This window comes from Natator depressus, chromosome 4, assembly GCF_965152275.1.
Source record: "Natator depressus isolate rNatDep1 chromosome 4, rNatDep2.hap1, whole genome shotgun sequence".
Lineage (NCBI taxonomy): Eukaryota > Metazoa > Chordata > Testudines > Cheloniidae > Natator > Natator depressus.
The window spans coordinates 101454119-101526207 of record NC_134237.1 but is presented as its reverse complement, the minus strand read 5'-3'; the positions used below and the strand labels follow the sequence as shown (position 1 = coordinate 101526207).

At 40.4% G+C, this 72089-nt stretch overlaps 1 long non-coding RNA gene across 1 annotated transcript; it reads right to left on the bottom strand.

Moving 5' to 3' along the window:
• Window positions 1-14273: 14273 nt before the first annotated feature.
• On the bottom strand, window positions 14274-38542 carry LOC141985948 (uncharacterized). The gene is made up of 3 exons (XR_012639072.1): window positions 38492-38542; window positions 35056-35208; window positions 14274-14568 (listed from the first exon to the last, which is right to left on the bottom strand). It is a non-coding gene; the product is annotated as an uncharacterized LOC141985948 (long non-coding RNA).
• Window positions 38543-72089: the final 33547 nt, after the last annotated feature.

The following is a 72089-nucleotide window of genomic DNA, read 5'->3' as shown; positions in this document are numbered from 1 at the left end:
CGGCTGCCAACTAGACATGGAGCCATTGATCACTACCTGTTGAGCTCGACAATCTAGCCAACTTTCTATCCACCTTATAGTCCATTCATCCAGCCCATACTTCTTTAACTTGCTGGCAAGAATACTGTGGGAGACAGTGTCAAAGCTTTGCTAAAGTCAAGAAACAACACGTCCACTGCTTTCCTTTCACCATTTGTGCTAAAGGTGAATTTAAATCAATAAAGGCATCCTTTAGTACTTAAGATTACTTAGTCCTTTCACCGTTCTAAAACTATTTTAATAAAGATATCATTAGATGCTTAAGGCACTTTTACATTGTTCATGGTAGTCTTAAGAGCTTAAGGGCTCTTAACTGTTAAGGTTTGGCCCAACAAGGATCTCCGAGAAAATCTTTAGGAGTAAGAGGTATGTCTACACAGCATTGCAAGTCTAGAGTTAGTGGGACTCGAATTAGCTGACTCGTGTCAGGGAATCCTGGGCTTAAATGTCTACATTGCATTTTAACCCAAAGTTAAGCATTTTCTGACCCATGCTCAATCCTAGGGATCTAGCATATACACTGCAGTGCACAGACCCGAGTCAAAGTAAATATATCCCAAAGTGCCTAGTGCCCCCCCCCCCGCCTCCCAAATTTCGAAACCCTAGTCCCAGGAACACTACAGGAAAACTCCACTGCCCATCCTGTTTCCTAAATGTGGAAGTACTGTTGATAAGGCACTCGTGAGTACATAAAATGCATAATTAGCTCATTGGATGGCTGTCTCTGTAACATAACTTCAGTTTGAGATGGCTTTATACTGAACTACCATCTAATCTGAGAATTGGGCTCTCCAACTCTAGGCTGAGTCACATTGGCAGGCAAATGCCGATGTGGACCTGTTTTGAGGATGGGAGTACTTGTGGCACCTTAGAGACTAACCAATTTATTTGAGCATAAGATTTCATGAGCTACAGCTCACTTCATCGGATGCATACTGTGGAAAATACAGAAGACGTTTTTATACACACAAACCATGAAAAAATGGATGATTATCACTACAAAAGGTTTTCTCTCCCCCCACCCCACTCTCCAGACTCCAGCAAGAGACTGCTGAATTGGAATTCATTTGCAAATTGGATACAATTAACTTAGGCTTGAATAGAGACTGGGAGTGGCTAAGTCATTATGCAAGGTAACCTATTTCCCCTTGTTTTTTCCTACCCCCCCCCCCCAAGACGTTCTTGTTAAACCCTGGATTTGTGCTGGAAATGGCCCACCTTGATTATCATACACATTGTAAGGAGAGTGATCACTTTACATAAACTATTACCAGCAGGAGAGTGGGGTGGGGGGAGAGAAAACCTTTTGTAGTGATAATCACCCATTTTTTCGTGGTTTGTGTGTATAAAAACATCTTCTGTATTTTCCACAGTATGCATCTGATAAAGTGAGCTGTAGCTCACGAAAGCTTATGCTCAAATAAATTGGTTAGTCTCTAAGGTGCCACAAGTACTCCTTTTCTTTTTGCAAATACAGACTAACACGGCTGTTTACTCTGAAACCTGTTTTGAGGATAATTAGGACTTCCGTCTCCAGGGCTGTCAAACTATTAAACTGAAAGTTTGCAATTCTTAATTTTTAAAATGGGTCATTCAGTGAAGGTGTTTTCACTGGCTTGTTTTTTAATTTATTTTTGTCTGCTTGTTTTCAAGTTTGACATAAAATGTGTTACCCAGGGTTCTTTCAACCCAAAGCTCTTGGTAACTTTTACTCTGTGCGAGGTGGTGTCAGGAAATAAATCAGGGGAGACACGACCATCCGACCGATAGATGGCTGGCACAAACAGGACAACATAAGAGTGCTTTCACTTAAAGCTAAACTTTACTTAGTCTCAAGCACTTATACACATGTCCACAAGAGGTTAGTAAAACACCCCCAACCCTTGATAATTACTAAAGGTGAGTGTGGCTCTCTAGTGGCACAGCGGCAGCCCATCTGCCGGTGGGGAACACAAGATGCATACGGAGGGAGAGTCCAGTCCTGAAGAGTCCCCCTACCTCAAATGTTTTCCCCTTATTTATACATTAGTAATAGAATGACATGTCCCTTAAAGCAAACTTGTTAAGTAAGCAGTTTCAATAGTCAAGTGAGAGGTTCCTTCCGATTATCGATTAATCAGGTGTGGGTTTTTCCAGAGTTTGCAGCCTTGTGGCCCCAGTAGACATTACTGGGGCAAATCCTGCTCTTCTAAAATACATGTATCAACAACGTCAACACAGTTCTTATCAGGAAGGATGCGGGGTCAATCTGCCCTCTCTGTGGCACCCAACCCCCCCTTGGTTAAACTGAGACTGCTGAATGGCCAATTTACAGCCTGCTCACTTGGCTGCTTTTAGCAATAAGCCATAGTGGTTTCAGGCACTTTACTGGTTTGCCAAAGTCTCCCCAAACAAATGAAGATATCAAAGGAAAAACACACACACACACCCAGCCTGGCTGCTGCCAGTTGTGAAGTGGTGACGTGCAGCCCCTGGGGTATCCTTATCCTTGCCCCTGACACATGAGGCTGCAGGGAAGTTTTGGGGCTGGCTCTCACTCACCACTTTCATGGTGCACATTGCCTAGGCACTCCTGTACACAAAGCCCCAGAGAGTGCAGGTTGGGGTTGGATCCCAAAGGCAGAGAATGGAGCGGGACCAAACAGCTGCCCTGCAAGGAGTGGGAGCAGTAGAGCTCCCAGCACAGCACAGTTCCCAGCTCAGCACAGCCAGGAGAGAGATGGCCCCCAAAATCCTGGCAGCTGGGAGCCACCTCCCTCTGTCATCTTTGATTCCTGCTCCGGGCAAGCACCACAGAGCAGCTAGGAGGAGCTGGCTCAAGAAGGGGAAGCACGCTCAGCCAGGCAGTAATGGTGCTTCCAGCTGCTGTGCTGCTGCCTGCAGTACTACTCCTCTGCTCCCAGGAATTCTAGTGTACATCCGGAGCACTTCAGGGACCCAGTCAAGCCAGGGCCTCATGCACACAGGAAAGCAATCAGGTTCAGACACTAGGTCTCAACTTAACATGGGCTCAGACATCCCAGCCCTTCAGGGTCCTGGGGCCCTGAGTCCGAACCCAAGGTTAGTACAGTTGATGTGTGGATGCAAGGGGGATTTGGCTTGAATCTGGGCTTACATTGCTGTGTAGACATATCCAAAGAGGGTTTAGGCAGCAATAACGATTTATTATTATTTCATTAAGGGTGTGATGAATCATTGAATTGGGTTTGATATGTGTTATGGCTGGATGTAGGCAGTCTGGCATAGTAGTCAGAGGAGTCGTGTTTAGTGGGCAGAGCAGGCATCCAGGTTGGGAATGAAGCCGAGTGTCAGCACCAAAGTCAACTTCCAATTACCAGAACCACAGTCAAGCAAGAGTCAGAACCAGGAGTCGAAGCTGAGGGTCAGAGGCAGGACTGCTAACTGGTGATTGCAGGAGAGGTGTAAGGGGAGGAGATGGAGGAGAGGAAAGGATCAAACATGGAACAGGAGCACACTGGGAACAGGAGTGAAGACAGGGTGAGGCATGTGGCAGAATCCAGAAGCAGAGCAGGAATCAGGAACAGGGTTGGGTGGAGAAGACAGGCACAAGCAGGGTCCAATGCAGCCACAACAGGAAATCACCTTGTTGCTCAGACAAACTTCCTGTGCCGCCTCCTGTCTTAAATAAAATGGTTGGATCAATCAGTGGAGCCAGGCAACCATCTAATGAAGTCTCCCATGGGTGGAGCCTTAGCTTAGGCTATAGTCTTACTAGCTCCTCGGCCCACCAGGTTTCAGCAGGTACTGTGTGGTGACCAGGATGCAGCAGCTATCTATGGACTCCCGTCTTGGTTTAAGACCTGGAATATCGCATTTTGTACACAAGTCTCATGTTCCCTGAGACTGTTCACTTGGATAGAGCCCTGAAAATATATGTATCTCAGGTGGATGAGGTAATACCTTTTATTGGACGAACTGTTGGTGAAAGAAAATCTTTTGAGCTTACACAGAGCTCTTCTTCGGAGCTGGGAAACTTACTCAAGGGCTTGTCTACACTAAAAGTGGTCCAGCTGAACTGCTGTAGTGCTTCGTAAAGATGCTGACGGGAAAGATTCTTCTGTTGGCATAGGTACTCCACCACCCCAAGCGGCGGTAGCCATATTTACAAGAGAAATCATTTCGTCAACATAGCACTTTCTACACTGGGGTTTCGATTTCCCACACCCCTGAGCATCGTAGTTATACCAACATAAGTTGGTAGTGTAGACCAAGCCTTTGAACATCACAACTAAATACAAGGTGGAACAGATTGTTTAACGTTAGTAGTTCATACATATTTCAAGGGACCATTCAAGGTGAAGTGGCCCATTAACACCTCTTCTGTCATAGAGAGGAAAGGAAGAGGGCGGAACATTTTAGGGGGTTGTTAGTGTGTTGCAGATTTTTGTTATAAACCAAAAATCTAGTGTTTCTATTCATACCACGATTTTTAGTGTCTAGGAAAGTTTTACAATCTTTTTAGCCTGTGACTGCTATCTAACACCCTGAATCCCACACTCACAAAGCCAATTGGTAGCAGGATGATGAGGCAATCATTTCCAGCAGAAATATGTGTGAATGAGCATGAATATTGAGATTCATACAAATGAATATCTTCTCTAAGTATTCATGAAGTCAAAACCCACTCACATACGTATTAATTGACAAACAAATTAAAAGGGACATGAATGTGGAAAAATCAAAACATGACTAGGAATTGACAAAAATGGTTGAATTTTCTTGCTGTTCACCTATCACTAAATAAAACTAAGTTGGCTTCTGTGCATTTTTTTTTCATAGTTGAGTTTTTTGGCACACCCTATGAAATTTCTAATTCCTGTTGGAAAGGAAGCTTCTGAACTAACTGCCATCAGAATTTATTGATGGCATGAATAATGTGAAGCAAAATAAACTATCACATAACCACAAAACACAGAAATAACCTAGGTCCAGCTGTTTCAATGTCTTTGAATGTCAAAAAGCCATCCAGATGCATAGAAAATTGATATAATGAGATAAGTAGTACACTAATAAGATCTATGTTTCCCTATAGACAGTGTTAGAAAGGACACCAACTGTGTTACCCAATAAATAAGTAAAAGACAGTTTGCATGCAAGACTATGATTCCTGTGATGCTATTTTGGAAGCTTTGGATCTGATTTACAGGGAAACCAAAATCTAACTAGGTGCAAAGATGTTTAAAAGACATCCCTTTCCATAATTTTTTTTTTAAAATCTTCCTCTCATTTAAAAGAATTTAAGAGAATTGCTAGGAAAATATACATTATATTCCCTTTGTTCTATCGCAGCAATAGCACCACATGCATGTTTACTTCAGAATAAGGTATACCGCATCATTAATGCTTTTATTGTACTTTTTTACCCTATATCATTATTAAAATGATTTAAAAACATGTATGTTCCCTTAATGCAATTCCAGACTATCAGTGATAGCTACTATTATTCTGGGAGTTGCATGGTTCTCAGCAATCGTTTCTTTGATCTATGGGCAGTCACAGACTGCTGAAACTGATGGGCATGCTCACTGCCTTTCATTCAGGCCAAATGAGGGAACAATTAAATGCCCCTTTGTTTAGTGATAGCTGAGACAATGGAAGCCACCACCAAAAGAATGCAAACATAGGTGCTGAGGATTGGCAGAGGCTGTGTGCATCTGTTTGTCAGAAGCAGCCAGGAAGTAAGCAAAAAAAACAGTAGACACCAAAAGACATGTTAGTAGTGTGGCTCTATGAGAAAGTCAAGAGAAAGGGCTTTTGGGACAGAGTGCTGCCGGGAAAGACAGGCTTGGACTTGTGAGCAAGAGAACTGCTTTCTGTCATTTGATCCTACTGTGTTGAAAGAAACAGGACTTTGTGTATATTCATTGTAAATAAACAGGACTGAATCAAAGAAACACCTGGTTGTAACATCATTTTTTTCTTCTAATGGAAACAATTTGAAAGGCCCGTATATTCCCTAACCTCTCAAGCCAAAAGGAGTAACAGTTAATTTTACACTTTCTTAACTCTCACTAACTTCCTTTTCTCGTTCTTAATTTAAAATTAGTTCAAATGTACCTTAGTAAAAGTTTCAAGTCAAATATGAAGTCACGGATACAATAATTTACAGGCTTGCTCCAGGAATGAGTCGTGTGCAGACGAACCCCTACACCTGCATGGCTCATTGTAACATCAGGGCCTAAATGTGCTGCTTTTTTTGGCGTGCATTACATTTACTGTATTAATTGTATTAAATGATTATGTGAACTCATTCACTTTTCACGCTGCTTTCCAATGTATTAAGAAAATCAACTGAACTGTACTATTACAGTCCTCATTTGAGCATTTGTCTGTGTTGTCATCTTACACAAATTTGAATCAGATCTGTTTCTACAGTTCCATTATTTACTGTTAATGTTTTATATTGAGAGCCCAGAAGGGTATTGGTGCCTCATAAAAATAAATAATCCTATTATCTAAACTGAACATTAAACAACAAATGTATGTCATAAACAGTGAGGGATAGAAGGGAGGAAGGATAAAGGGGATGATAATTTTACCATAGAGTTGTTCAATAAGGTCATGATCCTGCCAAGTATTAATCTCAATTAGAGTACCCATATGAGCTAAATTCTGCATGTACTTTTAAGAGCCTTATAGTATCAGGATACTTACCTGGATGATACACATCTTGATGTGATTTTTGTTCTTTTATCTAAGGTAAATTAAAAAAAAAATCTTTTTCTACATGCACCCTGCTCACTAACACGAAAGGATGGCACAAGTGAAGTTTTAGGGTAGTTTTTTTTTTTTAAAATGTAGTGAAGCCCAAAACTAAATTAGCACGGGACACATATTGTCACACAGGCAAGAGGTGATGCAAATGGCTTCAGACATCACCCAGCAAAACTGAAGATTGATCTTTCAAGACAAACAGGGCTTGCTGTATATCAAAAGACTCATTGTCCCTGAACATTGGAAAGACCTAAGCTATTGTGTCCAATTTTTATCCTTTTGATGGGGGACTACACTGGCAGTGACAGGGTTAAGGGGAATTGGAGAGCCCAGTGAGGTCACTCTGTGGTACGTGGATGGGAGACAGATACTTAAGGATTAGATCCAACTGGAAGAACCAGACTGGGTGATTCTTATAAAAGAAGAACTGCAGGGCAAGAGGGAGAGGAAGCCAAGGAGAGAGGTAGTTGAGTTTCTCTCTCTGGAAAAGTCAGGACAGAGGGGACTGTAGAAAGGAGCTTGTACTGTGGGACTGTCCTTGAAGGCATAGACGTGCTTTAGGGGAGAAGGAGAACCATACAGCTGGGATAACAGAAGAAGCCCTCAGGGTCAGTGTCTTGGGAGGAGCTGGCCCTCCAGTGAGAAAGCCCTGAAACCTGGTACTCTATGACCGAGTGAAAAAGAACTCTGCAGAGGCTGGAAGAAAGGTGGAGAGTCTGTGGAAGACTGATGCGAGGAAGGGTGGAACTGTTTAGCTCTCTTGAGTTTTGAATTGTAACACTGTTACTCTGGAACGGGTGGGACTTTCACTGTGAGCTGGTCAGAGGGCCAAGTCACCAGACAGACCACTGAAGTTTGTTGCTGCAGATTTTTTTCTATTGGGCAATCAACAGGAAAGAACGATGATGGGGGAAGAAGGACTCACTGGAATATATTATCTGAAGGAATTATTAGTTCTCTCAGCTGTAAATAATCATGCCTTCACACACAAATCAGGTAAACAGATAATGTATAGAAATGACATCAAACACGTTTTGACAAAAGAAGTTTTATTTGTTTGAAAATCATATATAATGACACTGGTATGGGAACTTACTTGTGGAATGAATCTGCCATGTCCTTCTAGATACAGTGAAGGAGAGACACAGAGCCAGCTCTTTATCATCATCACATCAAAGAGTAATAATAGATCTATTCTTTCTGTATTCCGTATAATGCTGTACTAATCTATGATTGATAATCTTTTATTAAATAATTTCAATTGAGCCTGTTATTTGACAATCTTAAGTCATCATTAACTCAGACATGCAACACTACCAATAAATTATTAGAACAGTTATAACAGAGCAATATTCACACTTGACAACTTTCACGTGGCATGTGCTATGGATTATGAAATACTGCATTACCAGAGCAATATACTATACAGTATATCTCTACGTGGTCAAGCAATAAACAGCTTTCAAGAAAACTTCTGATAGGCAAGCACTGGAATGGTATAACTTTTTAAAAAACGGATGGTTCCTTTGAGGAAGTTGTAAATTATTCATTAAATTGGTAAATTAGCAGAATGGCACTACATTTCAACTACCATATCTCTGTAAAAGTCAAGATTGCTGAACCAGAAGTACCCTGCTATTATTTGAAAGGATGCCGCTACTGTAGCCCAGTTGCTTCAACAAAATTGTCTCCAGTTTTATTGGTGCCAATTTTAAAGTTCAGAATGATTTGTCTTCTGTGAGGCACAGCTGTCAATATTTCTTGATGTCCACTTTGGCTTATCTTTTAAACAGCATAATTACTTCAGATGCAATGCTATCTTGCCTAATTCAGCAGTTCTGCTCATGGAAGAAGATGATAAATGACATTTGCAAAGCTTTGCTCTTTTAAAAATCAAATTGGAAATTAAATTAAATGCAGCTAAAATAAATTAATTTAAAATAAATTGTTTAATTTAGCTTTGATTATTACCAGTTCAATTATTATCAGTTCCAATTCTACTTAACTTTGAACTCTAACAATTGTGTTTAGGAAACTAAAAATATTAACATTTGAATTTGCCTGATGGGTCTTGCCCACATGCTCAGGGTCTAACTGATCACCATATGAGGGTCAGGAAGAAATTTTCTCCTGGGTCAGATGTGCGGAGACCCTGGGGTTGTTGGGTTTTTTGGGGTTTTTTTATGCCTTCCCCTGCCACATGGGGCATGGGTTGCTTGAAGGTTTAAACTAGTGTAAATGGTGAATTCTCTGTAACTTGAAGTCTTTAAACCTTGATTTGAGGACTTCAGTAACTCAGCCAGAGGTTAGGTGTCTATTTCAGGAGTGAGTGGGTGAGGTTCTGTGGCCTGCAATGGGCTAGGGGTCAGACGAGATGATCACGATGGTCCCTTCTGATCTTTAAAGTCTGAGTCTAAACTACTTCAGAATCACCATTTTTTGGTGCAAAGCATGCTTCTTTGACATTGCCCTTAACAATAAAAAAAATACACACAAAAGACATACATGTAGCACAGAGGTGAGGAGGGCAGTGTAAGAACCTAAATAGAATAGCTAGATGCTAATTATAATTTAATATTAAATATCAATGATTGCATTATTCTTATCTAGAAATATATATTTTTCATTTGACATATATAATAGTGATATCCTTCCTTTAATAATTAATCCACAGATAATGTAATGCAAGTTGCTAATGGACAAATAGTTTTCATTTTACTTGTTTCAGAATATCATGTGTAAAAGAAAACAAAAGGATGGACTTTGCTTATACAAAAGATGCAATAAATATTAGTGAGGAAAGTTTTTTGCTGGATTTAATACATTTTGTGACATTATTCTGTGTGTTTAAATATATTTCTTCCAATTGTCATGCATATGTTCAATAATCATTTTGGACTCTGCCATTTCAGAGGAATTGTTTTAGTTCATATATAATGCTAACTGCAGTTATTCGTGATTTTCTAAGCTCTCTGCCATACAGAATGTGAACAGAAAGCCATTACTGAATTAGATAGCTAAAGTGAGACATGGTAGATAACAATTCTTAAGTATAGATTTGTAGACAGACAACATATTTGGCAGAAATAAAAATCTGGAAACTTTGTGCATACTCAGAATCTCAAACATAGATTTTCCAATTCAGTTATCAAATGGAAGAATCTCAAATTCTTCTACTTTGGTTGTAAGTAAATATCACTAATGTGTGAAAGTTGGATTATTTTGTCTTCAAAAGGACAGAATTTAGCCCTTATAGCCCTTATAACAATATAAAATTCCTGTACAGATTTTGACTAGAAAACTTTTTATAAAAATACTGCGTGTGGTTTTACTGCTCTCCTAACCTCCAGGGTAGTTTTAACTGATCAATTTTCTTTCAGACAAATAAACAGTTAAGTGAAGAATAAACTTCTTCCTCAGACATGTAATTTAGAATATTAAGTTTAATCTCTAACATATAATTAACAAATCCTAATGAAAGACCTTTACTGGTAAAGTGTACATTTTCTAAATTGTGCATAATACTGAGAGCGTTCCAGTCGGTCACTTAGACTAAACAAAGCAATGGAAACCTAAAGTACTATTTTGAGCTTGCAGTTCACAAGGAATATCAAAGAGTATAGTGCTAAAGAACAGAATGGTATGTTATTTGGCATAAAGCCATTCTATTAGTATAATGAAAATTACACAGGCATAATGCTGTTTCAGGAAATATAAAAGACCAAGATGAGAAAAAAAATGCTACTACTCAGGCTCCACCATGGTTTTAAAAATAACCAAGATTTGTGGGATCAGAACAAGAAGAAGCTTCCACTCTTTTTTACAAATAATTTTAGAGACTGTAAGCACAAGGTCATGATGTTGTATGATTGCATAAAATATTTAAAATTAATTTCATTTGTCAGCTTCCTTTCTCATTAATAATTTACCAGGAATCATTTCCTTCAATTCATAAGGTCCCTCTTGTCTTAGAAAGGCTTTTCTGCTGGAACTACAGTACCTATTTTACATGCTCCACAAGACTAATTATACTTCATACTATTCCCTACAACTATCTTACCAAGCTTCATTTGGAGTAATCAACTAACATGATTTTTTTAAAAGGAATTCAATAGCATTGCAACAAAGTGAAATAAAATAAATGTTTAACAGCTAAACAAAACAAAAACAAAAACAAGCTTAGTCTTGTGTTTATTGAAAATACTTCTTTGGTAACTAATATGAACCTTAAATTTGCTTCATATGTAAAGACATTGTTTGCACTTGAAAAGTCTAAAATTTTCCTGCCTTCTGGCAGGCCCAGATGACATAGATTGATACTTTGACTCCTATAATGCCATCCATTGCAACTGTATTTTATCAGTACAGAAATACATTTAGATATACAATAGTCAAACAGCAGTTCATAGCATGGTGGTTTCTGATATTTAAAACAGATATAAGAATACAGTGTTTTGGGGTTTTTTTCTTTGTAGATGAAATTGTTGTTTTCTTACATTTTTAATCATTCCACCATTCAAAGTTAGATGTCTCCGAACAGCCACTGTTCCAAATCTCAATCATTGTATACAGCGCATTGTATTTTTTAGGCACAGAGGAAAGTAAAATAATGGAGCCTTCGAAAAGTTATGTTTCTTATCTTGGTTGAATACCAGATAATTGCATTAAGAGAGAAAAGGGAAATGTGTTTTTACAAACAGGAAATGAAAATCATTGTTCAGTAAAGGGGAAAAAATGAAACCTGGAAAAGAGACTAAAAGGTTCATGCTGAATTATCTGAAACCAACATTTCATCATGCATGTATCAGAAAATGCACAATAGACTTCTGTCAGAAAGATGGAAAATAGGAAGAACAGTTACCCTGCCCATGCTGCTTTGAGAGAGAAATGCTAGGGATTTTCTTCACCTACAGTATCCAGGATAGACTGGGTTCCAGTATGGAGGCCTTTACAGTTTTAGGTACTCTGAATGTTAAGAGATATTTGGATACAATACAGCAAGTGTAGAACACACACACACACACACACACACACACATATTTTGATGATAGTATTACACCTGTCTTTCATAGATAAATACAGATCTATACATGCTATTGAAGTATCAGTTCTAGCCCCTATTCTGACCATTATATACTGGTCTGACAATATATAAGGCTGTAAATCATTGGTGCGCAACCTGTGGCCTGTCAAGGTAATCCGCTGGCAGCCTGCCAGAGTAGTTTGTTCACATTTGCATGGCCGCCCACAGCTCCCAGCGGCCATGGTTTGTCATTCCTGACCAGTGGGAGATGCAGGTAGCAACACGGGCCGCAGGGACGTGCTGACTGCTGCTTTCTGCAGCTCCCATTGTCCAGAAATGGCGAACCATGTCCACTGGGAGCTGTGGGCAGCTGTGTAAATGTAAACAAACTGTCTGGCAGCCCGCCAGCAGATTACCCTGATGGGCCGCATGCAGCCCAGTAACAAGTGAGAGACAGGGCTGGAAGGGAACATGTTGAGAGCAGGATGGGGATTATCTGTAGTCAGGCGGACTACAGAGATTTTGAGCTGGAACACAACAGACAGGCAGCCTGTAACAAGGTGCTGTAGGTTGTGACATCCTCTCTGGTTGCTCTAATTTAAGACAGGTGCCATTTTAGTCCATGCAGTTGCACAGAATCTGGGTATGAAGCCAGGTTTTTTTCCCCTCTCCTCTAGGCTGTTCCTCCTCTAGACTGTTGGCCTCCCTGGCTTTTTGGTATGCCTGCCTCCGTTCTTTTGCTTTCATGTGGCACTGCTGCTGATCCCTGTCCTACCCTTTCACATGCATCCCCTATGTTATCTGCTTGTGGACCTTCACGTTTCTAGAACTGTTCCAGAGCTGTACCTGGACAGCCTTTTCTCCCCACAGGCCCAGGAGATCCAATACCTCCCATGTACTCCAGGAAGGAGAGTGTCTGGAACTTGTAACTGGCATGGTCTATTGGGTAGTTGCACACATCAGTTGTTAGCAGAGCAGTCAGTGTTAGGATTGGGGGACAGCTGCTGGAGGACTGTTAGGGTTGATATAGTCACACAGTGTCTACACTCACCCTGCACCAACCTCAGTACGTCAACCATGGCTCAGTGCTGCAGATGAGATTTTACTGTGTTGCTGTAAGGGGGGCACTTACATCAGCAGGAGATAAATTTGAGTGTAGACACATGCATAACTGGAACTACACAAAGTGATTTATGTCAGCCTGACTTCGTAGTGTAGACCAGGCCTTAGTTCTGCTACAGGATGGCGTGCCCAAAAGCTAGGGGGACACACTGTATAAAATTAAATTGACCAACAAACTTTCTGCATGTCCGGAAGTTGTGGCTTTGTGGAGATGCTTACTGAAGAAAAGCTCTTGAAACCAAGTTGTGTACATCCAGTGCTGTACAATGACATATCCTAGACATATCTCACTCTTTCTCCCTGAGTTGTGTAAACAGGTACAGTAACTCCTCACTTAAAGTCATCCCAATTACTGTTATTTCGCTATTACATTGCTGATCAATTAGGGAACATGCTCATTTACAGTTGCGCAGTGCTCCCTTATAATGTTGTTTGGCAGCCGCCTGCTTTGTCCACTGCTTGCAGGAAGAGCAGCCCGTTGGAGCTAGCTGGTGGGGGCTTGGGACCAGGGTGGACCGGCAGCCCCCTTATCAGCTCCCCACCCCTCTAAGTTCCCTGTGCAGCAGCTGCCCAGCAGGCTATCAATTGCCTGCCGTTCAGCTGTCCCTCCCCCACTGCCATGTGCTGCTCCTGCCTCTCCCTTGGAGCTGCTCCCCGGAGCCTCCTGCTTGCTGTGCGGGCGGTGGGGGGAAGAAGGGGGCTAATATCAGGGTGTCCCCTTCCCTCCTGGTCCTGCCACCTGCTTACCCTATCTCCACAACAGGGCTCAGGATGGAGGGAGCATGCAGGCAGAAAGCTGCTGTCTCTAATTCCTGATCTAAAAAGGCAGCTTACTTAAAGGGACAATGAGCATCTCTCTCTCTCTCTCTCTCTCTCACACACACACACACACACACACACACACACACACACGGTGTGTGTCTCTGTTTCTGCCTGCCATGCTGTATCCCCTCTCTCCATTCGTGCTGCCTTGTAAAGTATGAGGCTACATTAACAACAATGTGTTATCCCTTGAGGGCTCAGCCCAGTGCAGTTCATCATTTAGCAGTAAGGCATTCCCTGGGAAATACCTTCCACCCTCTGATTCCACCACCTCAACCAAGCTTCAAAATCATCATTGCTGTGTACAGTATTAAATTGTTTGTTTAAAACTTATACTGTTTATACATATATATAATATAGTCTTTTGTCTGCTGAAAAAAATTTCCCTGGAACCTAATCCCCTGTATTTACATTAATTCTTAAGGGGAAATTGGATTTGCTTAACATTGTGTCGCTTAAAGTCGCATTTTTCAGGAACATAACTACAACGTTAAGCGAGGAATTACTGTATTATTCTTCCGTTACTGTGTGGTAAGTGCTACAGCTATGTTAGGTGGATTTTTTTTGTTATGTTTTGGTTTTGTTTTCTTTGCTGTCTTAGTGTAATTACACAAATGTAACTGCACTCATGCAAACCAGTAGTGTAGTCATGCTGCTGTAACATAAAAAGTGACTTGCACTGGAATGGCTTACCTGTTTGCATGTTTGAAATTATGGTGAAACTTCTCAGTTCTTTGGAGAACTGTCTGATAAAGCCTGCCATTTTCTGGATTTTCAAGATGGCCAGAGGTTGGTCTGTTTCCCCCATCCAGAGTCTAGGTTCGGGTCTCAAAATAAGATGAAAAGCAAAGCCATGTGATTTCTTTTCAGACAAATAAAATTTATTTGATAAAATGCCATTTTGATCAACACAAAACTATTAGTGAATTTGAGATAACTATTTTTTCCATTTACAAAGTAGCTGGAGAAGGAGGTGATAATGCTGTCACTTTTCCCTCCCTCATAACTTGTAGCTCAGTGGTTCTGATACTCACTTGGGATGTTGCAGACCCAGGTGTGAATACCATTCTGGAATGGACCTAAAATGAACTTTTTCAATTCATCAGAAAAATCTAAAAAAAACAAACAGATTTTGTTTTATGCCAAGCCAATTCTTTAGAACTACCACCAAACCAAAAAAGCTAATTATTCTCCTAGCTCTATTAAAGAAACTTAGAAGTGGCAGAAGCAGGACTGGAGCAGCATTTCCTTTTCCTACAGCTGATGAATGAAAAGCATGCAGGGAGCTCCCTCCTCTAAAAATGTCAGCTATGGTCTGGGATGAAGTTCCTGGGCTTGTGGGAGAATGAGTGTGAGGGGTCCTCGAGACAAAAAAAAAAAAGTATGAAAAGAAGGGGGTGGTGAAACTTGACACTTTCATCATGAAACTCATTGACTTCACTATTGTACATCCAAGATTTGTTTGGAGTTTGTTGTGGTCTCCAAGCTGCAAGTAAAACTCAAGGAGTGAAGACCAAGCCCAGGATTAGAGCTGACTAAACACTCAAGCCCAAACTGGCTTTTGTACAGGCCTATGAAATACTGGCGTTTGGTAGGGCTGCAGTGAGGGCAGCCTATACAGAGGCTGTTTTGTACCTAATAAAGCCGTTACTGAACTGGCTGTTTCGAGTATTTTCCCACTCTAATGTTACATGAGTTCTGATTCTAAGGCCAAAAAAAAAAAAGTTTTAAAATCTTCCTATTTTAAAAAGTCATGCCTTTGGGGTTTTGTGTAGTAATTTGAAGTTTTAGGATATTGGATATCATTTATCATTCCATTGCTTCTAATCCCAAGAGATTTGGTTATGAGATGGATCTGCCAGCAGAATGCTGACATTATTTAGCTTTCTTTCCAGAAGATAAACTAAATGTAACAATCACATCTGAAATTAAAGGTCATCCTGTAAACGTAAAGTGACCTTTCTTCCAGGAATCCATTAGGCTAAAATTTGTAAAATGTTACTTATAAAAAAGAGACTTTTCATTCATAGATGAGTAAACAAAAATAACTATACTCATGTATTGGGATAATATTAAAACCCAAAAGACTGAAATAGGAAGGAAAGAAACTTCATAAATTGAAGAGCTGAGTGCTAATAATTAGACATATGCCTATTTTCTACTGGCTGTGAGTAAAAAAAAAAATGTGAACAAAATAGCTGCTTTTTGCAGTCTCTGGTTCTAAAAGTAGGAGGCTTTTACTTTAAGTGCTAATTAAATTAACATTTGAAACAAATTCATTTTTGTTATATTTATTTTAGTAGTCATGAAAATTCAGGTCTGACAGTACTAGAGACTTAAATTCTCTGTTTACTCATAGTAACAACAGTACAGTTTTCCCATACCACTTTACTTGAGCAGTGGCCTGGAAGAATCAGCTCTCAGGAATAGAGGGCTTTTCAGTTTCCATCATCGTTACATATGGAACCTTACTGATGAAACTGCCACAAGAGTGCTAACAAAGTGATATTTAGTTTTGTGATGCCGGCTAGAAAATGAAATGAGGCCACCACCTTTCCCACAGACCATCACAGATCCATCAGCTGTTACAAGGTTTTGGTTGCTAGTACTAAATCTGGTCTACATAAAAAGGATAAGCATCTCAATCCCTTAAAACATCGAATCCAAAACTAACAATCATACTTAGTGATGAGGAGGGATTTTATGTCACTTGCCTACTATATAACAAACAATATTACTGCTATTACCGGTAACCTACAGTGTACTTTTCATTTTACTCACAGGCCTAGTCTTCATTAGGAAACAAGGTGTGTTTTTTAATCAAGTTAGCTAACACATGGTAACTAACATGAGATAAAATCCTTGTGAAACCAAGGCAGTTTGTAGTTTTTAGATGAGGAAACAGGCCAAGATAAAAGCTAGGCTCTCCCACAGTCTTTAACTTGACCTGATATATGGACAGAGTTAACATCCAGGCTGAGATTTTCAAATCTGCCTAAGTGATTTGAACACTAGAGGTAGTCAATTTTTTTGTAATTTATATACAGCTTTTTTCATTAAAAATAATGTTTGTTTGTTTTTTATTTTACATTTTGAGACATTTTGTGGGATGGGTCATAAAGAAACTGAATAATTTGGGGGGTTTGGCTACACTTTTTAGTTGCAAAAATGAAAATGTTTAGTTTTTTGGTAAATTGTTGATGAAAACCAGAAAGCTTTTGAAGACAATTTTTACAGAACAAAATATTTTAGTTTTTATCAATTTTTAATGGAAACAAACAACATATCCTGACCTGCTTTATTGACATCCAATTCCTATTTAATTTCATGGAACTGAAATGGAATGAAACTATCAACTTTTACACAGACCATTAGTAAGCCAGAACATGTTACATGATTTTTGGTTACTACTGTCCGTTGTCTAGAAATAACAGTTCCACATCCCACTTGCAGTTTCATAAATTTAATGGGCATTCTGTGTCCAAATTCCTTTGCTGTTTTGAAAATCTCAGATTCAATTTAATATTATTTAAATACATTTCTAAGACATTAATATTATTCTCCGCTCTCACTCTCACCACCACCAATTTAAAAATATGACTCATTCTTCCATGGTACTATAGATAGTGTGTGTGTGTGTGTGTGTATATATATATACACACACAAATAGCATAACTGTATTTTTTAGTTATTGTATTTTGGCCACTTTCTAGTGGCTTCTATATTACCAGGATTGATTATTCTCTACTGACTCTTAAACAATATAGTCTTCCCTTCAGAAACAGCCTCAGATTTGCTAATTCTGATCTTTGCACTCTTCAATCAGCTTCACTATTTAAGTAGCTGTTAGTAGACTTCGTATGGTATTTTTTATTCATAATATCATTGTTAGATTTTTCTCTTCTGTCTTCTTTTAGAGCTTTTATCTGAATTTTGATCTACATCATTGCTTTCTGTAGCAGATTTCCAAGTCTACTATAGTTCTCTGTTACATTTTTCATTTTCAATTATTTTATTTTTTGTTATTTTGTATTGAGTTGAGCTATATGCATTTTCTCATATCAATATTTACTTTGTTTAACACAGCTATGTCCATGACAATGTCAGATAAATATGTGATAAAGATGTATACTGAAATCTTTGTGGGCCTGTTAAAACGGCATGATATGCATGATTTGGACATGAAACCATAAATCATCACAAGGTTCACTTGAAAGGTTTGGAAAACTTTCAGTGAAACTGGGCTCACTTTCAATTTTGCAATCAAAGAAATAACTAGGTGAATTTTGCACTGTTTAGGACACTGTTGCAGACATTTCATACATTACCCTTTATTAACCTGATTCCTCTGCTTTTTAAATATTCCCAAAGTCTCTACATACTTTATTTTCCTCTCATTTTTAAAATAATATCATCTTATTTTCTCCTTCTGTTTTATTACTAGTTTTGTCAATCCTACTTCCAATAAGGGTGAAGTATTGTGTCCTTCCTTTCTCTTGAATATGACCTAGGATTTGGTCCTGCAAACTGTTACTTACATGAATAAACCCATTGACCGAAGATTAATTAATCTTCTCATGAATAAAGGTTTGCAAGACTGGATATGTTTCAAACAGCATCAGATTTCTGCTCCTTGGGGACATGGGGTTAATTTGATTCAGAGGTAAAACTGGAAATGCATACTAATATGGAATGAAGTGCAATGATTGTCTCTCCTAAAGTTCCCTGTCGTCCCCCCCCCACACACACACACAATGTATATGTCATTACTAGTCCACAGGGATAACTATACAAATCAATTTCTATCGTTAAGAATATTTTTATTAAAAACTTTGTTTTTGAAGGAAAGCACTTAAACATGCTAGGCTAAATATTCAGAGGTTTTGTACACCCATACTCCAGTGGTCTAGTGGGTATTACTTGTGAGTGCCCTTTGCATGATCAGTAACTTTCATGATTTGGTTCTCTGATACTTCAACATCTCTCTGTCTATACGCCATATGATAAATGATAACTGAATTAAATATTATCCTAGAGTTCAAAAACTGGAAAATGTGAACTAATACATTAACAAAGAATTTACTCAGTTAGAGGAAACTTGATGAGCAGTAATGCTGGAAAGGAACTTAGAGGTGATAGTAGATATCAAATTAGACAACACAGAAATAATAAAAAAAAAGCTGATGTGAGTTTTGGCGTGCATGTGAAAAGGCAACAAGTTCTGGAGCAGGCAGTCAACAGTTCATCTCTGTCTGGCTCTGTTGCAGTATTACTGGAATTTTTATTCAAATTTAGGCATAGCATTACCACAAAGATACTGACAAATTAGAAGGGACTGAAATGACTGCCTTATGGGCAATGAGTAAATATGTATAGTTTGACTAAATAGTTATTAAGAGGGGACAAAAGTTTATAAATATTTCGAGGCTGTAAGTTTAAAAGATGAAGAGTAATTCATATGGGACCAGAAGAAAAAAATAATGGGACGAAACTAGAATAGGAAAATGATATCATGAGTATCAGGAAAAAAATCTAAACGTTGAGATGTATTAATCTGTAGAATAGCTTCCCTGGGATGTGGGGGAAGGTCCATTATTTATGAATTTTTAAATTTTGGATCTATTAAAAAAATCAAAATATGTATATAGAGAACAATTCCTCACTGGAAGGGTGGTGAGCTGGAAAATGATATTCCATTTCCATCTCAGAAAATACAGCATCATCACAAAACAAATCTTATCTTAACTGTTCGTCGTATTATTATTCATGTTTATTATGGTAGTAGGGACCAACCAAGAAGGGACCCCACTTGGCTAAGCACTATGTAGACAGAATATAGTCCTGGAGAGCTTACAATCTAAATAAGTGTTGCCCATTTTTTTCTCTTCTTCCTTTGACATATGTGCTTTAGATACTTTATAGTCTTCAATGTATTGTTCATTTTGATTTGTTCTTTTGCCCGTATGTTTGTTCCCCTGTCTACTCACAAAGTAGTAAGCAGTATACATCTTTCCATATGCCAGCAAGAAGCTTTAATCTTTTGCTCCATCTTCTGCTCTATCTATTATAACAACAATAGCTTTCAAGACTTCAAAAAGTAGGAACTACTTGGTGATGTTCAGTCTTCCATAGCTTTTGTATAACTTCATTTTAGATTAACTGATAATGCCAAACAATGAAATTTAGAATGTTATGAGTGGGTCACTAGCAATGAAGAGAATTGGTCATTATTATTGCAATTAAATAAGTCTGTTCTAAATAATTATTTATGTACACTGGTAAATGGAAGTTTGCAGCTATTCAGAATTCAGCAGAAGGTAAATGTAAACTCATGTTGCCCAACTTCCTCCCCTTTGACAAACAAATACTGTTTTAAATTATGTTTTGCCTAGAAACAAACCCTCAAGTATTAAAGTAAAAATAACATTTCTGAGTTTTTTTCTTCTTTTACAGCTAAAAATGATGCAGCCTTCCACATACACGGAAACATAGGCTAAGCTAATAGATGAATATCCATAATGTCTGTTGCCTAGAGCAGTGGTTTCCAACCTTCAGGCTATGCTGAGCCAAATAAATTCTTTCTTGGGCTTGGAAGAGCCTAGCAGCAATTATGGAAGTCTCCTGTAAATACTAATACTCACACTCCACACTCACACAGGTTCTAAAGGTTTACAGCAACTCTTTAAAGGACACCTGATATCATTTTCACTGTTAAAAATGGAGGCATAAGATACATAAAAGACATTTCATGTCCTGGTTTTGTTTTTATTGTTTTTTAATAAATTCATGTTTCCAATTCATTATCTCCCTCTTCCTTTTGTTTTCAAAGATGTTTTTCATCTCACTGCTCAGAGTGCTCTCAATTTTTATTAAAATAGCAGAAGTTGAAGGTGCTCAATGCCTCACTCCCAAAGACCAATGGTCACTTGCAGAAGGAAGCAAACACTGGCTTCCTGTTTGTAGAATCTGACTGAGCTCTTCATTTCATATTCACCTCCCCTCCATTCCATTCTCCTGACCCTTCTCAGCCTTTTGATTTGCCATCATTAGGAGGATGAGGAAAACCTGCATTGTCAATGTTCCTGATCCCTCTTCGAGATGGCTCTTAGGTGCATTCCCAAGCCTTCTGAGTGGTTGAGAGGGGCTTGAAGAGAAACACAGACTAGCAACCAGCTCCTTCTAAGAGCAGATCAAAGGGCCAATACGGTAGAAAGCAGTGGCAGGTGGTAAGATTGCTGGGCTTACACACAAGTGGTTCTACAAGAGAGTAAGAAGAAACACTGAGCTTGCAGTTAAGAGTGGTTGTCAGTACATAATGGCTGGTCCTTAGAGCCACACCAGTGCTGCCTCACTCACATTTCTGCCCCCCCCCCCCCATGGATTTTCTTGAACAACTGTAGCATCAATTTGTCTTTAGGCAAAGATGTCCCCTGCTGGTGCCTCCATCTGCCAGGGATCATAGGTTTTAAACCATAGTTTACAGGGCTCTTAGGCAGTTGGCAGTTCCAACCTGCCACCTACTAACTGGTGTTAACATAGAATCTAAATTCTGACAGAGGACTCAAGTGCTGGGATCAGATTGGTGGAACACTGGGGGTCCTGATTGGTTCCCAGCTTTTATTTAAGCCAAGCACAGGAACAGGAAGCTGTCCATGTAACTGGGTTCTTTTGGCTTTAGGACTGTTTCCTTTTCCCCTGTATGTGCCTACTGCCTGCCTTTGATCTCCTTGTCAACCTGACCCTGCCTGCCTCCTTTTCCCTGTATATGCCTACTGCCTGCCTTTGATCTTCTTGTCAGCCTGACCCTGCCTACCTCCTGACACAGGACTTTCGGTTTGCTCTCTAGCCTGGCTCAGCTTCTGAATTCTTGGTATCTGACCCAGCCTGATGACTAAATCAGTCTTCCCACGACCTGGTGGTGACCCCTGTTGTTTATGATATACTGGTCAATGTTTCTCCCTTTGATGTCAATAGCAAATCTCTTTGACTGCAAAAGGAGCAAAAGTAAGCCCATGGTTAACAATTAACTGGATGACTACTGTATAAAATAATTTATAGTGTAGCCCTTTTTTCTCTGAATGAATGATCTGCAAGCAGATTTTTATGAATTTATATGAAATCCTTAGTTGAAGTTGTTTGCAAATGATGTGATTGTACTGCACCCTGTGTGCTGTTTGCAAACTCTTCTCTTTGTCTTCCACTGTTAACTATTCATAATTTGTGGTATGTGATTGGTCAACAAAGCCACATAGATGTTTTAGACTCTCTATATGTAAGTGAAAGAATACTCAACAAGAGAGTGTGTTTGGTTGCTGAGCAGTGCTCTTTCAATTTCTCTTTCTTAGTTTGGGTCCTCTTTCATCCTCAAATTACAAAGATAATGCTTTCTAGTTCAGTCATATCTCTTTCAGTTATGTTTAAATTACCATTATGCAAACACTAAAAAGAGAAAATTCAAGATAGTTTCTGGTTTCGGAGTAGCAGCCGTGTTAATCTGTACTCGCAAAAAGAAAAGGAGTACTAGTGGCACCTTAGAGACTAACACATTTATTTGAGCGTAAGCTTTCGTGAGCTACAGCTCACTTCATCTGGTGCATTAAGTGGAACTATTTTGTACATATATAACAACTAACTGTATAAGGCTAAAATTCCAGATAGGTGCTGGGGATTGTGACCACTGGATCTGGGTGAAAGTTTTCATCCAAACCTTTTTACCCACAATACATAACAATGTACACTCCATATTATAAACAGCATAGGCAGTGATGGCTATTGTTAAGGCTGTCCCACACATTCCATTTTAAGGCTCTGTTTTCAAATGTCAAACTTAAAACATTTGAGCTAAAAATTTCCATGCTGAGTGTCTGCCTCGGGCAGATTTTTTTTCTCCCCCTTTTGGAAAGTTTCATACCACATAATGGAATGTCTTCACAAACACAGTGGTAGTAATTGCCCAGAAAGGGGCCCGACCATAGACTCACATTTGCTTCACTGGGCTATGATCAGGCTGAAAGGCACCAGTCCAGCATTCAGATCCATGCAGCCCACACTTACACAGATACAGAACACTACTGGAGTTATGCACACATTTGAGATTTGCCTGCATGGATTTCATGACAGGATTGTGCTGATGTCAGTAAGCCTATAATAGGCCACATATGGCCTCCCTCAACCCAATTCCGCCTCATTTTTTTTTCTTTCACCCAGTTTTCTAACGCCACTCTATCTTTCCTTCTTGATTTTCTCATCGTGGATATTACATTAAAATGTGACTTTCTTCTCATTCATCCATTTGCTCTTGCTCTTTGGTCCCTGAGATTTTTATTTTTTTCTCCAATTTTGCCTCTTTTTCTATATACCTATATATGCACACAAACAACTTTGACAAGGATAACATTAACACAAAGTATTTCTAAGGAATCTTCCTCACAGCAAAGATAAATCTATTTTTACAGTCCATTTGCTGTGCCCTGCACCATCTGCACTCCAAACAAATGTAGCAAAAATAACACTGCTACCCAGCAAATGGTGAACTGTACAGTGCAAGGAGACTTATCGAATGCTGGCATGTACTATATTATCTAGCCCTCACACAGCATTACACAGCTACTCCAGAAATTTCATCTAAAGTGACTGCGGGCAGACCTGAATCCCTAAACTTCAAGCGTCACACACCTGGGGTCAGGAGGGACTGAAGCAGAACCCCACATTTCATGATGACATTCCCATGATGACTACTATCATGGAGTTACATTTGACCATCATCAAAGCTCTTCCCGGGGATATTCTGAAGTTGCAAAGAAAGCCAGACAGGGAAAGAAAGAGTTTGGGAAGAAATGAGTGAATAATAGACACAAACATTAACTTAGGCAGACAGAAAAGTCACACTGCTAAAATAAAAACTATTCTCAATTTAGTAGCTATACTAAGGGGGAAAATGCACAAAGAGAAGAGCAAGTTGCTGTGGAGTGTGTGTGTGTGTGAGAGAGAGAGAGAGAGAGAGATTTCAAAGACCTCAGTGTGCCACATTTAATTTTGTTTGTGAGGAAAAGAATTTCAATGTGTTTTTTTTAAGCTTGTATTTTCGTATACTCTTCTGCATATTAGGTGGACTTATACCTGGAAGGAGATTCCATGAGACTGCACAATTAGCATTGCCTGTATCTTTTATTGTCTTTTTAATAACTTTAAGTTTTGTTTGAGTTTAGTTGAAATAAGTATCCAAAAGTTTGGATGTGCATCAGCAGCCTCTTTGAATTATCCAAACTTTTTGGGAGTTCTGCCAAAATGCCTAGCTCGGAATACTGCAGAAGTAGCACTGAGTACTCAGCCCTGGGGGAAAGGCTCCTCTGGCTAATTATGGAGCTGCATGATGTGCTGAGGAGCTCCAGTGGGAATCTCATATTGTCTTGCTTGTCCTGAGGGATGATGGCTGTGATATGGGGCCTTGAGGGTAGACAGTTATAAAAAGCCCAGGAAAATGAAGAGCTCCTCAGAGCTTCGAAACGGATGTTTGTGATCCTTTGGGGGAGAGGAGGGAATTATGAGAGAGAAGAGAATAGGAAAAATAGACATTTCTTTAAAATGCATTTCTAAACAACTTCTGTTTTCTCTCTTTCTTTCAAAACTAAGTAAATTAGGTTTGCTTTCTGCCTCTCTCACTTTTCAGCCCTTGATTCTCCTCACATAGACAAACAGATCCAGTTGTAGCACATTTCCATTTCTCCCCTCAAGTGGCTATTAGACCAATCAGAATTTGATTCCATCACCAGCTCTTGGAACACAATCTAAGGAAAATTGATGATGTCCAATCTTGAAAGGTAAGAGAAAATCAAGCACAAATAAATACCAATGCTGTGCTTTTAATGATTTGATGAACTTCTAATCAAAGAAGTTCAAGTAAGACCACCAAAATCATTCTAATTGAATGGGCTCACATTTCTGTCTGGCTTGCTCACACAACACAAATCCAGTTCCCTAGATTACTTCTAATCCTGTCTGTTTGCTCATGCAATGTTTAAAATTTACCTATAAGTATATAGGAGAATATCAGTTAGCTGAGGGGTTAAATGGACACTCAGGTAAATATGTTAGATGAAGAGGACAATAATTCTGAGAGACAATCACTTCCCTTTCCCTCCATTCCTGCACAAATATTACTGCTAATAACAACAACAATAATAATTAAGGGAGGAAGACTGACATTCTGTTTTATAGACAATAAATAATGATGCAAACTTAAAAGTAGTCAAGTTATTGTTACAAAATGGGTTGCAAGGCATATTGTTTAGAAAAGACAAAGTAACCATGAAGGAAAAAGCACAATATAAAAATCTTCTTTCTAAATGTATATTGTGAACATAAATATCACTTAGCTTAGGTCAAAAATTGTATTTATAAAGCATGAAGGAATACAAATAGTGGTGATTGAAATTGGTTTTAAGGTTTAAAATTTTAAAACCACATTTTAACTACCAAATTGTCCATCTGGTCTTTTAAAGATAAATGTATTAGCTGCATGAATTTACTTCAAACTAGTGTATAATCTAATTTCTATAAGAAAGTGCCATGCAAATGTGGGACAAGGCAGACTTGTATAAGCTTCTTTATGTTCAAGAATAAAGAATGCCAGGGTAAGGAAGTTGGAGAATTTCCACTAGTATATTAAATTTACATAATATTCCCTTTGATAAAATCAGTTGTGAAACCAACAAAGTTTCTTCTGTTTTGTTACTGCAATCAAAATATATTTTTCACATTCATTCTTTTTCTGATTCTCTGGTAAACTGTGCATTCAAACTATTTACTCTTTAGTTGTGCTATATTTAACTGTATCAGAATTCTGTTTATGGCTATGGTATTGAGATTAGGACTAGTAATGCAACAGAGCTTCCTTAAAAATGCCTCTGAAATGAGAAAAGGAGTACTTGCGGCACCTTAGAGAGTAACAAATTTATTTGAGCATAAGCTTTCGTGAGCTACAGCTCACTTCATCGGAATGCATCCAAAGATGTAGAGAACAGAGCACCACAGCTGAATACAACGCACAAAGTAAGTTTCAAAAGAAGAAATAAAAGAATATATTGGATAGTTTTATATATCAAACTTTTAATGTAGGTTTTTCTTTGCAATATATATTGTGTACAGAAACAAGGGCATTTTTATTGTTGTTTTGTTTGGCTTTTAAATTTTTTTATGCAGGTTGCAAGACACTCATACAACCTTAATTTGTCTCCCTTGTGTTTTCGGTCTGTGCACTGAATGAAGCAGGTATCCTGTGGAAAAAATAGTAACTGATAATGTAATTAAGTATTGTATTGTAATGAAAACAAACAAGTGGCTGGATTAAGGTTGCACAGTTGTCTGTGCATCTGGTATTTCCTAATTTCTGAGCACTTGAATTTGCAACCTAAGAAACATTCTTTTAAATTTCCTATCCTTTTTCAAAGGCTTAAAAATAATCTGTTATGTATAACTTCTCCCATGATGCCTGACTGAGATGTAGTCTAGTCACGGATCCCACTTTATAGAGAAGAGTAGGAATCATTCTAATCTGGGCATTTGTACCACTCACAATCTCTGTGGCACCATAGGCAGATGAAGCTCAATGTTGAACTGATTGAAAACTAAATATTTTAGTTTCAGTTCCATACAGCAAAATATTTAGATTCAGCTTAAACCTACCCAAAACCAAAATATTTTGTTTCTATTTTCCATCAAGAAAATTGAAAAAAAATGACAGCAAACTCAAAATTTTACCACTGAAATGTCTGACCAGCTCTTACATAACGAAGAACATCAAGGTTACAAAGGCAAATACTCAAAATTTAGGAAATGACAAAATTAGGGCTATCCATGCAGCCTTGCTTTGGTCCCCTTGTGTGTAAGCATTAGATAATTTTGCTCAACATCACATTGGACCTCTGCAGAACAACTGGCACCAACTCTCCTAAATTCCAGTCTAATGCCTTAACAAGAGGAAAGCGTTCTTACTGTTTGTATAATTAAAGACTAGAATAATGGACTCTTAGCCCACCCTCTTTTACATAAGCCAAAAGGATGACTGCTACTGCTGTATCTTATCTTGAACTCAAACTCAGGACCAGAGCATGCTCAGTGCAGAATTCCAATTCAACAGTCTCTCGCTGGAGTCTGGATTTGAAGTTTTTTTGTTGTAATATCGCAACTTTCATGTCTGTAATCACGTGACCAGAGAGACTGAAGTGTTCTCCGACTGGTTTATGAATGTTATAATTCTTGACATCTGATTTGTGTCCATTTATTCTTTTACGTAGAGACTGTCCAGTTTGACCAATGTACATGGCAGAGGGGCATTGCTGGCACATGATGGCATATATCACATTGGTGGATGTGCAGGTGAACGAGCCTCTGGTAGTGTGGCTGATGTTATTAGGCCCTGTTATTAGGCCCTATTCAGGGGACACCATCACAGGGCCTAATAACATCAGCCACACTATCAGAGGCTCGTTCACCTGCACATCCACCAATGTGATATATGCCATCATGTGCCAGCAATGCCCCTCTGCCATGTACATTGGTCAAACTGGACAGACTCTACGTAAAAGAATAAATGGACACAAATCAGATGTCAAGAATTATAACATTCATAAACCAGTCGGAGAACACTTCAGTCTCTCTGGTCACGCAATTACAGACATGAAAGTTGCGATATTACAACAAAAAAACTTCAAATCCAGACTCTAGCGAGAGACTGTTGAATTGGAATTCCTTTGCAAATTGGATACAATTAACTTAGGCTTGAATAGAGACTGGGAGTGGCTAAGTCATTATGCAAGGTAACCTATTTCCCCTTGTTTTTTCCTACCCCACCCCCCCAGACGTTCTTGTTAAACCCTGGATTTGTGCTGGAAATGGCCCACCTTGATTATCATACACATTGTAAGGAGAGTGATCACTTTACATAAGCTATTACCAGCAGGAGAGTGGGGTGGGGGGAGGTATTTTTTCATGCTTTGTGTGTATAAAAAGATCTTCTACACTTTCCACAGTATGCATCCGATGAAGTGAGCTGTAGCTCACGAAAGCTTATGCTCAAATAAATTGGTTAGTCTCTAAGGTGCCACAAGTACTCCTTTTCTTTTTGCGAATACAGACTAACATGGCTGTTACTCTGAAACTGGATACAGAGACACTGTGTCAGCTTTTCTGCTGTCCCCTAACAGATAGATCCAAGAATGCAATAGGCTTACATCTGAACTTGTACCACACACCTGCTGATTGGTTCTTTCTCTGGTCTCCTCTCACCCTGCTTCATCACCATCTCTCCATGGCTTGCCTCATTCTCACTGCTATCCATGTCTCCCTTCTTTCCCTCCCCACTCCAGTGTCCCTCTTCCTTTGGTCAGCATTCCCCTGCTCCCAGGATTCAGCCCAGGGCAGGCTATTCCAGCAGCCCACCCTACCAACCTGAACTAGAAATGGGAACCCGGCCTGACAGATGCTGCAGGTCTAGTCAATTGACTGTTTAGGGGGCCAGGAAGGAATTTTTCTCCCATAGGCCAAAATTGGCAGAGGACCAGGGAGATTTTTGCCTTCCTTTCAGGACCTGCAAGTTATAGTGGATTAAGCAGGAATGTGCTTAGTACCTAACTGCGGGGGTGGATTTGTTTATTCATTGCAATTTGTGGCCAATTTCCAGTGCACTTAAGAGAATAAAATGAACAGTTTTGAAAGGTAAAAGACCTGGGATTTTGGTGATAGGCTTTGGGCTCATGGGATAGGATCAGACCTTGTGGCTCTTTCAAGGTCCCAACCTTAGTGCACCCTTTGTCCCCTTTGTGTGTGTTGTGGGGAAGATGCTAGGACTCAGAGAGAGTTGAATCCTATGCGGTAGACTGAGAAGAGCATACACTGCATTATGGGTAATACGGTAAAGAGCTCTGTAAGCCCAGCACTGTAACCAATTAAATAGCCGGTATAGGAGAGCATGAGTGATGGGCAAGTAATACTCCTCCCTTGTGTTAAAGTTTAATCAAAGTTACGGCTTGCCACTTAATTCCATGCATGTGCCTGTCCTCATTTTGCTGCTGTGTCCACATCAAAAACCCCAGGTAGGAACAGCTACTGTTATTTATGGCACTTAATAAAAGAATTGAGGCACAATCTCATATTTAAAAAAAACCACAACCCAATTTAGAAGTAATAGTATCAGCATTTCACTACACTGTCAGAAACAAGGCTCTCAAGTTTTTTGCATCCTGCAGAATAAGTGAAATCCATGGCAGTTTTACTAGTTGTCTTATTGCTTATGAACAGAACAGGGGTATTACATTCACTAGACTTAAATCACTGATTGCCATGTCATCTTTCCTCACTCTTCAGCATTCTCTTCCTTTTCCTAACTACAAAGAATTAGAACTGATCATATCATAAAGAGTGTCTAGGAGCTGGCCAGAAATGATAGTCTGGTCTCTAGAAGCTAAAATGAGGTTGAAGATAAATATGCATATGGCTGATAGTGAGAAGGGAAGAAATGGAAAAGAGAAAGAGATGATCTGATCCAGACCTCTCAACTGTACTGCATTTCTCACTACATCGTACAATGGAGCCAATTTTGGCTCCCTCCACTGGATTTCTGTCTTCATATACTCAGTGATGAGCTGCCAAAATCTTAACAACCGGTTCCCTATATAAAGTTCTGGTTTAAGGGATGTGCCACAGTATGTATTTTTTGTACCATACGTCCGTATTTTCCTGGGAGGAATTTTTAAAATTTAAAAATTTAAAAATTCCTCACAGACGGTGAATTAAGAACCAAAAAGCCTGACATGTCTGGGAAAATACGGATGTATGTTAACCCTGCCAAAAGTTCTTTTTTAAAAAGATGGGCCTGAACTAGAAATGAGCTCTGTTTCACATGTGTAGGTCCCTGCCACTCCCTGGGGGTGTGCTAGGGTGACCAGATGTCCCAATTTTATAGGGACAGTCCCGATTTTGGGGTCTTTTTCTCATATAGGCTCCTATTACCTCACACCCCCTGTCCTAATTTTTCACACTTGCTGTCTGGTCACCCTAGGGTGTGCACATGTGGGTCCCAGCTACTCCCTGCCCCCCTCATTGAAGCAGGTGTGCAGGTTACTGCCCTGGGAACTGCAGGGCACCAGTGGACATGGGGCCAGCTGCAGACAGGGGCGTGGTCCAGGGCTAGCTGGAGGGAGGGGGTTCGGGGCTGGCTGCAGGCAGGGCAGGGGTGCGGAGCTGGCTGGAGAGAGGAGGGTGCGGGGTTGGCTGGAGGCAAGGGGGTGTGGGGCTGACTGGAGGTAGGGGCTGGCTGGAGGCAGGGCAGGGGGGTGCGGGGCTGGCTGGCTTTGGGCAGGGCTGAAGGGGGTGCGGCAGGGGTTGGCTGGAGACGGGGGGTGTGGGGCTGCCTAGATTCGGGCAGGGGGGTGTGGCAGGGGCTGGCTGCGGGCAGGGCAGGGGGTGTGGCAGGGGCTGGCTGGAGACAGGGCAGGGGGTGCAGCAGGGGCTGGCTGGAGATGGCAGGGGGTGAGTGTGGCAGGGGCTGGCTGGAGACAGGGCAGGGGGTGGCTGGAGACGGGGGCTGGCTGCGGGCAGGGGGTGCAGGGGCTGGCTGCAGGCAGGGCAGGGGGTGGCTGAAGATGGGGTCTGCTGTGGGCAGGGGGTGCAGGGCTGGCTGCAGCAGGGCAGGGGGTGCGTGCAGCAGGGGTTGGCTGGATACAGGGCAGGGGGTGCGGCGGGGTGGCTGGAGATGGGCTGGCTGCGGGCAGGGGGTGGCTGCAGGCAGGGGCTGGCTGCGGGCAGGGGTTGCGGGGGTGGCTGGAGGCAGAGCAGGGGGTGGCTGGAGACAGGGGCTGGCTGCGGGCAGGGGGTGCAGGGCTGGCTGCAGCAGGGCATGGGGTGTGTGCAGCAGGGGTTGGCTGGATACAGGGCAGGGGGTGCGGCAGGGGTGGCTGGATACAGGGCAGGGGGTGCAGGGTGGCTGGAGATGGGCTGGCTGCGGGCAGGGGGTGGCTGGAGGCAGGGGCTGGCTGCGGCCAGGGGTTGCGGGGGTGCTGGAGGCAGAGCAGGGGGTGGCTGGAGACAGGGGCTGGCTGCGGACAGGGGGTGCGGGAGTGGCTGGAGATGGGCTGGTGCGGGCAGGGCAGGGGTGAGGCGGGGGCTGGCTGTGGGCAGGGGGTGGCTGGAGGCAGGGGGTGCAGGGGTGCGGGGGTGGCTGGAGGCAGGGGCTGGCTGCGGGCAGGGTGGTGGGTACTCATGGGGAGAGCAGCAGGACGCAGCCCAGGCCCAGCAGAGCAGCTGGGGACCCACCAGGCAGCAGCGGGAGCCCCAGGGCCAGGGGAGCAGCAGCAGCACCAGAGCTTGTGCCCAGGGCCAGGCGGCAGCCCACGTGACTCCCGCAGCGCCCCCAGCAGCCGGAGGAGGAATTACATCACTTCCCGGCCAGAGGCCATCAAAGCCTCAGCGCCCCCTGCAGGGAAGCGGGTTAACAACCGGTTCTAAAATTGCTTCAGAATTTAACAACCGGTTCGTGCGAACCGGTGCGAACCGGCTCCAGCTCACCACTGCATATATTCGGTCACCCATCTGAGGCTACCTCCAGGAAGCAATAGGCAGTCATTTGACATGGGAAGAGAAGCAAGGAGTAAGGAGGCTTGCCTGAACATAAGTGACATCAAATCATCCTGTTCTAAGCATTCTTTGAGGGTATTTTAATGATACTCAAAGTTTCCTCTTATGAAACCAAGCAAAAACCTTTAGGTATTTGGAGAACTTAAAGAAATATCTTACAATGCTTAATGTATACCATCATATATATTTATTAGAATATCTGTTTATTTCCAGTGCAGTCTAATGTTTTCACTCACTGCATGTATGATAACAAGTATTCTGAACTGCAGGAGAGAAAAATTCTTTCAGGATAGAAGCAGTTATAGATTAAAATGATTTACTTGTAAAAGAAACCATGCTTAGCTTCACCAAAGCCTTATTTAATCAATATGCTGCTTGCCCACACTGAAGAGATTACTCTATGAACAAACTGATAGTGGCAATGTTCACAGCCGGTGGATCTACACTCACATTGTAAAAACTACTTTTTCAAAACAGAACCTGAATATGTACGGTACATCTCCACCTTTAATTGGGTGTATGAAATGGAAGATGGCAGGACTGATAATAATTAGATGAATGAGAGTGGCTTTGGAGACTATTGCAAGAACTCAAATCTAATAGCTGGAAGAGCATGCAATGACACTTAAATGACAAATCATGTTAATGATCCTTGTAGAAAATATGCTAAATTATACCACAACTCATTACTTTCAAATCAATATGAATCTATGAATTCCCAAACCACACCCTTTCAAGAATGTTTTTAGTTAGTTCCTCTCCTGTTCATTTTATCCTCCCAACCAAAGCATTTTCACTGGAGCTGGCTCTGAAAAGTTTTGAAGGGAAAAATGAATTTTTTGAACTTCTAAGATTATTACAAACAGAAAAGTGTAAAAGAAATGATCATAGGCTTCAATTTCTGGAACATATTCTTTGGCATAGTTAATATTAAATTCCAATTGTGACTCACTTCTATTATCTTTAAAATAGGATTCTCCAGTTCATTGCCAGCAACTTAAGCAGCAGTTTGCTATGCATCCTTAATTCAGGTTTCTTCTGTTTAGCAAAGATTTTCCAAAAAAATTACTTATATTTTAAGAACTTTTCTTTACCTAGTAAATTGGATTAAATATTTTTAAAAGTAACTACTCTATAAATTGTTCTACACTCCACTTTCTGCATTCTATTGACATTTTACTAAAACCAAAGGCATGCTGGGACATTCAGAGTGTATTCATGAAAGATCTGCATTCTTCAGGTAAATTAAACAATGTTAAGTGTGTGTATTTCCTCTTTTTTAACAAAACAAAAATCCTATCTTTTGTATTTTTCTTATCATTTTAGACACTAGTAACTTTAATTTTCCACATGACTACACCACTTTTTTAAAATTTGAGGGCCAGATCCTTGGGTGTTGTAAATTGAAATCAATGGAAGAATGACAATTACACCAGCTAAGACTCTGGCCTGGAGTGTATGTGTACACTGCAATTAAACACTCATGGCTGGCCCATGTCTCATAGACTTTAAGGTCAGGAGGGATCATCATGATCATCTAGTCTGACCTCCTGCACATTGCAGGCAACAGTTGATTTGGGATTGTGGGACTCAGGCTAAGGGGCTGCTTAATTGCAATGGAGAGGTTTGGGCTCAGCCTGGAATCCAGACTCTGGGAATGGTGGTACTAGCTGCATAAGGAGAACCAGAGGACCCCCTTATGGGTAGTTTGAGATCCACATTTCACCCATACAGGTCACAGAAAGGAGACACTGACAGATTTAGAAGCCATAGCTTGTGAAACAGGTTTTGTCTGTGAACAAGGGATGAACCCTACACTGAGCAGTGCCTACAATCAGATTAACGCTGTGAATGATCAGGTGGTAGAATCTTCAATGCCAGTGGCAGTGGCCCATTTTTATTCTCTGGGGAGAATGCCTATACTGTGTTGAGTGTGATAAACCAGAGAGGTAGGGACCCAATTACTAATACTCAGGTACTCTTGTGCATAGCACACTACAACCCTTGTGCTGGACACTTAGGCTAGGAAAAGTCCTAGTCCTGAATATTGTCTCCTTTCTACTGGCCTGGCATCCACCAGGGTCAGAGAATATTCTGACTCTTGTCCTTAGTGCCAATTAACTATCCCAAAGGACTCCTTGATCCCATTCCCTTTGACCAAGTTGACATGGATATGGTAGGCCACCTTGAAAAAAGTGTGGTGAGACATCAATACACTCTTGTGACCATGCTACGCACTCCTCTGCATGTTGCAAAGTTGTTCCAGAGCTCCTGGAATCTCTTTTCTCAAGTAGGGATCTCTCAAGAAATATTCACAGATCAGATAATGCAGGACCTATACTGTTTAATGAAGATCAAGTTGCTGAGGACCTCTGTCCAGCATCCAGAAATGGGTGGATTAGTTGAGCGATTCAACCCTGAGGGTGATGCTAAAATGATTTGTGGACACTGACCCCAAGCATTGGGACCAGTTACTTCCTCCTTTTTTGTTCACTATATGGGAAATACCACAAACTTCCACAGGATTTTCTCCCTTCAAACTTCTGTATTCCAGGATTGAGGAATATTAGCCCTCCTACTTGAGGGCTGTGAAGAGCAAGACTCAAAGCCATCCAGCATAGTCCAGTATGTTAGACAGCTCAGGGAGAGCCTCAAGGTGCTAGGGGAGGTTGCTTATGAAAATCTGTTGTGGGCCCAGCAAGCACAAGAGTAAACATGCTATCAGGATGACCTGCAGACTTTCCAACAGGGGGATCAAGTACGGTTGTTGCTTCCCAGCATGGAATCAAAGTTGTTAGCTAGATGGCCAGGAGCTTTTTAAGTGGTTCCTTAGATTGGCCCTGTGCACTAAGAGGTCCACCTGCCCAGGAGGCAGAAATAAATAAAGCTTTACTATGTGAACCTCTGAAGCCTTTGGAAAACCAGAAAAGGGGTGTCAATAACTCCTTACTCACCAGAGTCAGAACTGGAGCCTTAAGCATCCATTCACCAAGAGCCAGCACAAGTGAAGATGGGCACCAAACTCCTATCCGAGCAAAAAGTTCAGATTTTACATCTCATTGAGGCCTTTCCCCATGTATTTTCCTCTGCCTCCTCACTGATACATAACCACATCGAGTCAGCCCGTACCTCAGAAGATGTGGGAAACACTCTGGGAGCAGTTGCAGGCTATGCTGGATCTCGGGGTAGAAGAGGAGACCCAAAGTGACTGATGAAATTTCATCATTCTCTTCCCCAAACACAATGGCTCAACATGTTTCTGCACAGACTTCCAAAAAGTTAATAAAGTCTTGAAGTTTTATGTGTACTTGATGCGATGAGTGGATGCGCTATTGGAATGTTTAGCAAACTATACTAGGTATATCTACTTTAGCTCTTACAAAAGATCCACTTGTCACTTGCATTGCAGTAAACAGCAGAATTCCCAATATGCTTCAGACTGTTCTGCTTCAAGGCAATGTCCTTTGGCCTACATGGAGTAAATCTAAAGTTTCAACAATTAATGGATAGAGTGCTCAGACCTCACCGTCAGTATGCTGCTGTATATTTAGATGAGAGTTATATATAGCAACAACTGGTATGATCATTAATGATGGCTCTGAACTATCCTACAATTTCCAGCTGAGGCAGGCCTTACAGCCAATCAAGCAAAATGTAAGTTGGAGAATCAGGAAGTGACTTACCTGGGTTGTATCATGGAAGGAGGTCAGCTTAGGCCAGGTATTGTCAGCATGTCCATTCCTCAAAGGAGGTAGATGAGGCACTTCCTTGTACTAGCTGGCTAATGTAGGAACTTTGTTCCCAGTTTTGCCACCATTGCAGCCCCTCTGGTGGACCTGATAAAAGATGGGAATGTGAAGATGGTTCAGTGAGACAAGGATTGGGAGGAAGCCTTTAAGACCTTTGAAAGACTGGCTGTGCCAGGTTCCTGTCCTCTTTAATACAAATTTTTCAAAAGAGTTTGTTTTACAGATGGAATCCTCCAGTGTAGGCATGGGGATAATATAGTCACGAGAGGTGAACTTCGAGGAGAACCCAGTCTTGTATCTAAGTTGGAAGCTGTGCCCCATGCAAAAGGCCTACTGGGTGGCTGGGGGAGAAAAATGGCAGTTAAATGGGCCATAGAAGCCCATAGATACTATTCACTGGATAATATTTTCTTCCTCATTACAGATCACACTCCATTTCACTGGTTAAATACAATGAAGGAAAGGAACTTTCATGTTATGCAATGCTACTTGTCTCTCCAACACTGTAGTTTTAGAGTACAACATCACACAGGAAAGAAACCCAGCAATGCAGACATGTACTCCTGGGCAGTGATGGAATCTCTGGTCTATGGAATCTCAATCTCTGTGTCTATGGAATCTCAAGGCAGATCACACCCCAGGCAGGAAGAGGTTAAAGAGCTTCTCTGAGCACAATCAACTTCAGCCTGGCATACCTCTAAGCCATGTCAAATCTGGAGATGGACAGGATCTTAAACGAGAGACTCCCTGCTCAGTGCAGGGAAACATTCTGAAGAAGCAGGACTCCAACTCAGCATTCACCAGTCCCTGGAAGCCAGGGTTGCTGACCAGAAAAATTGCTTGAGAGACTGGGCTGCCCCGGCCCTCTCGAAAAGGGGAAAGGATGGTACTTTTCTGTTTTCATTTTTTTTTCCTTTTGGCTATTTTCAAAAGGGATTTAGGCACTTAAGAGCCAAAATCCCATTGACAGTTGATGGGATTTAGACTCCTAAGTGCCTAAATCACTTTAAAATGAAATTTAGACTCATAAATAAGTTAGGCCTTGCGATTCTGAGCACAGCAACACTCTAAATACGTCTAAAAATCTGGGCCTAGGACTCTGCTTTTTGTGGGCTGCAGAACCCAATTGTGTGTGTGTTTGGATTGCTTTAACTTTCACCACAATGAGGCAGATGTCTTGAACAGCACAGCCAGAGGGTTGTGACCTGTCTTCTGAGAAAGGAGTACCTCCCCTCTCACCAAGTGGGTGTTAAAGAGGTACACCTTCCACAATCCCTAAAATTATGTTCATAGCCTATGTAGTTAAATTGCAGGATATGGAACCTAGGGCCTGATCCTACAAACACATAAGTATGTGCATCACTCCACTCAAATGAGTGGTGGTGGGGGTGGGGGTGGTATTACTGCTTATTGCATTTATTAGCACTTAAATCCCCAAGTCAGAGCAGTACACACACACAGTAAAGAGGACGTCAAAGGTACAGGCTACGTAAACAAGACAGACAAAGCATGGGAGAGAGGCAATATTATTATTTCTGTTTTACAGCTGGTGAACTGAATCACACAAAAAATAGCAAAAACAATGAGGAGTCCTTGTGGCGACTTAGAGACTAACAAATGTATCTGGGCATAAACTTTAGTGGGCTAAAACCCACTTCATCAGATGCATGGAGTGAAAAATACAGTAAGCAGAATAAATATTATAGCACATGAAAAGATGGGAGTTGCCTTACCAAGTTGGGGGTCAGTGCTAACAAGACAATTCAATTAAGGTGGAAGTGGCCTATTCTCAACAGTTGACAAGAAGGGGTGAATACCAAGGGAGGGAAAATTACTTTTGTAGTGCTAACGAGGCCAATGCAATCAAGGTGGCCCATTTCCAATAGTTCACAAGAAGGTGTGAGTATCAGCAAAGGGAAAATTACTTTTTGTAGTGACTATCTACTCCGAGTCTTTAGTCAGGCCTAATTTGATGGGTTTTGCTGATACAGACTAACACTGTTTCCACTCTGAAACAGAAAAATTAAATTACGCAAGATCACACCAGAAGTCTGTGGCCAAGCTGGGAACTGATCCCAGATCTCCTTGTGCCCAGACCAATATTTTAAAAATAAGGCCATCCATACGCTCTAAGGAGGAAGTCAACACCCACAGTTTTTGCAGCAGCTTTTGTCCTCCTTCCCCACCCCCACCCATAAAGCACTGCTATCCTTCCTCCTGCAAACCTGGACAATGCCCTCCCCCACTCCCTGGCTTCATGTGCGGTGTGGTCATTGTTGTAAGTCCTGTACCTATGATGACCTGTACAAGAAAAGAAAATGCTTGTGGTCTGCCAATCTCAGTCTTTCAGGAATTGAATGTATTTAAATGTATTTACACCCATTTAAAAGAATGAGTTAAACAACTCTCACTTTTTTTTTTAAAAATTTCAGGTGTGTAGAATGAATCACAACCATACCTAGTTTCAGCTATATCTGATAATGGCAAGATTCTGATGCATTCCACATTATCTAGAATTGTAGGGATTGTTTACTGTAATATCTGTAACTCTACCCATAATATATTCACCAGTGTTAATCTGTATTAAATGGTCCAAGGAAAAGGACTTCCAACACTTTAGGACATTCTTCAGTCTGAATTTTTCCCTGACATTAAACAGTATTTTTCCCTTTGCTCAGTTATGACCCTTTTCAGATAACCATTGTCATAATGCTCTTCCTTCAGAAGAGTGAGCAAGTGGATGTCTTTAAAATCTGACAATATTTCTACTCAGAATCAGGCAAATTTACATATGAAACCAACAAACAAAAGGTAGGATCATGTACTTCAAATTGCTGTGTGATATGTTTATTTGATTATTAATAATTTTTATTATTATTATTATTATTTTATTTTATTATTATTTGCAGTTTGTTCTGCTATGGACAGTTGTTGTGGTGCTGGTGATGCTGCTATGCTTCACAAAGGATGCATTTGTACCTACATATTATAGTAGTAATAAGACGCCGTCACCCTGGTATATCTAATATATCCTTGATGACTCTCTGAACAGATGATTGTCAGGACAATCAATTATAATTTCCCCACTGGTTTCAGTGGGAGCAGCATCAGGTCCAAGATCCTAAAAGCAGGACTTTCATCTGCTTTCAGTGACAGTAAGATCATCCTTACACATTTTGTAACAGATGAATAACTATTCTTCAAAATTGTTTGGCAGCTCTAATTGAGACTTGAAAATCAAGCCAAGATTAAAAACTGTATGCAACAGAATATGTTATATGTATGGTTACATAAGTAATTCCATGTTGCATTATGCTATATATTGCATTAGCTGATAAATAATTTTAAAAGATGTAAAGAGAGAACTTACCGCACAAGGGGCACAACTTTCAACCTTATGCCTTCATTTGAGTTCTTGATTCCTGAACCTTAATACTGTATGTATTGCTCCATTTATTTTTACATGGGATATTGCATAATATTATAGGATATTACTGTACAATGCAGCACATTGCATAGAAAAACAGTGGCATATGTCATCCTGCCGTGTTGTGAGAAAAGCTGGTAATAGCATGAAAAAAGCTTCTTTTCCTACTATTTTGGCAATTATACTTATTATGGTGTTCCAGCTAGCTGAAGTGGGAAAAGATCTCGGGCTTTGGGTAAGCTATATACAGGGTGCATACCTCTACTCTGACATGTGGCTTGTGATCTGAGTAATCTGTTCTTAAATTACAATTATAATTATAATGGATGAGCACAATATCAATCCAAAGATGGCCAGATGGGTTTTAGCTGGTCTGGTTCTAGGGAATGAAATGGGATAATTGCTCGTGTTATCAAATTTTGACCTAACTCAGAGTCATTTTGATTTTTAATGTTCAGGAACCAAAACCTTCAGAATCTAAGAAATTGCTTGATTTTCTGGGACTGCTTACATATACAACTCTTTTTATCATAGTTAAGCAGCAAATATTGTGGCATTTCTCCAAATGTAGAAATTTATCCAGTTTCTAGGACACTTTGAGCTCAGGATAGTTCTAATATCCCTTCAGATTCCCTGCTTTGAGAGTGGTAATAATCTTACACAAAGTATATTTAGCTCAGTGATCAGATATTTAGTGCAACTGATCTGCAAATGAATTGATTTGTTGTGGAAGAGGGATACTCTTTGTAGTTTTGTATCATCAGCTTTCACAGGGAAACATTTGGAATGAAAATTAGGGATTGTGTAGAAGAGTGGGAAAAGGAAACATTATTTCGATGTGTTTGTGCTATTTAAACATAAAAATGAACATACAACCTCCACCCCAACCTGCTCCCATGTTAGAACAATGATATTCGGGTTACAATATAATACAGTTTTTAACACATGAACACACACTTCTCTTCCCTCCCCATCCTCCCAATCCCTTCCTAATTCAGTGCACAGGATGTACAGTGCTCACTAAAAGAGGAAACTGTTCAATATTCCTTTTTTTCTTTGAATTAATAAATATGTAATTCCCATGCAAACTTTCTTATTTCTCAAAGATCCCATTTATTACTTTGACAAAAAGTTATTTTTTTACTGGTTACTTGTGAATAAGTGATTGGTTTGATATAACAGTAGCTGAAATCAGTCAATAGATGAACAGTGACAGGAGCGTGTGAGAATCAGTCATATTGATCCTTTGATCAGTTGGGTTTGAGTTCCTTTAAGAAACAAATGTTATCAACCCAGAAGACCATTTTCAACCTTTAATATTGGAAAATTGCATTTAAAATATGTTGTAGCTGCTATAAACATAGAGTATGCATATTTATCCCTCTGATATGATATGAAAAATGCAGTCATATTTTCTGTTTCTGCAAACTATAGTATAAACAGATCTCTATTTATCCATCAGTGCACAGAGTGGGAAAGTGGTAGTACCATTTCTTATCAATGAACAGTCTGGCTTTTGCCCGAGTCGGACATCTATTAGACAGCTTCGGGTTTGACATAACATATCAAAGATAATATGAAAGATGATTGATTTCAGGAGCAGTGTTTGTTGATCTCTCAGTTGGCTATGAGATAGTCAATCATTGTGGATACCTTGCCTAGCTACTCATGATAACAAAGAACAAATTAATACAGACCATACCAGAGAACAAAAGATTGTGAACTTATGTGTCAAATGGAGCTGAAGGCAACAACAGGAGAATGCCCTCACAGAAAGTATTGTCTTAGCGCCTATATTATTCAACATCTATACAAACGACCAGCCAAGCTACCCTGACACAACATGTTTTACCTACACACATGATCTATGTGTTACCACACTGCACAAGGAGCATATTAGAGAGTAATACGGTGAATGCACTTAACACACTAGACAAGCACTATATAGCCAAACAACTGCATACAAAACCAGCGAAGACGCAAGTCAGTGCATTCCATCTCAAAAACCAAGAGGCCTGATGCAAACTCAACATCAGCTGACTTGGGACAAAACTTACTCCATAAATCCTGGGTACCTCGGGTTTACTCTTGATTTCACTCTCCATTAGAGCCCATGTCAAGAAAACTAAAGCCAAGATTAGCATACAAAATAAGCCAGTTACATCGAAGTGGGGCACAACCTATCCATTCTGTGATCCACAGCACTGGCACTTTGCTAGTCCTCTGCTGAATATGCTGTGCGGCGTGGGCATAATTCCCTCACACAAATAAGCTAGACCCCGTACTTAATACTGCCTGCCACTATATTACGGGATACCGACTTACATCAACAGCCTCTTCATCCTTGCAGGTATTGCTCCTCCTGAGCTTGTAGAGTAGAGTGCAGAGGGCAATTTGCAGATCCCAGACATCGCTATATAATACTGATGCTGAACCGACTGAAGTGCTGACTAAGTTTTCTCACCACCATTAAATCCCTAACATTATCACCCAAACGGACAAGGGTTCAGTTATTGCTAACACGGGTAGGGAACAATACTGTAGCCTGTGCACTCTGGGTCCCACCAGTCAAGCACCTACCACCCAGTGCTGATCAAACCTGGACTACGTGGGGTTGCCTTAATCAGCTACAGACTGGAGCTGTCCAGCCTAGAGACTCACTGGTAAAGTGGGGCTACATCAGTGGCCCCAATACTTGTGACTGCTGCAAAGAGAATCAGAAAATGAAGCATCACCTTCAATGCCAGCTGCTTGACATTGAAAAGTGAATGCTCTTCCAATGACCTGAAAGAGTGCAAACATTGGGCAATCACATGTGCACAGATGTGTCAGGAAGCATTATGAGGACACAAAAAGAAATGTGCACAATGAGAGCAGCTTTCATGAAAGAACTAGAAGTACACCTTCTAGGGTGCATTAGCCCTCAAGTTTTAAGTTCATGTGTGTTGTACAGTGGAGAATCTATAAAATCATGACTGGTGTAGAGAAAGGAGATAAGGAAGTGTTGTTTACTACTTCTCATAACAAAAGAACTAGGGGTCACCAAATGAAATTAATAGGCAGCAGGTTTAAAACAAACAAAAGGAAGTATTTCTTCACACAATGCACAGTCAACCTGTGGAACTTCTTGCCAGAGGATTTTGTGAAGGCCAAGACCATAACAGGGTTCAAAAAAGAACTAGATAAATTCATGGAGCATAGGTCCATCAACGGCTATTAGCCAGGATGGGCAGGAATGGTGTCCCTAGCCTCTGTTTGCCAGAAGCTGGGAATGAGCGACAGGGTATGGATCACCTCATGATTGCCTGTTCTGTTCATTCCTTCTGGGGCACCTGGCACTGGCCACTGTCAGAAGACAGGATACTGGGCTAGATGGACCCTTGGTCCGACCCAGTAGGGCTGTTCTTATGTTCTTAACTTCCAGGAAGGAAAAAGAAATCCTGATGGAAGTATATATTCTAAGCTGTCAGCTATTTCAGAACTTTATGGGAATGAAAGCTGGCTTGTTTTCATGCTGTTTTTGAGAAAGAGAAGGCCTGTTTGATAGCCCACAACCCACCTACTGCAAGGTCAAATGTTCATCCTGCTATAACTCTGGTAGTTCCCTTGACAGTATTAACTTTAAAGAAACTTTTATGTAAATTCTATTGAAGAGACTATCCTTTCCTAAATACAGTTTCTGCCTCACATTCCTTAACAATTAGATACAGAAACATACTGGTGTATCAAAGGAAGTTTCAAAATATTGATGTATTTCTCCTCAGGTTCTTAACTCATGTTCTGATGTTGAAGTCCCACCTTATAGTAATTCAGAGTAGTGGTCAAATTCAGAAGTATAGTTGTACTGTAGACCCCCCTAATCTCAGTTAGACTCCTTATATTCAGATTCCCTTACATGCATTCTCCTGATGTCTAACAGTCTAAGGTGGTCTTGCATACAAACCAAATGAAAATTTAAGAATGAGATATTTTAAATTACTTTTGTACACCTCCTCCTGGCTCCTCAGTGTGTAAATGAGACCAGCTTAGACTGCATCAGTCATCAACAGAGCAGGTGTAAATATGTTTCGGGGAGTCTGAATGAATAAAGAAAGTCTGAGTATAAGGTGTCATACAGGTTCATCTCAATTTGTAGCAACAAAGTATAACAAAGTTATGAAGTAGTAGCTGAATACAAATTTATGTAAACACTTACTATATGCTATAGAATATTAAAGGACTGGAGAGCTCAGTGAACATCTTTAGATGTTATATATCCTGCTGTATAGACTTTTAATGTGCCATTGAAATATAATTAACTGTTACAGCTCTGGCTGATCTAAATAGCTGAGCTGTGAGGAAAAAGATGTCTTTAAAATTGAATTTATTAAATATAGGAGAAATTATCTTGGATTTAAAAAGAAAAATGTTAGTGTCAAGACTCTGATGCAATAAAGTATGTAAAGGTTGTGCCAGCACCTCCATACATTTAAAGATTTATATCTCTGGACTAATGATTCCCTTTGGATTAAAAATTGGTTGGCTATATATATATTTGTACAAATAAACTAAACCACAGAGAGTTTCACTGTCCCTGTCAAATAAACTATGAAACAATATTTGACAATGTGAGACTAGACTGGGAAAAGAAAGTGAATCAATGAATCTCTCCAGAGGATACGAGGGTTACAGTGCTAACCACTATGAGTATTACAAATTTCAGGCTCATGGAGAGAATACCAGTGGAGAATTATGAGTTGATATTTTCACACAGTGGACTTGCAACACAGACAGAAAATGCACAGCAAAATGTGGGAGGGAATGCATGCTTTGAATTTGGGAATATCTGAAATTCTAAAACTTTATAGAATCATAGAAGATTAGGGTTGTAAGAGACCTCAGGAGGTCATCTAGTCCAATCCCCTCCTCAAAGCAGGACCAACCCCAAACTAAACCATCCTAGACAGGGCTTTATCAAGCAGGGCCTTCAAAACCTCTAAGGATGGAGATTCCACCACCTCCCTAGGTAACCCATTCCAGTGCTTCACCACCCTCCTAGTGAAATAGTTTTTCCTAAAATCTAACCTAGACCTCCCACACTGCAACTTGAGACCATTGCTCCATGTTCTGTCATCTGCCACCACTGAGAACAGCCTAGCTCCATCCTCTTTGGAACCCCCCTTCAGGTAGTTGAAAGCTGCTATCAAATCCCCCCTCACTCTTCTCTTCTGAAAACTAAATAAGCCCAGTTCCCTCAGCCTCTCCTCATAAGTCATGTGCCCCAGCCTTTCTGTAATGGGGTCCCAAAACTGGACGCAATACTCCAGATGTGGCCTCATCAGTTCCGAATAGAGGGGAATAATCACTTCCCTCAATCTGCTGGCAATGTTCCTACTAATGCAGCCACATATGCCGTTAGCCTTCTTGGCAACAAGAGCACACTGTTGACTCATATCTAGCTTCTCGTCCACTATAATCCCCAGGTGCTTTTCTGCAGAACTGCTACCTAGCCACTCGGTCCTCAGCCTGTAGCAGTGCATGGGATTCTTCCTTCCTAAGTGCAGGATTCTGCACTTGTCCTTGTTGAACCTCATCAGATTTCTTTTGGCCCAACCCTCCAATTTGTCTAGGTCACTCTGGACTCTATCCCTACCCTCGAGCATATCTACCTCTCCCCCAAGCTTAGTGTCATCTGAGAACTTGCTGAGGGTGTAATCCATCCCATCATCCAGGTCATTAATGAAGATGCTGAACAAAACCAGCCCCAGAACCAGCCCCTGGGGCACTCTGCTTGATATCGGCTGCCAACTAGACATTGAGCCGTTGATCACTACCCTTTGAGCCCTACGATATAGCCAGCTTTCTATCCACCTTATAGTCCATTCATCCAATCCATACTTTTTTAACTTGCTGGCAAGAATACTGTGGGAAACTGTATCAAAAGTTTTGCTAAAGTCAAGATATATCATGTCCACCACTTTCCCTATATCCACAGAGCCAGTTGTCTCATCACAGAAGGCAATCAGCTTGGTCAGGCATGACTTGCCCTTGGCGAATCCATGTTGACTTCTTCCTGATCACCTTCCTCTCCTCCAAGTGCTTCAAAATGGATTCCTTGAAGACCTGCTCCATAATTTTTCCAGGAACTGAGGTGAGGCTGTAGTTCTCTGGATTCTCCTTCATCCATTTTTTAAAGATGGGTACTATATTTGCCTTTTTCCAATCATCCAGGATCTCCCCCGATCACCATGAGTTTTCAAAGATAATGGCCAATGGCTCTGCAATCACATCAGACAACTCTATCAGCACCTTCAGATGCATTAGATCTGTCCCCATGGTCTTGTGCATATCCAGCTTTTCTAAATAGTTCTTAACGTGTTCTTTCATCACAGAGGGCTGCTCACCTCCTCTCCATACTATGCTGCGTAGTACAGCAGTCTGGGAGCTGCCCTTGTCTGTGAAGACCGAGGCAAAAAAAGCATTGAGTACTTCAGCTTTTTTGACATCATCTGTCAGTATGTTGCCTCCCCCATTCAGTAAGGGTCCCACACTTTCCCTGACCACCTTCTTGTTGCTAACATACCTGTAGAAACCCTTCTTGTTACCATTCATGTCTCTTGCTAGCTGCAACTCCAGTTGTGTTTTGGTCTTCCTGATTACACCCCTGCATGCTCGAGCAATATTTTTATACTCCTCCCTAGTCATCTGTCCAAGTTTCCACTTCTTATAAGCTTCCTTTTTGTGTTTAAACTCACCGAAGATTTCTCTGTTAAGCCAAGCTGGTCGCCTGCCATATTTGCTATTCTTTCTGCACATCAGGATGGTTTGTTTCCTGCACCCTCAATAAGGCTTCTTTAAAATATAGCCAGCTCTTCTGGACCCCTTTCCCCCTCATATTAGCCTCCCAGGGGTTCCTGCCCATCAGTTCCCTGAGGGAATCAAAGTCTTCTTTTCTGAAGTCCAGGGTCCGAATTCTGCTGCTCCCCTTTCTTCCTTTTGTCAGGATCCTGAACTCGACCATCTCATGGTCACTGCTGCCCAGGTTGCCACCCACTTCTACTGCCCCTACCAATTCTTCCCTGTTTGTGAGCAGCAGGTCAAGAGGATCATGGTCCTAGCTGGTTCCTCCAGCACTTGATTTTCATATCTGTTAGAAAATCAGTACAATAATTATTTCAGTGAATTACTCCTAAATTTTTATTTTTATGGTGTTAAGTAACTGTCCAGATGTACTTAAATTAAACAAAGAGGAATAACAGTTTAGGATCCTTGTAAATGCATCTAATAAATGTACTTAATTGCTTGAGTGGCATAAAAATGTGGGTGAGGAGAATTAAAGCATTAAGAGAAATGGATAAATTTACTGTCTGTGTTTGATTAACAACTGAATTATTTGAGGAAAGATGGACCAAGTGTTGTCTAATTAAAAAAAAAAAGTCTATAAGAACACTATGCATGTACTGTAACCAAAAATCTTGGTTGCCCTGATTCTGTACATTGCATTACCTTGTATATCTGACACCATCCCTTTTGCTGCTTATATAAGAAAATAACTCGGGCTTCCAACAATTCTGTGTACCTTTAATAAAAAATTGGTAATGAAGAAGATTAACAAACAAGCAGAGGAAGAGGTGGCAGACAGAGATTATTTCTTTTTAGTTTCTTTATCTTCTTAACTCTTCTACTCTTAGATAGGATAGGACTAGATTTTGTGCAGCTGAGATCAGCAGAACTATTTTCACTTTAAGATGCACAGGAAAAGGACACATTTCTTATTATTATGGTCTTTTGGCTATCACAGTTATGTTCTGCTGAGCCCAGGAGGAACAATACTTTTGTATGTGTGTGTAATTTTTATATAATCAATCTAGGGTATTTTTTATGTTTGTAAGAGGTGATTCCACAATCTAGGCCTTCGTACTGTCAGGATGATTTTCTTGCTATTCAGGCTGAATTTTCTCTTGTTCAAACTCATGCCATTATTCCAAACTGTAACCTCTTTTGTCATGCTAAATAATCACTTTCCCTTCTTGGGGCTTGTACCCTTTCAAAACACATGCATCACTTAACAATTATTTCATTCAAATGCTGCATTGTCATTCTTTTGGCCAATCATAAAGCAAAGCCCGGACAAATTGTGAATACAGTAGATCCTGGCCACAACATTGTTTATATTAAAATCTTAACATGTTTCTCCTCTTTCTTCATGACTGTAGAATGTTTGTTGTCATATAAAATGACACACAATCCTCTTTCACGCTCAGGAACCATGGCAAATATAATTGAATTATGTAAGCAGTATTGTGGAATTTTGAATATGTGCCATAAAATAGTATTGTGGTTTAATATGTCTGCATTCCATTATTTCATCCGTTAGATGACAGCCATACATCTGCCAATAAATAAATACATAAACTAACTGTCAGCTCAGTAAATGCTTTTTAACTGCATGTCCTAAAGCCTTGGATAATATTGTTGTATGGTGTTAAACAATTACCACATTCCTCCTCATGTGAGGTTGCATTATGATGATGGGTAAATATTCCTATATGCATGGAGTTGAATTGTGCTGATAGACACATCCCTGCCTTGGAGACAATGGAGAACTTCACTAATTCATGAGGAACTCCAGGTGTCTCCTCAGAGATCTCCCGGATGTTCAGAGGAGGCCTGTGGGATGTTTCAGTATGTTATGTTATGTTCCCCTCTCTTCAACTGGCCAGCAGGCTATGCAAGAGTGGGAGTGGGGTCTGGGTCTTGTGGAGTTCTACCCTTCCATCAGAGGGGTAGATCATGCCTCCCCATCACTCCTGAATGTGTTGTGAGTCCCAGACTTAAGCCTGATGACTCTCTAAGGAACCATGGGAATTCAGGGCCATCCATGCAGAGGGGTTCTGTGACTCTGCACCAGCTCTGGTTCCCAGTGATCCCCATTTGCTCCCTGACAATGGAGCTGCACTGAAGTCATGCTACTAAAGACTCTGCCTAGATGAGGCTTTCCCTAGCCAGGAGGAAATGATAATACATTCCAGGCACTACCTTTGGGGAAACCCCACAGAGCCACAGGGTGGATGATGAGTCTCTCCCTTCATCCTACTGGCACTTCCCCACTATCCAGTTCTCTCCCTTCTCCATGCCACAGACTCTGGAATGACCTCCATAAATTCCATAGGAGAAGGGGCAAAGCTTCACTGACTCCTCCCCTATCCTCCTTTGTCTCTGCTGACTCCCCAGTACAGACTCTGTAAGGCTTCCCTAGGATTTAGAGGGGTGAATCAGGTGGGGGGAAATATGTGTCATCATGTTTTGGCTTGTTATTCACCAGACTGTTCTGAATACCAAATAGGTATTGGTCTGTGAATGCATCATGAAGCAACAACCATTTAAAGTTTCACTGAATATAATATTTAAATAGTCCTCTTCTACTAGTTCTAGTAAGACCTAGAAACAGAATAAGGTGAAAAAAATATTAGGATGTCCTCACAACTGTCTGTTGCTTAAATCCTTAGATTCATCAGAGCTGAAGTCCAGAGTGCACACCACAAATGAAAAAAATAAATATCTTTATTTGCTCAGAAAACTCCTATAATCACACAGTGGGAGAATTTAGTCTGGGGGCAGTGCTATCCTTTTTTTTCTGTAAGACAAAAGCATTGGCATGAGATTGATGTAGCCTGGTAGAATCTGGCCCGTTAAGAGCAGGTAAACTGATGTCCTAAGGAACCCCTGGACTTTTCCAAGCTGATTATAAAAATAAATCCTTTTGGCTGCTAGGTGTAACTTTTGTTTGGTTGAATGATAATCAGCAACTTATGGCAGAATGGGCTTCCACTGGTTGATAGTTGTCATGTGATTTTTTTTAATATAACTAGTTTAATCACTGTACATTAGTGTTCCAGATTTGGAATTTCCATCTTCCATTGCTGAAGGGATACCGATATCCATGTAGCTGTTTATTGGGGATGGAGGGGTTGGGGAGGGACGGGAGAGCTGGGGGAGGGTAGCACAATTTTAAACTTTATAAAATATAAGTTGCAGAGTATAACAGTGAGTAATGTGGTTTTTTGCCAGCATTATATTACTGAGCAGTAGTACATCATCAAAGTCATATCATTTGGATGATGCATTATACTAATAAAGCATAAGTGTGACTATACTGATATATTTGTGTAACACAATACATCATCACAACAGTATCACTCTAATGATTTATCATGGCAGTTCATCACTGAAGTGACGTTGCTCTGATGTTGTTATGCCAGCAAGAATGCATAACTCAGAACTAAGTTGCCTATTTTTGTTAATTATTAAAAAAATATTATTCTAAAGCAGAAATTTATGAAGAAAATGGAAAGGAAAGAAATATGGTAGATAGGCCAAGGAATGCTTTAAAGGCCTCTCAAGGCTTTGGAATGTTACAGCTATATAGTTGTGAAATAGACAAGGAAACAGAAACAAAAAAATGAAATTAATTCCAAAGTACAGTCTGTATATCTCTATCTATATATGCACACAAAAGCATTTGGCTTCAGTTTCCATTATTGAAAGCCTCTAATTATCTTCAGAATTGATTCAACTACTATTTCAAAATTGTTTCCAAGTTATTTTTATTATAGACTATTAGATGGATGGCACTCTCAGTATGCCCAAAGCATTTCAAAGACAAGGAGCCTGTTTCTGGTTATGCCGGTGTAAATTTAGTCACTCCATTAGAAGTTAGATGAACTCATGTAATTTAGAGCAGAATATGGCCTCAGATCTATTCATCAAACAGTTTGTAATATAATATATACATTAATAAATACAAAACATAGGACACATGTTCTAGAATGAGCAGGTGCAGAGAGACTATTTTTGAGGAGATTAATGTAGGCTCTGAAAAAGAAAGGTAGGTGCTGGCACACAGTGAATAGAATACTAACTGTCTTACACAAATACAATGTGTCCACAAGCCACAGCATCTTTACCTTCCATTTCACCTCCATCATGCCTCTTGTTTAAAAAAAAAAAGCCAGAATTTGGCACAAAAAAAGAGCAATCAAAAGAGAAGCTATTGCAGCAACGGATAAACGTACAGAGAAAGAAGGGAGGTATGTTGAAATCAATAAAGTGATACATTCAAGGGTTTATAACTGAATATAAATCCACTTCAGTGACAACTGAATATCAATGGGGTCCATGACTCAGCTTCCAAGGTGCTACAACAACACAAATAATTAATAATAATACAATTTTCAGAAATGACAGGCTGAATTTGTGCCAGAACTCACTGCTAATGTTCATTTTTACCATGGTACCAAGGACACATATTTTAATTGAAGATCAAATCTCACATTTACACAAAACAGTTTTTCTAGCAAACACTTAATCTGCAACAACTGTAGTCAGGATCCCTCTCAGTTAATTGATTTTATATACATTGTCTCATACTGCACTACTTTGGTGCTGTCAGCTCTCACATGATTTCAGTGTGAACAATTCCTTCTGTCCATTTGTCTTTGTGCCTTTGGCTTATATTTAAATCTTATTTTCTTATACTTCATTTTTTATCCTTCCTTTCAGATGTCAAATATTTGAACTTATATACTTCAAAGGTCTTGCATTATTTTCCCGAAGATTTTTTTTAATCCATTATAAGCTTTGAAACATATTTGAATGCTAGTTCTGTTTACGTTCACATCTCACTTTAGATGAACACATGGGAAGAGATTTTCTTTGGGCACATTCATCATACAAATGTTACATTCTCTTAGCTTTCCATGGAGCCGTCATCTTACTCTCCCAGTACCTCATAGGTTGAAACATATTGCAGTCAAGGAAGAACACACTTAGACTGATAATGCTCTCACAACAGTTTTGTACCAGTGTAACTACTTTGATTATAGTAGGGTTACTCCTGATTTACACAGGTGCAAGTAACAGGAAATCATGCCTACTCTGTTTGGGACATAGTACACGAGGTGTAATTTTTAAAAAAGAATTCATTTATAGAAATGTAGAAGTGTCTGAAAAAAACATTTTGAGCTACTTTTATACTCTTGGTTGGTTGGTTGTTTTTTTTAGATTAAAAATGAAAAATAAATTTCTGGGTAATATATAACAAAGTTCTGGGAAATTAAATACCAGCAATCATTTATCAAGACATAGTCTAAATCTATACAACATGGCCTATCACTTGAATAACTGGAGATTTTTACAGGTTTCAGAGTAACAGCCGTGTTAGTCTGTATTCGTAAAAAGAAAAAAGAAAAGGAGTACTTGTGGCACCTTAGAGACTAACCAGTTTATTTGAGCATGAGCTTTCGTGAGCTACAGCTCACTTCATCGGATGCATAGCATATCGTGGAAACTGCAGAAGACATTATATACACACAGAGACCATGAAACAAAACTTCCTCCCACCCCACTGTCCTGCTGGTAACAGCTTATCTAAAGTGATCATCAAGTAGGGCCATTTCCAGCACAAATCCAGGTTTTCTCACCCTTCCCCCCCCCCACACACACACACATACAAACTCACTCTCCTGCTGGTAATAGCCCATCCCTCTTTGAAACCTCTCTTTATAATGTGCATGATAATCAAGGTGGGTCATTTCCAGCACTAATCCAGGTTTTCTCACCCCCCCCACACACCCCCCTCCAAAAACCACACACACAAACTCACTCTCCTGCTGGCAATAGCTCATCTTACAATGTGCGCAGCAATAATCCAAGTTTAACCAGAATGTCTTGGGGGGGTTTGTAGGAAAAAAACAAGGGGAGATAGGCTACCTTGCATAATGACTTAGCCACTCCCAGTCTCTATTCAAGCCCAAATTAATAGTATCCAATTTGCAAATGAATTCCAATTCAGCAGTTTCTCGCTGGAGTCTGGATTTGAAGTTTTTTTGCTTTAAGATAGCGACCCTCATGTCTGTGATTGCGTGACCAGAGAGATTGAAGTGTTCTCCGACTGGTTTATGAATGTTATAATTCTTAACATCTGATTTGTGTCCATTTATTCTTTTACGTAGAGACTGTCCAGTTTGACCAATGTACATGGCAGACGGGCATTGCTGGCACATGATGGCATATATCACATTGGTGGATGTGCAGGTGAACGAGCCTCTGATAGTGTGGCTGATGTTGTTAGGCCCTGTGATGGTGTCCCCTGAATAGATATGTGGGCACAGTTGGCAACGGGCTTTGTTGCAAGGATAGGTTCCTGGGTTAGTGGTTCTGTTGTGTGGTATGTGGTTGTTGGTGAGTATTCGCTTCAGGTTGGGGGGCTGTCTGTAGGCAAGGACTGGCCTTTCTCCCAAGATTTGTGAGAGTGTTGGGTCATCCTTCAGGATAGGTTGTAGATCCTTAATAATGCGTTGGAGGGGTTTTAGTTGGGGGCTGAAGGTGACGGCTAGTGGCGTTCTGTTATTTTCTTTGTTAGGCCTGTCCTGTAGTAGGTGACTTCTGGGAACTCTTCTGGCTCTATCAATCTGTTTCTTCACTTCCGCAGGTGGGTATTGTAGTTGTAAGAATGCTTGATAGAGATCTTGTAGGTGTTTGTCTCTGTCTGAGGGGTTGGAGCAAATGCGGTTGTATCGCAGAGCTTGGCTGTAGACGATGGATCGTGTGGTGTGGTCAGGGTGAAAGCTGGAGGCATGTAGGTAGGAATAGCAGTCAGTAGGTTTCCGGTATAGGGTGGTGTTGATGTGACCATCGTTTATTAGCACTGTAGTGTCCAGGAAGTGGATCTCTTGTGTGGACTGGACCAGGCTGAGGTTGATGGTGGGATGGAAATTGTTGAAATCATGGTGGAATTCCTCAAGGGCTTCTTTTCCATGGGTCCAGATGATGAAGATGTCATCAATATAGCGCAAGTAAAGTAGGGGCGTTAGGGGACGAGAGCTGAGGAAGCGTTGTTCTAAATCAGCCATAAAAATGTTGGCATACTGTGGGGCCATGCGGGTACCCATAGCAGTGCCGCTGATCTGAAGGTATACATTGTCCCCAAATGTAAAATAGTTATTGGTAAGGACAAAGTCACAAAGTTCAGCCACCAGGTTAGCCGTGACATTATCGGGGATAGTGTTCTTGATGGCTTGTAGTCCATCTTTGTGTGGAATGTTGGTGTAGAGGGCTTCTACATCCATAGTGGCCAGGATGGTGTTATCAGGAAGATCACCAATGGATTGTAGTTTCCTCAGGAAGTCAGTGGTGTCTTGAAGGTAGCTGGGAGTGCTGGTAGCGTAGGGCCTGAGGAGTGAGTCTACATAGCCTTCTTGAGCAAATGCTGTAGATGCTTTTGGTAACTCTCAGTGGGATCAGAGGGTAATGGCTTGTAGAAAGTGGTGTTGGAGAGCTGCCGAGCAGCCTCTTGTTCATATTCCGACCTATTCATGATGACAACAGCACCTCCTTTGTCAGCCTTTTTGATTATGATGTCAGAGTTGTTTCTGAGGCTGTGGATGGCATTGTGTTCTGCACGGCTGAGGTTATGGGGCAAGTGATGCTGCTTTTCCACAATTTCAGCCCGTGCACGTCGGCGGAAGCACTCTATGTAGAAGTCCAGTCTGCTGTTTCGACCTTCAGGAGGAGTCCACCTAGAATCCTTCTTTTTGTAATGTTGGTAGGCAGGCCTCTGTGGATCATTATGTTGTTCAGAGGTATTTTGGAAATATTCCTTGAGTCGGAGACGTCGAAAATAGGATTCTAGGTCACCACAGAACTGTATCATGTTCGAGGGGGTGGAGGGGCAGAAGGAGAGACCCCGAGATAGGACAGCTGCTTCTGCTGGGCTGAGAGTATAGTTGGATAGGTTAACAATATTGCTGGGTGGGTTGAGGGAACCATTGCTGTGGCCCCTTGTAGCCTGTAGTAGTTTAGAAAGTTTAGTGTCCTTTTTCTTTTGTAGAGAAGTAAAGTGTGCGTTGTAAATGGCTTGTCTAGTTTTAGTAAAATCCAGCCACGAGGAAGTTTGTGTGGAAGGTTGTTTTTTTATGAGAGTATCCATTTTTGAGAGCTCATTCTTAATCTTTCCCTGTTTGCTGTAGAGGATGTTGATCAGGTGATTCCGCAGTTTCTTTGAGAGCACTGTTCTCTTCTAGGTCTGCCTTTTCTGTACTGGATCTTCTCCTGCCACGTGTGCACAAATAGACAGCACTTGAATAGAATTTTATCTATTCTCAAACACAGTGACTAAACAGCATTTTTACTGTGTCAGCCTCTGCCAGGCCAGGAAGTAAGTGTTCCAAGGTCACTCCTACATTCCAATGGCACCACAAGACACTGCCACTACCACAAACCATAGTCTAGAGCAACACAACTTCTTCTCACCCCAAAACATCTTTACAGACAGGGAGAGCAGTTCAGTGTCATCATTCATTCCTGCTCATGACTTGTTCCTCCATTATTTCTAGCTTGGTCCGATTCCTGCATATGGTGTCCCTTTATCTAGCCAATGGCCAGCCTGTACAACTGATTGACCTTGGTTGTATTTGCATTATTTTCTTTGGCAGCCTATCATTTGTTTGTCTTTTACAGTCAACCACCATGGTAATCTTTTAGATTGCAGTCAGTCTTTGTACCTTGATATCACATCCTACTCTCCTTCTAACTTCTCTTTCAGTCTTCAAATCATTCCACTTTACAACTGTGATCTTCGGAAGAACTCTGATCTCTGCTGTTTCCAGCCTTCTGTTATCTGTTTCAATGCAGCTCACATTGGAGTAATACTGTGAGTACAGTGGTTTGATATATTTTCACTTTGGAACCAAACATGTTTTTATCAGTTCATAATTTAGCACCCATCAACCCTTAACCTGGGGGTGGGGCTACTCAGGAAAAGCGAGCTTTAAAAAGCCCGCTCCTAAGCAACCAGAAGAGCTAGCAAACAGGAGCTGCTAATGGGAGTTTCGCAAGGGAGTGTAGATGGGAAGTGTGAAGGGGGGCTAGACACACTAAGCATTCTTTAAAATGAAAGCCCACAACAGCCCCTGATAAAGGCAAAACATCAACAAAGGAACGAATTGCAGGAGTAAAAAAAGAATGCAGGCAGAAGTCCAGCAACAGAGTTGGCTCTATCTGGTTTATTGCATCCAATGCAGCATGTATGATGACCTGCCCTATGGGCAGGTGACACGTGTGTGCATACGGTACAAGGAGCTCCTGGCCCTCAGAGACCATGCACGGGCTTTGGAGACCAGAGTGGCTGAACTGGAGGACCAAAGGTAGACGGAGAGGTACATAGATGAGACTTTCCAAGACACAGTAGAATGGTCCCGTCCCACACTGGTCTGACAGTCTGTGTGCTGTTGAGGAGGATGAAAGTCTCAGGGAAGGAGACCATCCAACTGGGAGAGAGGGAGGCGATCCCATAGTTGGGAATCTTCTTCCTGATGATGGCATGATATCGTCTCAGACTGAAGATGGAAAGATGATCTCCATCTAAACCAAAATGGAACCAGATTGCTGGCACTTAAAATTAAACAGGTCGTAGAGCATTTTTTTAAACTAAGGGCTGGGAGAAAGCTGACAGGTGTGGTGGAGCACATGGTTCAGACAGAGACATCCCTTAGGGGAGGATCTATTAATGGAGATTCTCTATGTCCTACTAAGGAGGAGAGGATAGAAGATTATAAAATATGGTAGGATCTGATGAGAAACAGTCAAATGTGTCGGAGAAAAACACAGTTCTCACTCTCAGGTTGAGTGCAGCAAGTCAGATACACTTTATTATCTCAAGCAATTGCACAGAGGGAGAGAGTGCACTAGGACACAGGGTTTCCCCCACCTAGGCAGGTCTCTGTCAAGATAAACAATTAGAGCAAGTATTTATACGTTTATTACAGACAATAATAAGCAACAGCTGCATATTGTTTATACATATTCCTTCATGATATCTGCTTTTTCTCAATTTCTCTTATTGTCTACATTCTATTCTTATCTAATACAAGGTCAGAACAGCCTCTTTCACAATTCTTTCCCACTTGCTCTGCACTATCCCCACTTCTACAAATCTCGTGTTATTAAAGCTAGAGTTAGCCTGACTCCTGCTCATTTCAGAAGCCTGCATCCAAATTCCCTTTATCTACTTCCACAAATGAAAAAGAGTGCCATTCAATTACATCATGTAATGGCAGACAACTAAAAAGTGACAAGTATTTAAAGTACTTATATACAAATGCTAGAAGTCTAAATAATAAGATGGGTGAACTACAGTGCCTCATATTAAATGAGGATATTGATATAGTAGGCATCACAGAAAGTTGGTGGAATGAGGATAATCAATGGGACAAAGTAATACCAGGGTACATAATATATCAGAAGGACAGAACAGGTCATGCTGGTGGGGGAGTGGCACAATATATGAAAGAAAGCGTAGAATCAAATGAAGTAAAAATCTTAAATGAAGCAAACTGTACTAAAGAATCTCTATGGACAGTAATTCCATGCTCTAATAATAAGAATATAGCAGTAGGGATATATTACCAGCCATCTGACCAGGATGATGATAGTGACTGTGAAATGCTCAGGGAGATTAGAGAAGCTATTAAAATAAAAAACTCAATAATAATGGGGGATTTCAACTATCCCCATATTAACTGGGCACATGTCACCTCAGGACAGAATGCAGAGATAAAGTTTCTTGCCACCTTAAATGACAGCTTCTTGTAGCAGCTAATCCCGGAACCCACAAGAGGAGAGGCAAGTCTTGATTTAGTCCTAAGTGGAGCACAGGATCTGGTCCAAGAGGTGAATATAGCTGTACTGCTTGGTAATAGTGACCATAATATAATTAAATTTAACATCCCTGTAGCAGGAACAACACCACAGCAGCCCAACATTGTAGCATTTAATTTCAGAAAGGGGAACTACACAAAAAATGAGGAAGTTAGTAAAGCAGAAATTGAAAGGAACAGCACCAAGAGTGAAATCCTGGCAAGCTGCATAGAAACTTTTTAAAGACACCATAATAGAGGCTCAACTTAAATGTAACTCAACTCAAATTAAAAAAAAAACATAGTAAGAGAACAAAAAAAATGCAACCATGGCTAAACAACAAAGTAAAAGAAGCAGTGAGAGGCAAAAAGGCATCCTTTAAAAAGTGGAAGTTAAATCCTAGTGAGGAAAATAGAAAGGAGCATAAACTCTGGCAAATGCAGTGCAAAAATATAATTAGGAAGGCCAAAAAATAATATGAAGAACAGCTAGCCAAAGACTCAAAAAGTAACAGCAAACATTTTTTAAGTACACCAGAAGCATGAAGCCTGCTAAACAACCAGAGGGACCCCTAGACTGAGATGCTAAAGGAGCACTCAAGGACTATAAGGCCATGGTAGAGAAACTAAATGAATTCTTTGCATCGGTCTTCATGGTTGAGAATGTGAGGGAGATTCCCAAACCTGAGCCATTCTTTTTAGGTGAAAAATCTGAGGAAATGTCCCAGATTGAGGTGTCATTAGAGGAGGTTTTTGAATACATTGATAAACTAAACAGTAATAAGTCACAAGGACCAGATGGTATTCACCCAAAAGTTCTGAAGGAACTCAAATGTGAAATTGCAGAAGTACTAACTGTAGCCTGTAACCTATCATTTAAATCAGCTTTTGTACCAAATGACTGGAGGATAGCTAATGTAACACCAATTTTTAAAAAGGGCTCCAGAAGTGATCCTGGCAATGACAGGTCAGTAAACCTGACTTCAGTACCGGCCAAACTGGTTGAAACTATAGTAAAGAACAAAATTATCAGATACATAGATGAACATAATTTGCTGGGGAAGAGTCCACAAGGTTTTTGTAAAGGGAAATCATGCCTCACCAATCTACTAGAATTCTTTGGGGGTGGGGGAGGCATCAATAAGTATGCGGACAAGGGGGATCCAGTGGATACAGTGTACTTAGATTTTCAGAAAGCCTTTGACAAGGTCCCTCACAAAAGGCTCTTAAGCAAAGGAAGCTGTCGTGGGATAAGAGGGAAGGTCCTCTCATGGATTGGTAACTGGTTATAAGATAGGAAACAAAGGGTAAGAATAAATGGTCTGTTTTCAGAATGGAGAGAGGTATAGGTGTCCCACAGGGGTCTGTACTGGGACCAGTCCTATTCAACATATTCATTAATGATCTGGAAAAAAGGGGTAAACAGTGAGGTGGAAAAATTTGCAGATGATACAAAACTACTCAAGATGGTTAAGTCTTAGGCAGACTGTGAAGAGCTACAAAAGGATCTCACAAAACTGGGCGACTGGACAACAAAATGGCCGATGAAATTCAATGCTGATAAATGCAAAGTAATGCACATTGGAAAACATAATCCCAACCATACGTATAAAATGATGGGGTCTAAATTTGCTGTTACCACTCAAGAAAGAGATCTTGGAGTCATTGTGGACAGTTCTCTGAAAATATCTACTGAATGTGCAACGGTAGTCAAAAAAGCGAACAGCATGTTGGGAATCATTAAGAAAGAGAGAGATAATAAGACAGAGAATATAATATTACCTCTATATAAATCCATGGTACACCCATATCTTGAATATTGTGTGCAGATGTGGTCTCCCCATCTCAAAAAAATATTTTGGAATTGGAAAAGGGTCAGGAAAGGGCAACAAAAGTTATTAGGAGTATGAAACAGCTTCCATATGAGGAGAGATTCATAAGACTGGACTTTTCAGCTTGGAAAAGTGATGACTAAGGGGGGATATGATCAAGGTCTATAAAATCATGACTGCTGTGGAGAGAGTAAATAAGGAAGTGTTATTTACTCCGTCTCATAACACAAGAACTAGGGGGTCACCAAATGAAATTAATAGGCAACAGGTTTAAAAGAAACAAAAGGAAGTATTTTTTCACCCAATGCACAGTCAACCTGTGGAACTCCTTGTCAGAGGATGTTGTAAAGGCCAAGACTATAACAGGGTTCAAAAAAGAACTAGATAAGTTCATGGAGGATAGGTTCATCAATGGCTATTAGCCAGGATGGGCAGGGATGGTGTTCCTAGCTTCTTTTTGCTGGAAGCTGGGATTGGCAACATGGGATGGATCACTTGATGATTTCCTGTTCTGTTCATTCCCTCTGGGGCACCTGGCATTGGCCACTGTTGGAAGACAGGATACTGGGCTAGATGGACCATTGGTCAGACCCAGTATGGCCATTCTTATGTTCTTATAATTTCATCAACTTCTGTTGCAGTTCTTGTAGCTAAAGCACATCTCCTTTTAACCTCATCTTTGATCGAACCCTGGGCACTGATCTAGGTACATATAAAATTATACTTCTTCTACAACTTCACCATGCTGCATTTCAACACTTTATCTATTGTCCCTTTTCCAAGATACAACAACTTCATCGTCTTGGCATTTACTGTAAGTCCAGGTTTTCTACATGATGTCATCTGCATAAACTAGAGAGCTTAACTCCAGATCACCAAATGTCACACCCTCCAACTCATATAACATTCTTAACATCAAATTTAAAAACATGATTAAAAGTGACAGTGATTCCATGTCCTCTCGCCTCACTTCAAATTTTGACTTCAAATAGTTGCTTATTTTTCCACAAATTCTTACAGGACGACAGAAATCTTCATATATAACTTCTATAATTTCAGTTATCCCATCTGGAACTCCATCTGAGTTTCCTACTTTCCATAATGCTTCCCTCCAAACCTTGGCAGTTTTACATACTGAACACAACTATTGAAATTAATTTATAATATAAAATTAGAATAGTACATTATGTGTCAAATTGTCACTGATTTTTGCACTAGTATAGAGTGGGAGACATGTCAGTGCGCAAGGAACCTTGTCTTTCACTTACACCTCTTTGCTCTTGTCATCTACTACTCCTCAGGCCTGAACAGGTTAAAATGGATGAATTAACCTGGCCTTATGGGCTACAGTGAGAGGAGAGACAGGGTCTGATAAAGTGTAACTGAAGAAGTCCAGCTGGGGCTTGTAGAAAGCCAATAAGGTGAAAGCAGCAGGGCTATAGGGCAGAGGCACTGACTTTCTAATGTGCTGGAGGGTGCTCGACACCCTGGCTCTGCCCCAGGCCTTGTCTCCACTCCACCCCTTCCCCCAAGCCCCCACCCCCGCCCTGCCTCTTCCCTTCCCTGCTCTGCCTCACTCCACCCCCCACTCCATCCCCCAAACTCTCACCCCCCCTTCCTCTTCTCGCCCCCTGCACTGCCTCTTCCTGTTTATGCCCCACCCCCGCTCCACCCCTGCCCAGCATCTTCCCAGCCTGTTTCACCCCCTCCCCAAAGTGTGCTCTGGCTCCTCCCCCTCAGCACCTCCTGCACATTGCGGAACAGCTGGGAGGGAGGGGGAGGCGCTGATTGGCGGGGCTGCCGGCGGGCGGGAGGTGCTGGGGTGGGACCTGGTTGTGGTGGGTGCTCAGCACCCAGCATTTTTCTCTCGTGGGTGCTCCAGCCCCTAAACACCCATGGACTCGGCGCCTATGTTATAGGGAGGCGCTCTGCAGTCACTCCTTAAATAAAAAGGGAGTTGACTAAGGACAAGGAGCATTTCTAGGGGGAGAGTAAGCACCGGGGTCCTGCCCTTGACTACAAATTCAGTCAAAAGCAAAGAGGAGGGGAGCAGACACTGGGAGTGGAGGAGGTTTGGGCTGGTAAACCCAGGGGTGTGTCAAGAGACAGAGAAGTGAGGTAGGAAGGAGATCAGGGAAATAGCAATTGGGTCTGTGTGTTGCTTTGCAAGTCAGAAACAAAGGTCTTATGGTTAAAACTCAAGACTCTTAGCCATGAGAAATGGGTTCTAATCACTTCCTGGGTGGCCAGTCAACTTCCCTGGGACTCAGTTTTCCCATCTATAAAATACTGGTAATACTTGCATCGGATGGGATGTTGTAAGGCTTGATTCATTATTGTGTATAAAGTGACTTGAAATCCTCAGATGTAAAGAGATATTGAAAAACAAGTTTTCATTATTATATGTGTCTTAATGAGTAGTATTCAGTGAGACACTTTTTCAGATGTCAGCATACGCCCATGCAATTTGAGAAATAATGCTGGAATGATTGAGCACTAATAGTAATTAGAAGAGAGCAGACTGGACATTTTTAATGAATACATCTGCACTAAGTGAAAGACAGTATCTCTAATGAAAGAAATGATAAGCAGCAAACAGAGAGAGAGAGAGAGAGATGATGTAAAAGTTCTGCAAATACACAAATAGGAAGAAAACTGTAGTGGTCTACGGTGTTTGCCAAATAGCTCTTACAGAGGTATTGCCCTGAGGGTAAAAATATTTCACAAACTGAACCTCATGGAAATGGAGGTTTTGTCAACTTCTTGAAATATTTTTTGGAGTTTCAGAAGGTTTATACAACTTACCATAATTCAGGTTTGAGAATGATAATGTAAACTTATATTTTTGGAATAGGTGATTGAGTGAGCCTTAATTGTTTCTCAGCTTAAGGGAAGCCTGTTGTGTACTAGTGATAGAATGGGTCCTTTGTCCTCAAAACCTAGGCTGGCAAAACTAGGTGCTTTCTATGCAGTTCTTTATTTGCTTTTTGTTTATCTTTTTTCCCATTCTCTGCTCCTCCGTCCCCCCCACAGTTTCTCTTAATTCTTCATTCTCTCTACTCTTTACTGCTATGTTTCCATTTGATTTTTAAGGCTCTACACAATCTATTTTCCCCAAATTTGGGGGGCAATTAGACATGTCAGTGTGAATCAAACTTCCATACCTACAATGCTTGTCTCTCCTTAATTGGAAATTTCTGTGGATGTGCATGAACTGACCTTCCTTGAAGGATAACTTTATTTTTATTTCTGTAAAAAAAGAATGCAAACTTCAAGTTAGAAACTCAGTAAATCTCAGTCTAATACCATTGCTTGTGTTTTGTGACAGATTTCTAGTGAGAACTTTAAGGTCAGGATTTTTTTTTTTAAATGAGAGCCTGTAATTAGGCTCAGGCTAACATTTTCAAACCCTGGGCCAAAAGCTGGGTTATCTGCCTAAAGTGTGGTGCCCTATCTTTAGGAGTTGCTGAGCATCTCCAGCTCCACTGAAGTCAAAGTAATTTGCAAGAGCTCAGCATCTTTGAAAACCTGGACATTTCTTCTTAGGTGCTTAAATATGGATTTAGAAGCAGAACTGTGCAGAGGGAGTTCATCTTTCGCTCTGGATACTGTTGTAAACTAAAAGAAAAGGAGTACTTGTGGCACCTTAGAGACTAACCAATTTATTTGAGCATAAGCTTTCGTGAGCTACAGCTCACTTCATCGGATGCATACTGTGGAAAGTATAGAAGATCTTATTATATACACACAAAAAGCATGAAAAAATACCTCCTCCCACTCCACTCTCCTGCTGGTAATAGCTTATCTAAAGTGATCACTCTCCTTACAATATGTATGATAATCAAGGTGGGCCATTTCCAGCACAAATCCAGGTTTGTAAACTAGTTCTTCCTCCCAGGAAAATAATACTTATATTTAACTCTGATTTATAGGGATCTGAAGAGCTAACTTTTTGCCTTTGGAATGCATCAAAGTGCAACCATGGCAAATTAAAATATTCCATTTGGATCCTTTCCTAGGGAGACTTTTATTATTATCTCAACTATTTTTTGCTTAATATTTTGGGGCCAGATCACTGATATCTGTGGGAGTTTTGTCTCTGTAAGTGTAATGCACTTGTCAGTGTGATCTAGGTGTTCTTCTCTGTGCTCCATTCAGAGAAGATGCAGTTCTCAGTTTGAGGAGTTGTCTTTTAGCTCAGACTGTAGTGATTCATCTGTTTAGCTTAGCGCATTTCTGGTATCAACCAAGATGATGGTTACCACTCAGGGCTCCCATATGAGAGCCTTCTAGGGATGCTCAAACAATATTTCCTTAGTTGCTTCGACTAGTGAGGCAAGCCTTGAGATCAATCAGATGATAGAATTAGGGCCCTACCAAATTCGCAGTCCATTTTGGTCAATTTCATGATCATAGGATTTAAAAAATTGTAAATTTCATGATTTCAGCTATTTAAATCTAAAATTTCACAGTGTTGTAATTTTACAGATCCTGACTGAAAAAGGAGTTGTGGGGAGGGGGAGGAGGGGCCCACAAGGTTATTGTAGGGGAGGGGGCAGTACTGCTATCCTTACTTCTGCACTGCTGTTGGCAGTGGTACTGCCTTCAGAGCTGTGCAGCTGGAGAGCAGCAGCTGCTAGCCAGGAGCCCAGCTCTGAAGGCAGAACTGTAGAAGTAAGAGTGGCAATTCCATGACCCCCCCTTAAAATAATCTTGTCACCCCCTGCACCTCCCTTTTGGGTCAGGACCCCCAATTTGAGAAACGGTTGTCTCCCCTGTGAAATCTATATAGTACAGGGTAAAAGGACACACAAGATGAGATTTCACAGGGGGACACCAGATTTCACGGTCCGCGATGCATTTTTCATGGCCGTGAATTTAGTAGGGCCCTAGATTGTAGGCCATAAGGCCAGTTTGCTAGGTTCCTATATTGCACAATATGTTTTCTTTTTATTTGATACATATTATTTTGTTATTATATTTTATTATTAGTGAATCATAGTATTTTCTTGGGTATTCTTTCTCTTGAATTCCAGTTTATGGTATTCATAAGAGTTATTCATGGTTATTCTTAATATTTGTCTGTAATGCAAATAACCTACAGGCCTGTATCCTGTATGATTAGCTAGAGCAAGTTAGTATGAGTGTTTGCAAACCTTTGGCATAGATAAATGGCCTACTGGTCAACCCCGTTTACTGTGGGGAACTGAATGGGGAACCGAGCAAAGAACTGAATCTGTTGACCTTAGGTCTGGAGCAGACCGGTAGCCACAGGGTACACCGGAGGACATGGAAGTCATGAATTAGGCCAAAGGTAACAGTTTCGGGAATGAGATACTTGATACTAATACGTATGAATATTTGTTATAACATGTTAACCTATAGAGTAAGTCTACCTGAAGATTTATGTGGGTGAGGAAATAAGATTTGCGTATGGTAGGTTGGGCCTAGATTCTGGCAGTTGGCAGTACCGGCACCCTATAAGAGGGCAAACAACCGTGCAGGAGGTTTGCTTTTTCCTATCTTCTATCAAGCTATCAGCTCAACTTTGCAACACAGCCTAGCTACTCAACACTCTAACCTAATACCTACTAACTTGGGAAGCCTGGACCATCAATTCTTTGTGCATGCCAGAAATGAGGCTCGTCCTCTGTCTCCTACTACCAGGTCTTCAGGGAAAAGTGTGAGTATGCTATCTTAAGTAGTCTTTTAGAATAGAAATATTACCACCAGGGATCATAGAATTATATTACTTCTTTGTGACTCTGTGTTTTGTAACATTTATTCTTCTTTCATTCATTTTAATAAAGATTTTAACAAGTTGGTATTGTCCTCAGTATAAGTATCCTTGCCATACACCCCAAGAGTCCTATCATGATATTGAATTTTCTGTGTTCTCTATCCCTGTAGCCTGAATTGGAACAAGAACCTTAAATACCTTCTGATCAGATTAGTGATGAGCCATAATAAACTAGCCCATAAATTCAGGGCAACAAGACATAATTATTTCAATTCATTTAGAATGAAATCAATAACATAATTTTGCAATGAATTGGGTATGTATCTTTTATGAGCCTGGAATTTTCTAAAATAAAGACTAAAAACCCCTAATCCTTTTACATCATTTATACACCATTATTCATTTTGTGCTACTAAATCATAATTGTTTCTTCTTTTGATATTATTTGCAAGGTGATTTTAAAAAGCACTGTAGAACCATCTTGGGCCCACAGGATAATTTATTTTTACACTGCATCCTTCATGCAAAGTATCACAGAATGCTTTATGCAAGGAGACAGAATACAGACATGATGCTTTGAAGGCATGGAGCAATTCCAAATAAATTAAATCCATAGAACAAGCAGAAGCTCTTTAACCTATGAGTGACCTTGAACTTAACATGTAAAGGAAATAATTAACTGTATGTTTCTGAGAACAGTTAATATAACCAGACACAGGCTGTACTGTCCAGAAGGAATTAGAGCCCAGCTTATATTAATCACTGTCTCCATCCTCTCAACTTTCTGACACAGATATCAAGGACAAAAAAAATTAAGGACAAAGGACTAAAAGCAGACACTATCAAAAAAAAATAAAAAAAGGAAAAAAACAAAGATAATACATTTCCCAGTATTGATTATTATAAGACACTTTGAATAAAATACTCTTTAAAATTAAATTTCCATCCAGCGTGCATACAGGACCTGATTCTCATTTACAGTCCAGCCCTTTCACACCACTTTAGTGGTGGAAAGGGGCATCTGTAAATGAGAATCAGGCGCTCAACAGTTTAGGATAAAAGAAGAGATAGGAAAAACATTTTAAACTCAAATCAATTAAATAGTACAGTTCATTGTCAGCATTAAGCAAGTGCACTCAAAACAGAGCAGTGCAAAAATTGCCAGTGTTTTCTTCCTGAATAGAAATGGTTGAATTAGTCACTATGGATAATTCTACTTTCAAAGTAGAAGGCTTTGAGGCTGCAAGTACATGAGTCTTTCAAGGAGGCTGCAAGTACATGAGTCTCTCTCTAAGTTTGTCAAGGTTCCTTCGCCATCCTGAACTCTAGGGTACACATTTGGGGACCTGCATGAAAACCTCTTAAGCTTAATTTTACCAGCTTAGGTTAAAACTTCCCCAAGGTACAAACTATTTTCCTTTTTCCCTTGGACTTTATTGCTGCCACCACCAAGCGTCTAACAGATATATAACAGGGAAAGAGCCCACTTGGAAATGTCTTTCCCCCCCCAAATCCTCCCCAAAACCTACACCCCCTTTCCTGGAGAAGGTTTGATAAAAATCCTCACCAATTTGCATAGGTGAACACAGACCCAAACCCTTCGATCTTAAGAACAATGAAAAAGCAATCAGGTTCTTAAAAGAAGAATTTTAATAGAAGAAAAAGTAAAAAATCACCTCTGTAAAATCAGGATGGTAAATACCTTACAGGGTAATTAGATTCAAAACATAGAGAATCCCACTAGGCAAAACATTAAGTTACAAAAAGACAAAAACAGGAATATCCATTCCATTCAGCACAGCTATTTTATCAGCCATTTAAACAAAACAGAATCTAACGCATACCTAGCTAGATTACTTACTAAGTTCTAAGACTCCATTCCTGTTCTGTTCCTGGAAAAAGCATCACACGGACAGACAGAGCCTTTGTTTCTCCCCCGCTCCAGCTTTGAAAGTATCTTGTCTCCTCATTGGTCATTTTGGTCAGGTGCCAGCGAGGTTATCCTAGCTTCTTAACCCTTTACAGGTGAAAGGGTTTTTCCTCTGGCCAGGAGGGATTTTAAAGGTATTTACCCTTCCCTTTATATTTATGACAAAGTTACAGTGGGGCTAAACAAGAGGCTGCAAGGGTTGCTGAAAACAACCATAGCCCCTTCAGCTGTGAGATCTTTCCCATGGCATTGTTTTTGTTTCTTGATCAGATGGCCTAAGCTTTGCACACATGAGGAGTACCTTTCTCAGTGTGGAGATTATGAACATTTGTGACTGTTTGTTTGAAATGTCTGTCGTGTATTTTCAACATGGCCATAAGAGGAAAATATCTGGCATGAATTCTGTATCAGAATTGGACACTATTTTTTATGAATATGGACTTGGTCAATATTTTACATGAATATGCTTCTTTATGTGATTATTCACATGTAAGTAATTACAAGGGACTTTGATCATCAAGGTGAATCCACTGTTTTTATTTGCAAGAATATTCTTAAATATTTTCTGCTGTATTATCTCTATTCCTTAGTACTCGTGAAAACATATTTTTAATGTTAATTCCCTTTTTCCTCACTGCCTTGTTTTCACAGAAACTAGTCAAAATAAAATAAAAAGGAACCTAAAAAATGTTTTGTAAAACTAGGAAAAGGTGCTCTCTTTTTTTTAAGGAATGTTGCCAACAGTGAGAAACTTTCTGCACTTCCAATAGTACAATCTGTTGATTGACCACCTTTATCCATGCTATTCATAGATCATCCACATGGAATTCCAAGCTAGTCATCTCAATAAAAATGGAATTTCTGTAATTAGCAAATGAAGAGTTCAAACCAAAACAAAGAATAGTAGTGATTCAGCTTTAGTTTAGGTTAAATAATCATTGATTCCAAACATTTTTCCTCATTTTTTGGATTAATGTCGTTTCATAACATCCCACTGGAGAGCTTCAGTAATACATTATCTGGGAATGAAAACCAGACTGTCTTTTCATCTCTTGTCTGCTTCTAAGCATGCCACACCTATCTTTTTTCCCTCTTGTTTAGAAATTTATTATTCTCTTAGTAATCATCACTACTACAGAGCTTTAAAGTTACAGTTCAGCATCATGAGAAGATTATTGATAAGAGCAAAGTATCCCTGCTTGCTCTTTTTTGTGTTGAGGGCCAGAGAACAACATAAAACAGGTCAGAGAAATGCTGTAAGTGGGAGACTACATTTAAGTTTCATTATTTCCTCAGTCCTCACTCGCCAGAAGCTGTAGAAGGCCCTATATGCAGGCCCTCTGAGCAGGGTTAGGTGACAGACATCAGCTACCTGGAATCAGGCTTTATTCTAGTGCTTCTAGTGGAAAACTGTAGCATACCTCCTAGATGTGTTTGCAGCTCCCAGGCTTCAGGATTGAATGAGAAAGGAATATGCTAAGAAGAGCCATTCTTCACAGCACCATCGGCCTTCAAGCCCATAAAATAACACATTGTTAAGATATGTGGATTTTTCAGTGTTAAACCACTACTTGTCATATCCTTTTCCTACCCTGGCACAAGCTGAGGGAGAAAGGAAGATCTGAGAAATTCTTCCAAATATATTTGGGCATTCATATTTTAGGAGGACCATACCCTCTGTCTCCTCTGCGTGGGACAAAACTATGCCCTACTTATGTGGTGTTTCAGAGGAAACTCTATAGCCTCAAGGTTGCAGAGTTTTCCTCCGAACTTTTGTCCCCCTAAAGGACATGCTTTGGCCCTCAATGCATTGACTAACATTTTGAATTAGTCCTGCCTCTTGAGATAATCTGCTAATTCCCATTCATTTAAAGGTCCCAATTAATTGTGACTCAACACTCTAAATATGTTACAATTAAAAAGACCTGAGAGTTGATTAGCTAACACCACATTTCACATTTTGCTTAGTTTAGAATGAAAACAATTGTATCTGCCTTTTACTTTAGGAACATGGAGTTTCTGTTGGAGCTGTGATAAGGGTCGAGTGAATATACATAGGCATAAAAAGGGCTCCCAAAGGGACAGTGAATGTCTTTTAATCCTTTGTTGGGAAACTAACAGCATTCTAACATTTAAGTATATAGGGCCAGATCCTCAGCAGATGGGTGCTGAAGTCAATAAGAACTATGCTATTTGCACTGGCTGAGTATTCGGTCCATTGAAGACAAGAGAATGATAATTTAACATTTAACTTCATAATTCATTAAAATTACTTTTAAAATTTCCTTGCACATGGTGGTAACAGTGAAAACTGAATATTTAAAAAGGAATGCAAAGTCTATATGTAAACAGTGTATCCCTCTTTCCTAGCTGACAAAATCATCTATATTGTATAAGCAATTCAGATTTACTATAATTTATATGATAGTCAGTTTTATGTTATTCAAACATGATACTATGTTCAGCTTGAAACACTATTTGGCTTTTCCCAAGAGCCATGTCTGGATGTGATTTCACATTCTGGCACATAAGATTTGTTTGCTCAAATTTATGGACAAAAAATATAATTCAAATCTAAAACTAAGAATGTTCAGAAAGGTCATTCAGATCAAGTATTGATGGAAGATACCTCTGCAAAATAGCATCAGGAATGGAATGAATCTGGAATACTTGGAATGATACTGTGATTGGGATGTATAAAAGTAACCTCTTCTTGACCTTTCTCTACAAATCTGGAACATCTGGGAATTCATCAGCAGAGCTAAGGAAGCTTTGAAAACTGTTTGTATGAACACCTGAAGTTGAGGGTTTCTTCTGCTCTTTATACTCAGATCTGCATCATAAACATACTGTGTTTCTGAGATGTGGGTGTCTTTAATACCATGCACTATACTGACTTGATTAAAAAATTAAATCACTCAGGCTCAGAAATTCTGGGTTCAGTTCATGGCCCAGCTCCATCTATCATTGGGGACCATGGGAGCTACCATCATCTCCCTCATCTATTATTGGGGACCATGGGAGCTACCACAATACCAGTAATGAACTAAATTAATAATAGTAAATGAAAAGCCAAGCAACTGCAAACTAAAGGCCAAATCCCTCCTCTTGCTCACTTAAACTGAGCTAAGCCTAAGCAATTTGGCTTGATGCATAAAATGGGGAAGGGATACAGCCACTGAGCAGCAGTGAAGGTGCTTTGTAGCTACTACTAAGACAGAGTGATAGATATTCCTGCTACTGAAACCCGCACTTTACAGAGGATGGAGGAGATAGAGCAATTGAAAAGTGGACATGTGTAGCATCAGATCAATCACCCAAACTCACCTGACTTTGCACCACTCCCAGATCCCACTGTGCAAGTACTTTGGGAGGAGTCCCCATGGAGCTGAGCTCCAGAACACGTAGGGGGTAAACATCCTTTATATGAGCTCTCTAACAAATGCTGCTCTCTATTCCATTGCAGGCGGGGTCATTCCTGGTGTGATAAGGTCATCTACCACTTAAGAGGAATGATGTTAAGCAGTTAGTCCACGCCTAGAATGTGGCATGGCCCCTTAGGATTTTTGAATCTTCTGATGCATAGAAGGACCTAAGAGATAGGAATAGAAAGGAAGGAGTCCAAGAATAAGTGTTTTGGGAGGAACTCTCCTCACTGTTTCTTTAAGGGGCCAGGACCAGATTTGCAGAATGAGAGAGGCAGATCCCTTCTCACTCAACTAACTGGGGATGAGCTTGAGGAAGGGGACCATCATATATTGTCTTTTCCCTCATAGCAAGACAGACAGTAGCAGAAGGAGACTGGGCTGCTGAACCCTCCTAGCCTGCGGGTGAAAGGACTGACTGTGGAAAAGGGCCAGCTGGAGGAGAAGCTGTCTGAGGCTCTATAACTGGCCTAAATTATGACTCTACTTCCAGGGAGGAGAGCTGGAGGCTCCTGTCTTGAGGGACAAAGGGACTGTCTGAAGTACAGCACATCTCTGGGACCAGGACTCTTAGGTGGTCCAAGAATGGGTGTGAACTTGCGTGGCTAAATAAGTGAACTAGCCCTTGTAGAATCAGTGTATAAACCAGACCCCAGAAAGGGTGGTATAGGTTTGAACTAATCTGCTCTGGGTAATTGCCTAAAAGGACTTGAGGGGATACTGAGTGCAATGCACCTGTAGGGCTATGAGGAGCCACAAAGGGAAGTCTTTGAGCCCCCATGACATCTGGGTGTAGGGCAGGGACAGGATTTGCCCCACTACACATATTTATATCTGAATCTTCATAGTTTATCAAGTGTTTTGTCAGAGCAATATTTAGGAACATAGCAACACAGGCATTCCCATACAATATCAGATCCAGCTACTCCCATTTATCCCATCTTTGACAATAATCAGTACCAGATTTTTCAGAGCAAGCTGTAATAAATCTCATAGTGGATAGTTGTTTACCCATCTGAATGAAGACAGCGTAACTAAGCTGGAAGAGAAAAAAGTTCTGATTTTTTTACTCTTTAAAACTCTATGCTGCATTAAGTCTATTCTATGTATATTTTTACATTTCTAATTACCTGCAAATATCCCTATAGATTACAAATGAACATTTTAAAGAAAATAAGATGATTATCTGATCAAGGAAGAAGACAAAAGGAACAACTTATTTAGAGAAGAATGATGTAATCAGAGTCATTCTCAATAAGTTATTTGTCAGTAGATAACTTATTTTTCTGGCTGTGGTTGCCTGAAGTTCTCTTAATTAAAGTGCTGATAACTTTTCTTAATAAATACTGAATTTTGCTCATTATGTCCAGTGTTATGCCTTTAAACAAAAGCTTAAACAATGAGGTTATTCTGCTTAACTGTCAATGCAATCTTTAAAATACAAACTCTTTGACAACTCCATGGTCTAAAATCTTATCCTCTAAAAAGGCATCTTTATCACTTCAGTGTTGCTTCTTAACAAAATAGCAAGAGAATCTAAAGCAAAATAGTGCTTACAACTTTTGTTTTTAAAAAAGGAAAACTGAACTAAAAGCAAAAGACTCACTCACTCTTCCTCTCCCTTCTTGTAAAAGCTGTGCAACTGGAAGACCAAGTTGTAAAGATAAAAAACCTGAAATTGGATTTTTATAACATTCTATTCTATCTAGTAATCATTTGGGGTTGACATATCATGGGTACAAACTCTCCCTGGACAGAATAAACTGAGAAATATAACGGAAAGTGAGAATAGCAACATAAAAGATAGTGAAAACAGAAGAGTCCCTGGTGGTGCTACAAACATCTACTAAAAGGAAACTGACACTGTCAGACATGGTGACTGTGAAAGCTGTGTAATCTTGTTTCATGTTGGCACCAAGGGCATAGCACTGCCACCGATGCCCAGTGCTGTATTCTGTTCGGAGACTGGAAGCCCAGTTGTGTCAATCTGGCACCTCTCAAGAGCACGAAAATGTAGTTTGAGTGCAAAAGTGGGCACATTTAGGTCTTGCTGCTGCTCCCATTGAAGTTAATGAGTATTTGCTGTTAACTTCAATGACAGCAGGAACAGAGCCTTATTGAGGAGAATTTGACATGTTGAATGTCAAAGTGAAATATTTGGGAGGAAATGAAAATGTATGAGAATTAAATACTAAGATCCTATCTTAATATCTATATCAGATATAATGGAAGCTTATGGAGAATAAATAACCTTATTTAGAGTGAAAGCTGTGGGATATAATTGTGACTAGCCATGAAAGAACTGAATGTGAAGAAGTTTGAAAAGAAACTGTTAGTATTTGGAGAGGCCATATTTAAATTACATAAATTGGAGCATGCTAAAAAGCAGGGATATACTAAGCATACTTTGGCTTTCCTGATCCAGGCCTTTTTTAATTTTATTTTTTAAAGGAGACAAGTGGAATGAGACCAGCTATGACTTCATTTTAAAATATATTTAAATCTGTTCTTCAGAGATGAGGGAACATCTGAAGGAAAACATTCATCTTTTAGCTGAGTATAACAGGGTAACTGGCCCATTAAATATAATTGGGCCCGGGTCTCTTCTGGTCCAGATGTATCCTAGTTTGACACAGTGAGGAAAGTGAGACTGCTTCAGAAGTTATGAATGAAAGACAGTTCAAAGATGAGGGTTTGGAACCCAGAGTGGGGGAGTCCTGATTCTCGAGAAGAGTCCAGAACCCAGAATCCAGAGAGAGGAGAGTTTTAGATCCCAGAATACTGAAAGTAGAAAGAACTGAGAAGAACAGAGCTTCAGAGCGGAAATGTGCCTGAAGGATGGAGAGTGATTTCCCCAGTGATCAGTGGAGCCAGATCAGGCTGGTGAAAACAGAAGGCAGTTAGGCAGTTGAAGGGTCACCTACAAAGTTCCCCAGGCC